Source organism: Microtus pennsylvanicus, chromosome 5 (genome assembly GCF_037038515.1).
Source record: "Microtus pennsylvanicus isolate mMicPen1 chromosome 5, mMicPen1.hap1, whole genome shotgun sequence".
In the NCBI taxonomy this organism is placed as follows: Eukaryota; Metazoa; Chordata; class Mammalia; order Rodentia; family Cricetidae; genus Microtus; species Microtus pennsylvanicus.
In genome coordinates, this window is record NC_134583.1 from 36,338,067 (window position 1) to 36,399,014 (window position 60,948).

Genomic DNA, 60,948 nt, shown 5'->3' on the forward strand with positions numbered 1-60,948 from the left:
TGTTGAAAGACAGAAAAAAAAAACCCATGAAGTTGGGTGGGTAGGGATTTGGGAGAGGATCGGGAAAGATTGGGGAAGGAGAAATAGTATGTCAAAATTTATTGTATAAATTTCCCAAAGAAAAAATAAAAGCATAAACTAAAAGAATTTATCCATGAACAAGTTAGGACTTGAACTGTTATCAATCAGTGGTCTCAAAAACTCAGCTATGAGAACATAATTACAGTGACTGAGGAGTACTTACAGAGGAGAAAAGAAAACTGCCCAACCTGGTCGTGGTGATAAAAGCCATCTTATAGTAAAGACAAACTAGGTTCATTCCTATTTATGACCAAACCTCTGTTCCTTAAAGATTAGGCTGTGCCCCACCTGTACCCTTAACTACAAATGGTTCTGTACGGCCTGTTCCAGGAAATTGTAACCTTGCCTTTGTTTCAAAAAGTTATGACCGTCTTGCAACCGTATCTTTGTTTCAAAAGATTATTATAACCGCCTGTTGTGAGTACCTAGTTATGACTGCCTTGCTATGTTCTGCTTCTATAATCCCACTTATTTGTCTGCCAAATCCCTTATTTGGAAACTCCTTATCCTTAAGCTATAAAAGCCCCATGTTTAATACTGTCCTCTTGAACCCTACCTTTGGGGAAGCAGCCCATGTACATAATAAAAAGCTTGCTCTAATGAATTGCTTGCTTGGCCATGATGGTTTGGGTAGGTGGCCTTTCTTCACAGGATATTAGGAGTGTCATTTTGGGGGGTGTTAAATGTCGCAACCAGCAGCTGCAAACCGAGATCTAGATGAGCTTGTGTCAGGAAGGAAATACACATGTTAGTCTTCAGTTCCGTATCTCCTAGATATTCCTGATTTTACCTATCACCCTGAAGATTTTAAAGCAATGCTGCATAATCTACAGTTTTGTCACCGAGTACTGATGTTTGAATTCAGAGTCTCATACTTGCTGAGCAGGTGGTCAGCCACTGGGTCACCCTCCCAGCCAAAAATGTTAAAACTAATCTTTGTTACATATATGTAGAAATGTACAGAAATCTTAAATATGGAAAGACTTTCTAGAACACTCTCTTTAAATATATTTCAATTTTTTTTATTCATGTGTATGTCTGTGTGAGTGTATGCCACAGGTAGGTAAGAGCATGTCGGAGTCCCTTGATCTGGAGTAATAGGGGTTTGTGAGCCTCCTGTGTAGGGTGCTGCGTTCCAAACTCAGGTCTTCTGGAAAAGCAATAAGTGCCCTTAACAGCGGAGCCCTCTCTCCATTCTCAGAAGGGCTTCAACAGCTGCAGGAGGATAGGTTTGAAAGGTAGAAGACCAAAACGGGCAAACCAGCCAGGATGCTGCAGCCTCACTGGAGCAAGAGGTGGTACTCCCTTGTGGGCACAGAAGTCCTCTCTAACCTCCATAGTTGGCATTTTCTTTGGGTTGCTAAGCAGGTCCCAAATAAAAACATGGAGACTTACTATTAATTATAAATGACCAGCTTTAGCTTAGTCTTGCCTGACTAGCTGTCTTTAACTAAATTTAACCTGTATCTGTTCATCTATGAAGGACTTTTTACCTTTTGTTCATTCTGTATGTTCTACATTCCTGCTTTCTCTGTGCCTGTCTGTCTGGCCCCTGGCATCTCCCTGATGTTTCTTTTTCTTTCTTCTTTGAGCCTCAGTTCCTCTCCTATTTACTCCCCCTGCCCAGAAGTCCTACCTAAACCTCCTCCCTAACTATTGACTGTTCAGCTTTTTATTAGACCAATCAGGTGCCTTAGGCAGGTAAAGTTAAAAAAAAAAAAGCAACACATCTTTACATAGTTAAACAGATGCAACACAATTTTGCATAGTTAAACAAAATTCTTTAACAAACTGTTAGGAATTTTTCCTAACGTGAGCTCTCTGCCAATGCAAATCCCAATCAAGCCAAATCAAAACAAGCCAAAGTAAAAAAAAAATCCAGGTTTAATGGGATGTCTGTGCTCTTGGGTGGCCCTGAGGGTGAACTGGGAGGCCAAGAATGTGACCACCAGGAGGAAGGAAAAGAGACCATGTGTCCCTCCTTTGGGAGCTCACATAAATACCCAGTGGGGGTGGTCAGGACCTGGCATGCTGGGATTTGGAGTCCAGACCAAAGCAACTCCCAGGTCAGGGAGGCTGGGATGAATGCTAGGGGCTGGGGACTACGCCCCCAACTTAACATTCCAGACTCTTTGGATACAGGGGTGACAGGAAATTGAAGTGATAATTATGACAAACATTTAGGCTCTCTTAGAAAAATGGGGCTTTGACTCAAGTCTGGCTACTTCCTGCGAGTACGGGACGACATGGGGAAGGGGAGAACTAGATGTTGTTGGGTCCACGCTCAGCTAGAGGTGTGGCTGGAAAGGCATCTCATGTACTGTCATCCCAGAGACTTCAGGCATCTGTTCCTTGGGGGAGGTGAGAAAGCAGGTATCTAGGAAGGAAATATTGTTATTACCAAAGATGATTGTGCCAGGATGAGGAGCAGGTAGGCCCTTCATTGTGGCATCCTGGAAAACCGGAGGGTGGAAGGTCCTGTCTGTTAGACAGATCAAGTGTCCTGAGTAGGTGCCTGCTTGAGCCTGGAGAGATGGTACCAGCATGTGTGTCCCAAGAGCTTGGCAGCTGAGGGGATGGTGAGGATTACTGTGTGAGGTGCTGTCCATTGAGGTTGAATAGACCTAGGAGTTAACTGTTTGAGGAGTACTCTGTCGCCTGGGGAGAGCGGGTCAGGTTTAGGGACATTAGGGTCCACTGGTGTGGTGGCAGGGAGACAACTGTCAGTGTGTGAACAGAGAAGAGGACCTTAAAAGAGAGAGGTAGAGTGAAGGAGTTTGAACTGGGAGGTGATGGTTAAGGAGAAAGGGCCTGCCATAAAGCAGCTCAAAAGGGCTCAGGCCCATAGGGGAACTTGGGGTGGCCCTGAGGCGAGTAAGAGCAATGGGGAGAAGGGAGGGCCAAGATAACCTGAGTTCCATGGAGAGCTTGGTTAGTTGTTGTTTGATGAGTCCTGCCAGGGTGAGATTAAAGCCTCTACAGCCTCTGGGCAAGAGTGAGAGGAGGTACCAGAAGGGGAAGGAATAGGGAGGAGAGTTGCAGGGTTTAGGGCAAGACTGGAAGCCAAAGTAATTTTGGGGTTTTCTAGAAACAGTAAGTGAAAAGTCTGGACTTATGAAGGGCTGAAGAGGGAGAGAGAGGAGTGTCTCAGAAGGTCTAAGAGGCGATGGGTGGAATATACCATGATTGGCACAGACAAAATGATCTTGAGGGTCTCCGGAGTGAGTTTAGCTGCTGCCAGGGCTCTTAAACATGGTTGCCATCCACAGATGATGACATCTAGCTATTTGGATAAGAAGGCAACTGCCCAATTTGAAGTTTTGGGTTAAAACTCCTATGGCCACTCCTGACCTCTCATCTGTATAGAGATGGTAAGCCTTTGCGGGGTCTGGAAGAGCAAGAGCAGGGGCTGTTAGAAGGGCATCCCGCAGTAGAGAGAAGTGGTGGTGGATGATTGCCAGGTTGTTGAGAGGTCCCGTGTGGGTCTCTCTGGCTGCCTGGTACAGAGGCTTGGCTGTAATGGAAAAGTTAGGGATCCAATGGCAAAAGAACCCCAACAAACCCCAAAATGAGAGGATTTGAGCCCCTGTGGTTGGAGGCTGTAAGTCACACAGGGCCTGGCCCCTGTCAGAGGTGAGGGTCTTAGACCCCAGGCTAAGTTGAACACCCAAACATACCACTGTAGGAGAGCACAGCTGAGCCTTAGTTGGTGAGATTCGATATCCCAGGGATCCGAGGAAGTTCAGGAGCACAGAGGTGGCCTGTTGGGACAGAGACAATGTAGGACTGCAGAAAAGCAGGTCATCCACATATTAAAGGAGTGTGCTAGGACCTGTGTCAAAATTTGAGAGATCTCAAACCAGAGCTTGGCCAAAGAAATGGGAACTGTCCCGAAAACTCTGAGGGAGAACAGTACTTGTAAGCTGTCTGGAAGGCTTGGAGTCATGGTCCTCCCAGGTGAAGGCAAAGAGGAAGTATGAGTCAGGGACCATAAAGAAGGCATCTTTTAGGTCCAGAACAGTAAAATAGGAGGTGGTAGGAGGGACGTTAGACAGGAGATTGTAAGGGTTGTTAACCACTGGGTGAACTGGAATGATTGTCTCATTTATGAGGTGAAGGTCTTGAACTAGGTGGTAAGCACCAGAGGACTTCCACACGGGAAGAATTGGAATGTTGCAAGGTGAGTCGATAGGAATTAAAAGTCCTTGAGACAGGAGATGAGTGAAGATAGGCTTAATGCCTCTGTGGCGGGTTTCAGAAATAGGAAACTGGGGTCTGGAAGGGAAGGATGAAGGGTCTTTAAGGCGAATTAGCATTGGCTGGTTCTGAGTAGCAACCACAGGAGTGGAAGTGCCCCATACTTGGGGATCTACTGGATTAGGGGGAGTAGGAACAGAGCAGTCTGGGGTAGGAACCTGTGAGGCTGTTAAAGTGAGAAGAAAGTGTGACCCAGGAGAATGAGTGGGGACTAAAGTGAGTGTGGTCCTGAAGTGGCTGAGAATATCTTGACCCAGTAAAGGTGTTGGGCAAGCAGGTATCACTAAGAAAGAATGAGAGAAAAATTGTTCTGCAAGAATGCAGGGCAGTGGCAAAGTTGTAAGTGGGGAGGAACCAGCCCCGTCTACCCCATAACTAAAATTAGTAAGGGGAACATAAGGCCCAAGTGAGAAGTCAGAACAGAATACGTAGCTCCCGTGTCCAATAGAAAAGTAATGGACTTGCCCGCTACCGGTAGCATTACCCTAGGATCTGATTGGGTTATGGGATATACCAAGTCTGGGCAGTGTCAATCCTCTGCAAGGTTGAGAAGTTCGAGGGCTGACACAGTTTCACTTGCCGACATTGGTAAGGTTGGACCACTGTGCTGTGGCATAGAGGACAAGCCCGCATGGGGGCATTGTGATTTCCAGGGTCCAGTTTGCTGGCAGATAGGGCATAACCTTGGAGTAGGCGTAGTGCAATATCATGCTACGTGATCATTTAGGCCACACTTGAAATCGCTTGCCTGTGAGGTTGACTTAGGCTGGGCTCCGCCAGGATAGAGTCTTGTGGTTGGCTTTCCTTGATCCTCTTCCTGTGGCCTTAGTGTGGCTGCTAAGGCCTGGGCCTGTAAGGCAGCTGCCTGTTTCTTCTCCAACATTAAAAATTTTAAAGGCTTTTTTCACCAATTCTCAAAAAGGGGTTTGGGGACCCTCCTCAACCTTTCTTAACCTTTTTCTAGTATCTGGTGCTGACTGAGAAATAAAATGGATAGCCAAGACGTTGGATCCTGCTGGGGAGGCTGGATCTAGCCTGGTACATTGGACCATGGTTTCTTGTAACCAGTTTAGAAAAACGGCTGGATTTTCATCAGCTAGCTGTGTAATCTCTAGGAGTTTGTCAAAATTAACTACTTTTTCCGAGACCATTTCCATACCCTGAAGGAGACAACAGACCATGATGTTCCACCTCTGTCAGCCACTTTGGCCAGGTTGGTAATCCCAGTGTGGTTCTGTGGCCGGCACAGCCACTTCTTCCTCAGGGACTGTGCTGTCTATCAAATGGGTCTGGTCTGCATATTGCCTAGCTGCTACCTGAATTCTATTTCGCTCCTCAGGGGTGAGAGTAGAAGCTTGGATGATGTAACAGGTAAGATCGTAGGTCTGGGACAAAAAACGAAACTCCTTGATATAAGCAGAAGGGTTAGTAGAAAAGGAACCTAGCTTCTTTCCTATCTGAGAGCTCTGGAAGAGAAAAGGGAACATGGACTTTCATAATGCCATCGACTCCCGCCACCTCCCCAAGAAGACAGAGAAGGGCGGAGCTATGGTGGGATCTGGTATGGGAGGAGACTGGGGAGAATTGGGAGGGGCTAGCCCAATGCGCAGAGGGAGTCCAAAGGTAGACAGAGGAGGTAGGAGGGGGAGGGGAAGATGGGGAAGGTGGAAGTTGACCTTGACCCTCCAGATTTGAAAGGGAGGAGGTAGATGCAGAAGGAGAGGAATGTGGAGAATGTTGCTCCACAGAAGGGGGTTGGGTAGTAGGGGCTTGAGGGAGTTGGGGAGGGGTCAGTGCTCTGGCTGTACGGTCCAGTTGGAATTGTCGGGGTCCCAATTCCCAGATGACCGGGAATTTGGAGGCATTGTGACCTTAACGACCAAGATTGGTGCTGCAAGACACTGGCTACTAAGGGAAGGACAGGAGCGCAGAGCCCAAAAATCATGGACATATGTAAGCTCTGCCCATTTGTTCTTACGATGACAAAAATTTTCTAGGTCCCCGAGGAAGGTAAGCTCAAGGCTTCTGGTGGCCAATGTGTCCCATTGTCAAGATCGTATTGAGGCCAAATCTTAGTGCATAGGTAAATTAACCTTTCGGGACAGATTGTGTCAGACAAGCCCAATTTAAAAAAATTTTGTAAGAGGCATCCCAGGGGAGACAGCAGATCTGGCTTTGAACTGCAAGTGCCAATTATAAACTCTATGCCCAACCAAGTGGCCTAAGTCTATTACAGCATGACAGCTAAAATAGCTCTCAGACCCAACGGGGTTGTAGAAATTGAATGCTTGGCATCCCAAAGCAAACAAATCTTAACCTCAGCCAAGCCTGGTCTTGCTGGTCTGCTGCTGAGATCAAACTCTTGGTGCAAGCTCGCGGCTTCAACAAGAGTCCGATAGTCAACAAAAATAAGTACAAATGGGTCCCCTCAAAGCCCTATAGCATAGGCAAGAAAAAGGAACTTACCAAGACGCAGCCGCTGTAGGCCAGGCGCCAGTTTTAGTGTGTTGTGGAGAGCTCAGATTGTAGATTGGGGACATTCGACACTTGGCCTAGGGCTGTGCAGAAAGGGCCGCCCTACCCGGTGGGACCTCCAGATATTAGAAATTTTTCCTAATGTGAGCTCTCTGCAATGCAAATCCCAATCAAGCCAAATCAAAACAAGCCCAATTAAAAAAATATCCAGGTTTAATGAGATTCCTGTGCTCTCAGGTGGCCCCAAGGGGGAACTAGGAGCCCGAGAATGAGACCACCATGAGAAAGGAAAAGAGACCCTGCGTTTCTCCTTTGGGAGCTCACATAAATACCCTGGCATGCTGGGATTTGGAGTCCAGAACAAAGCAACTCTCAGGTCAGGGAGGCCGGATCGATGCTAGGGGCTGGGAACTATGCCCCCAATTTAACACAGACCTCGTGCTCTTTTTTAAGAGAGTCAAAGTCCTTTTAAAAGTCTAAATCAGAAACTGCATCAATCAATTAGTCTTTTGATATATTTTTGTAGTAATAATTATTTTGTGTGTGTGTGTGTATGTATGGATATTTGAAGAGTCCGGCAGAGGGCATAAGGTCCCCTGAAGCTGCATTAAAGGAGTAATGAGCCAGACAACTTGGGTGTTGGGATCTAAGTTTGGATCCTCAGGAAGAGCAATAAGCATTTCTTCCTATACCTGTCCATATGAAGTTATGTCCCTTTGGGTCTTCACAGTCTCTCACTGGAGAGTACATTCCTCAGACATGGATACTGGCATGGCCAAACTGTGTCAAGCACTAAAGTATAAACTCATCTGACCACAGGCATTTAAAGCAGATCCTCTTAGACCTTTCCACTCAGTGCCAGGAAAATGTCACATGACCTGAGCATAAAGGGATAGAAAGCACACATGCAAATCAAATGTTTACAGATAGTAAGTCATAAAGAAACGTGTTTTAAAACAATTCTTTTATATATATATATAATTTTACTAATTTTAAAGTGTAAATATTTTGCATACTAATAAAACTTTTTTTTACATAAATAATCAAATCCCTGTTGAGCATTTGATGCTGCAGGATACACAGCATCTTTAAATGTTTCAGAGCTGATCAATAATTTGATTTTATAGTCATCAATGAGGAGAATGTTGATTCACAGAAATAAGTAAGAAATGGCCTCAACATAAATATGTTTAAGGCCATTTCAGAAATTGCTGGAAATTCTGTTTTAGTTACAAGCCAAAATTCATCTAATGAATTTTTAAATGAGACTCAAGTCAGCAAGTCAAAAATCAGTTGTTAAAGTCAGATATTAATACATGCTGCAATCGAGAGATCAGGTAACTTGATATTAAGTGCCAAGAATTGATAGTAGGAAACCATCGAGATCTGTTTCCCTCCACAAACTCTTACCTTTCTCCAAGAACAGAAAGCTTAGTCTATCCAATAAAACACTGCAAGTCACAAGACGAATCGTCTTGAGCTGAGGCATCTGAGGCAGCATTCGGCGGTGCTGCAGGCTCAGTGGAGTGCACGGATGGTGTGTTCAGTACCAGGACTTCAGTTAAGTTGGAATAGCGAGTTAAGACGAGCTCTGCCAGACACGTTCAGCAGGCTTTTGAATTACTTTTTTCTTCAAATTGTGCATTCGAAACCTTTAACTTGCCAATTTTTGCACTAGCCCCTTATTCAGTGACATCACCCCAGTGTTTAAGGGGCTGTGCTTTGACGCACAGGACAGTTCTGTATGGCTAGTCTTGCCATTATGGAAAGGGATAATCTGACTTGGGGAAAACTGACTTGATGAATTCATGAGAATTGTCAAGGGACAGACAGCTATACCAGGCCTTTTCTTTTGGGCCACCAACCAGCTCCCAAATCATGACAAGGAGACTTATTATTAGTTTGAATGCTTGGCGTTAGCTTGTGCTTATCTCTGGACAGCTTTTTTTTCTTCTTTAACTCGAATTAACATGTTTCTCTTAATTTATGCTTTGCCTTGGGTTTTTACCTTTCCTTTCTGTGCATCCTACTTCATCTACCTGACTGGGCTGCCTTACTGGCTAGCCCCGGGTTCTTCCTCTTTCTACCCTCACTCTCTCATCTCTTCATTTTTATTCTTTCTGCAGCCCAGCCCACTTATCCTGCACCTGCCTAGCTATTGACTACTCATCTTCTCTTCAGACCACTCAGGTGCACTAGGCAGGCAAGACGAAACAACACTTGTTTTCACGTTTACACAAATGCAGCATAGACATGTGTACCATACCCTTGTGTTGTTAAACAAATACAGCATAAACAAATGTAACATATTTGCCCAGTTAAAACAGTATTCCACAACCTACAGCAACTGGATTAACAGCTCTCTTGCTCCTCTGCTAGAGATGTAAGTGCTCAGAGCTTGCTAGGCGGCTGGTCTATACTGAGCTCCAGTCCTAGACACGAAGTTTATTACTAGCCCTCAGACCCTCAACTTTTCCTTCTGAGAAGGTTTGCCCTCACATCTTCTGATAACCAGCACTTCCTGCATCCTTGAAAACTTCCCTGTTTACACAGAGCTCCTACTATAGACAATGACTAAAACATTCCAGAAGAGTCGAGTTTGCTTGTGTTTACGTAATGCTGCATTAGATGTGACAAAACAACAGCCTACAGAATGGAAAAGATCTTCACTAACCCCACATCAGACAGAGACCTAATCTCCCAAATATACAAAGTGTCATGGTTTTCTGTCTTTTTAAAAGACAAGCCACACCCACTCCCTCCCCCATCCGCTGAGGCAGGCTGATCTTCATCTTCTGGCCTGAGCTCACTCTCTTTTCCATTTTCCTCTCAGAGAGGCAGCTTCATTTCTACCTCTCCCCACTTCTCCGCTTCCCCCCTTCTCTGTCTCTTTCTCCTCCTCCTCCTCTCTCTCACTCTCTGTCCCCACTTCACCCTTCCTCTGCCATAACCCCCTGAATAAATATTCAACCTCACTCTGCATGTCATGTCTATCCATGTCTCTGTCTCCTGCCTGCCCACCATGTGTCTCCCTACCTGGGACCAGCCACTGCTCAAGGACTGGCAGCCATCTCTACCTGGGACTGGCTGCTCTCAGAACCCGCTGACTGCCGCCACATGGCCTGCTACCACCATTTGGGACCTATAGCATTTCTGCTGCCTACTGCCGTCGGGGATCTTGCAGCATTTTTTAAAAAATTATAAAACAAAGAATGCAAGAAATTGAACACCAAAAGAACAAATAATCCAATAAAAAATGGAGTACAGACCTAAACAGAGAACTCTCAACAGAGGAATCTAAAATGGCTGAAAGTCACTTAAGCAAATGTTTAACATCCTTAGTCATCAGAGAAATGCAAATCAAAACAACTCTGAGATTCCACCTTACACCTGTAAGAATGACCAAGATCAAAAACACTGATGACAACTTATGCTGGAGAGATTGTGGGGAAAAGGGAACACTTCTGCATTGCTGGTGAGAATGAAAGCTGGTAAACCCCTTTGGATGTCAGTGTGGTGATTTCTCAGAAAATTAGGAAACAACCTTCCTCAAGACTCAGTAATACCACTTTTGCGTATATATCTAAAGGATGCTTAATTGTGCCACAAGGACATGTGCTCAACCATGTTCATAGCAGCATTGTTTGTCATAGCCAGAACCTGGAAATAACCGAAATGTCCCTTGACTAAAAAGAATGGATAAGCCGGGCTGTGGTGGTGCACGCCTTTAATCCTAGCACTCGGGAGACAGAGGCAGGCGGATCTCTGTGAGTTCGAGACCAGCCTGGTCTACAAGAGCTAGTGCCAGGACAGGCTCCAAAGCCACAGAGAAACCCTGTCTCAAAAAACAAACAAACAAAAAAAAACCAAAAAAAATAAAAAGAATGGATAAGGAAAATGTGGTACATTTATACAATGGAGTACTACACAGCAGAAAAAGTAACAACATCTTGAATTTTGCAGGCAAATGGATAGAGCTAGAAACATCATTTTGAGTGAGGTAACCCAGACACAGAAAGACAATTATCACATGTACTCACTCATAAGTGGTTTTTAAACATAAAACAAAGAAAACCAGTTTACAAACCACAATCCTAAAGAATTTAGACAACAATAAAAACACTAAGAGAGACTTACATAGATCTAAATTACTTGGGAAGTAGAAAAAGACAACATCTTCTAAGTAAATTGGGAGCATGGGAACCTTGGGGGAGGGTTGGAGGGAAGGGGAAAGGCAGGGAGGGGAGCAGAGAAAAATGTAGAGCTCAATAAAAATCAATAAAAAAGAAAAAGAAATCTTATCAACAAACAAACAAAAAGAAGCAAAGGTTTCTCTTTATCAGTGGTGACAGATTTGCTCCAAAGAGGTGTGTACCTGCAGAGCTCCCAGTACAGGACCTTGGGCTTCCTGGGGGGAATTTTTAGCCTATTGTTTTGACTTTTGTGAGCCGATGAGAAAGCAGTGATAGAGGAGAGGAAGAAAGTTGTGTTTAAGAAAGCAAACAGGTTCAATAAAGGCGGTCAGCAGCAGTCACAGAGCAGACAAGGAGAGGTAGGTACCCCAGAGGAAATGGTGAAGAAGGCCCGACTGCCCAGGAGAGTCCACCCAGGCTGTCGTCAGAGCCTGTTTTGTGCACCTCAGGACTCTGTCCTTCCCTTGTCCACCGTGACCTCCCATGGACAAGGACAATTTCTGACACTGCTGTCATACCTACACATTCAGAATTTGGCCTTTTATGTTTTATGTGTTTTTGTCTATTTTCCACCTCCCAAGAATGATAACTTGTTTGTGGCTTGCTTTTCCTGGTAAGTTCCAGCAGCAAGCTATTGCTTAGAGAATAAAATTTAACTTTCTCACATGGCTCTATAATCATAAATGTGTTTAATGAGAAATATTTGCAATAATTTCTCCACATTTCAATTTTTCCTAAAATACTTTCACAAAGAACGTAGTTATCAACTATTCTCCCTAATTGTAGAGGTGAACAGGAGTGAATTCCGTTGGAAAAAAAAAAATACCCAGGAATAAGATGGTGAAACCAAGAACATTGTATCCCTTGGCTCCTTGTTCCACCTCTAGCAGGGTTTTGAATGATCAGTTTTATTTTTTGTGAGTTTTCACAATCTAGCAGACAACACCCACGTATACACACAACATACATTTCCCTCTGTCTGTCATGTCACTCTGGAGGATGCTGGGCTACACACAGGCAGTGAAGAGAACACAAGCACATCTGGAATCCTAAGCCATCAGAGCAAACACACGGAGAGTGGTGTGGTTACACGGTGGAAGACAATGTGGCCTTTAAAAAGAAGGAAATCCTGTCATACGCAATAATATTCATAAACTTAGTTGACATTTAGTGAAAGAAATCAGGTAGAAGAGACAAAAAGTGATTCTGACTTGTTTCTGGAACCAGTTGAATTTTGAAAAGTGCTGTAGAACGTCTGTGCAGAGGCAGAGGTGGCACCGGGAAAGAGGAAAGAAATGATAAATATTTAATATGATGGGTAAGTCAATTAGCTTAACTCAAACATTCCATATAGGATATGTCTATCTTATAAATATACTCTGTAAGCACTGAATTATAATTTTTCAAAAAGATAATAATAATGGCACATGTTTTGTACATATGTAGACCCAGATCTAAGTCTAGGCTCTAAATTTATGGCCTGAGACCGTCATGCAAATTGATGAGCCTCTTCAAAGCCACTTCCCCCTTCTTTAAATCTGTAAAACAGAAATATCAAATCTAGGTGTACAAATCTTCTAGGAGAAAAAAGAGGTACTTGCAAAGTGTTCAGCCCTTGTCAGTCTTTGCCATGTGTAATCAATGCTCCGAAACAGAAGACCAGCTACACAGTATTCTGTTGTCATTTCTCCAGCATTTCCGAGTTCCATTTTAGGGATGAATTCTTCACAGCGCATCCTCCTCGTGTGTTCAGGCTCACATATTGTGATGGCATCCCTTTCTAGACAGGACAGCTGGAAGGTGAGTGGCGGAGTAACTGGGTCCCCTGTGGTGCTTGCAGTCTGTCGCCCAGGTGAACCCAGAAAAGAGACCCAGAACATGGCAACAAATGGGGCGGCCTGTCATAGTGCCTACTAACTGTTAAAAAAGAAGACTGAAGAACAGACATCAAAGGACGGTAAAGAGTTGTGCCGGACACCATGGTGGATGAATGTGAATGGCGTCGACATTCAAGGCATTATTCTATAATGGCTTAAATGCCATAATGAAATAGTCTAGGAGTAATTAAGAAAATAGGATAAAACTGTACTATCATCTGGAGTCACATCTCAATCTCTGTTCCTTTTCTTAACCAGCAATAAATTCCTGAGCAACTTACATGGTGTCTGAATCTCTCTCTTCAGCTCTGCAATGGATAGGGTAATGGACTTCCACAGACTGGCTAGGCATGGGATCCGGTACAGCTCCAGGGTGGCCTGAAGATATTGACACCCTTTGACCTATTGAAATCGCTTTTCCAGCTTCCTGTTTGGACTTATTCTCCCTTACTTTCCCTTTAACGCATCATTGTAATGACGTCTTGTGTCCAAAGAAATGATGTCTACAGCAAAGAAGCCTCCAGTGTGGGGCAAAAAGATGGCAGAGGACGTAGTGTTTGATTACTTTTGGCAAAGCCTTACCTGGGACGTTAGACAGGAACTGCCGCCAGGACTCTTCGTTGGAGGGCCAAAAGACCAGGAAAGAACTGAAAAGAGGTCCTGGCTAGCTCTCAATTCCAAGTTCTCATTAACAGTCATGAGAAATAGACAAGCTGGTCGTGTTCCGGAACTTTCCAATTTGTGCTAGAGAAAGAGTCGTTTGAGTCTTGCAGCCCCACCTGGGAGCGTCGGTACGCTGTTTGGTGTGATTCTGATCCTGTTCACAGTCTGGCATATGCAAACCACCATCTGCCTGCACGGTTCGTCCCAGCATTTCTAATGGTGTTTTAGTAACCACACCGGGGTGCTTTCAGGTAAGACAAACAGTAAACGCAAATTACTGCTGTAAATTAAGGAGCCCATGCCATGAAAATAAGAACTAACAAGCAGTCTGCAGTGTGTGTCTTCCTAAGGGAGGATTTTATGGAAAATCTCGGCATCGTCTCCATCAACCAGAGTGCCTCCAACACTTGTCCTGCTTCCCTGACTTCTCAGCTGACAAATGCTTCTCTCATCCCCAGGTCTCCTCAGCTTGCCTGACAATGCAACTGCAACCCCACTGTGCCCAGAAGAACCCATATGGCTACCAGAAAACTCAGTGATGCTGAAGAGCATTGTATACATCTGTGATTTCTGAGACTGTCCGGAATGTTCTCAGAAGATGGAATTGTACATTGTGCCCTGAACTGCTGCTTGGCACCCTTCTTGGTCATCCCCGGTGCCTCTTCAGTTTCTCCTAATCCATTTACCCACTCCCCAATCCCATTTATTTATTTATCCAATTGCTTCAAAAACATGGACACACAATCATAGACCATCATATTCAAACATGTATTATGTTTATTTTACCCTTCTTCAATATTCCTTTTACTAAATTTTACTAAATTTTTACTAAATGGTAAGTTTTATGTATTAGATCACTGTGACATTAGTTCTCCCAGTACCATTTAAATTTATTCACAGGCAGTTGTGTATTCGTTAATTGTTTGGGACAGTAGCGGTTGTACACAAGCGATGGTCTCCTGTGAGTTACCGAACACACAACACAAAGTAAAGGCAATGAAGCTGGGAAAACACTTGATGTTTACATATTGTAGTGATCTGTTGAAATTTCCCATAAACTGAAAACTCTGTTTAGGTGATGATTGGATCTACGGTCTTTCTACTATTGCACTGCCAACTCTTAAAAAACTAGCATCCAGCAAAGGACGAGGCTCGGGAAATGCTGGTGAGGTGAATCATGTCCCTGATGCTTGCTGCTTATTCAGCACTGAGTCGTGTTCTGAATATGATAAAGCTTCAGCACTGGAAATTTCCACAGTATACAGAGATCTGAGGAAACACAGAGAAATAGTTCTGAACTCTGCTAATCAGGCCTTAATGAAAAACGTGGGGAGAAAGAAAAGAAGGCTCAACAGGTAAAGGCATTGCCACCAAGCCTGACTATCTGAATTTGATCCCAGCACAGGTATGGTGTGAGGAGACAAATGATTCCCGAAAGTTGTCATCTGCCCATGTTGTGCTGTGGCGACATTCCGCTAAATAAATCAGTAAATGTAATAAACATTTTTAAAACAGACAGGGGAATAATGGGAGAAGGGGAAGGGGTTAAGCAGGATATAGAACAGGAAGTAGCAGTCATCAGACAAAAATAAAAGAATAGGGAGAATATTCTAGACAAAAAGAATAGGATACTTAGCTGGGCAGTGGTGGTATATGCATTTAATCTCAGCACTTTGGAGACAGAGGCAAGTGGATCTCTGAATTTGAGGTTAGCCTGGTCTACAGAGCGAGTTCAAAAACAGTCAGTATTATATAGAGAAACTCTATCTCGAAAACAACAAAAAAGAATAGGGTACTTCTGGGGCTTTGAAGCTTGAGAATACAAAAGGGAACCATAGTGAAACGTGGTACTAGTGTGGGAAGGGTGACCAAAGAGCTAGAATTTCAGCAGTCGAGGAAGCCATTGAGCAGCATCGCACTGGAAAGATGTGGGATCAGGGTGTGAGAACAGGCTATCCCATTTGGAAGGGACTGTAGAAGAAACACGGTGCCTGAACGAGAAGGTACTGACCAGGATGGCAGTGGTTAAAGGCAACAGTGGGAAGCTGAGCTAATAGGATTAGCTAATTGAAGGAGGTGTGGATGCCATTACTTCTGTCTGCAGTAACAGATGTACTCAGATGACATTTATTGTGGCAAAAGATGGAAGAGCAGGAACAGCATCTGGCAAATGAGTTTGGCTTAAAGGTGTCATTGAGGGCAGCAGCTTCAATATCGCATGGCAACTAATACCAAGCCTTGGGATGTGACTTCAGAGCTCCAAGGAAATGTCAGTGCTGGAGACTGAGTCAGGAATGGCTTTCTTTAGGAGTGATGATTGGATTGGTACCTTGAATGAAATCATCAGGGCAAGGAATGTCAGTGAAAGGGACAGAAGATTAAAAACTGAATATGAAGACGTTGTCTGCGGATGGAGTAGAGAGAGTAGAGAGGAGGATGTGGTCATCAAAACATAGAGCAGAACTCCTCATAAAGGAGGGGATTCAGCAGCATCCGATGACCAAGAAACCTAGTGACTCAGGATGCTGCAGACATGGCAGATCCATCAGTGACTCTGGCAAGCATGGCCAACTGGTACCTGTGGAGTTACCTACTCTGAACGCATGAGCAATGAGATGAAAGGAAGACACTATGAGAGCTTGAGAGGACACAGTATCCAGGAGCCTCCCAGCACTCGGGAGGCAGAGGCAGGCCCAACTCTATGAATTGGAGGCCAACCTGGTCTACAAGAGCTAGTTCCAGGACAGGCTCCAAAGCTACAGAGAAACCCTGTATCAGAAAACAAAACCCAAAAATAAACAAACAAAAGATCCAACAGGAAACTTCTGGGAAAAGTCTTCCCTGGAACCGGAAGGATGAACTGTTCCAGAGAGAGCACTAGACGGAGTGGAAGAGTAGGGGCGGTTTATAGCTTGGACTTTATGATAATGCAACTCACCTTACTGCTGAAAGGGGTGGAGGCTGTGCCCTCCCAGAGGTTTATGAAGAATAGAACAGAGCTATTCTAGGACATGTTTGCTATAGTAAAGTTACTAAAAATTCTTGCTATTTTGATAATTTTTTAAAAGAAAAACCTCAGCATCCATGGGATATAAGCTTGTATTAACCCGACTTGAGAGAATGGCAGCCAAGATGCTGCCCTGCCAGTGAACCAGGATGGTACCACGCCCAGCTGCTCTTCCTTGCTCTCTATCAGTGGGACTGCTCACTGGACAGACTAGGGACAGCAATTATAACAGCTCATTCAGCAGGACCCAGGTAGGAGAAAGCCGGTTGCTACTCAGAACGTGCTAGTAAAAAGACTTCAGATGAACAATTGGAACATTCCTGAACGGAGGGAAATCTGACTACACAGCTGACCTTGGACTCCGTGGCCTTCAGACCACACCGAAGCACTGGGTGGTTTCCCCTCTACCATTCCTGCCAAGCAAATGAAGTGATAACACTTGCTCTTGATTCACATGTACAGTCGCAGAGGACTTAGGGACCCAAGTTGTTGCCAGCTGTGGCTACAAGCATATCAGGAAGGATGGGAACAGAATCATCTACTGGGCTTGGGTCATCTTCACATTGGATTGGGCTTTGTTTTTCAGAATAACCATTGATTTCCATTTCAGGAAGCAGAGCATTTCCTGATGCATCTGTATGTGGGGCTCTTCAGAGAAATGGATGTATTTCAATAACTGGGGTATTTGGTGAAAAAAAAAAAAACGGTTAGAGCAGTGACCTGCATACAGGCAGCAGTAGCCTGGGAAGGTGCGCCTTTTTCCAGTTCTAAGCCAAAGGGGAGTTTCTGGCTTGTGAGCACTAACTCCTGGGCCGTTTGAACAAGCTGAGCATTGCCTAAGTTGTTAATTGAAGCATGACCTAAAAGAGAAGGGGGAAGAAAGAATGACTTGCCGTGGAACATGTGTTATGTTTAAGCTTGAAGGCAGCCGAAAGGGAAGGTCAATAGGAATAAAATCAGCACACGGGCTCATGATGGAGGGCAGTTCCCATTCCTTCTGCTGTAATTCTGCTGGCCTTCCTTGTCAGTAGCATGTCCCTTTAAGAGACAAGCTCCGCTCACTCCCCATCTCTCCTTTCCAGCCAAGGCGAGCTGGTGTCTGGCTCTCTCCCTTTCTCTCTCTCTGTCTACTCTTCTGAAGAGGCAGCTGTCTCTCCCCCCTTCCCTTCTTCTCTCACCTCTTCTCTCTTTTTCTCTGTCCCTCTATTTCTCTCTCTCCCCCATACTCCTTACCCTCCCAACACCCACTAAACTCTTCATACTCAAGGTCTTTCTTTGTGGTGTATGTCTGTCCCTTACCCACCACAGTCCCCCATCCTCCATGGGACCCACCAGGTCCCTCTCGCTGCCGTAAATGGTTCACCTTCAGTGAACATTACAAAGTGCTGATGTCTGCCTTTAGACATCGCTCCCTAGGTAGAGCGGGATGAGTGATGCCAGAGATAATTTGTTCCTGGAAGAACAACTTCATCTTGAGATACGGACGGAAGAGCTGGGGATGGGGCATATGCCTGTAACCCCAACTGTGTGAAGGCTGATCCAAGGATCACCAAACATGCTGTCAAAACAACCAACCAAGATGAGGCATGCTGACACTCACCTTTTATTCTAGCACTTGGGAGGCAGAGGCAGGTGGATGTCTATGAGTTTGAGGCCAGCCTGGCCTAGACAGCAAGTTCTAGGCTAGACAAGGCTACATAGTGGACTCTTTCTTAAAACAAACAAAAAGCTATAAACAAAACCAAAAGTGGAAGTCAGACCTGCTTAGAAAAGACCTATGCTGTAAGCCAAAATGGCCCTAGTTTACAGACGTCTGAGACCAAGGTCATATTCCCATTTTTGTTTGTTTGTTTTGTTCTTTTATTGTTGTTGTTGTTTTTAGGAGATTTATAGTTCCTAAGAAGTTATTTGACAGATAAAGACTAGATCGTGAGTAGTCTTATGAACACATATGCTATGGTGATGGACGTATCCAGGGATAGAATTGCTTAGAAAGTCCTGCGGCTGGTAAAGGAAAGTCTGCTGGAGATGGTGGGAGAACACAGACGGAGGCAGGGGCTCAGAGCCAGGATCTGTCAAGAGAACAGAATAGATAGTATGGAGGTGCTGATGTTGAAGACTTGTTAAAACAAGCCCTGGCCTAGGGACTAAGACCAGCCCGGCTGCCAGGCTGGTTGTGAAGTCATTCGCCTCCCAGTGGGTCGTGTGTTCTATTCGCCAAGTCACATCCAATGTCAGCAGTAAGCAAATATTCTTGTGGTAAAAGAAGCAGGAAACGTAAGTAAAACTGTAAGAACAATGTAGAAATGTGGTAAGCAGTAGGAGGAGATATGAGCGGTGACATTTAAATCAGACGTCTACAGGATGTTGAGGAGCCACGGACTAAAGCTGCCCACACAGGAAGGGAGAAGAGTTACACGTGAGGGGGTGGCCTGGGGAGTGGAGGAATGGGGATCAGTTTTGAGGTCCTGTGACTGCGGTGGATTTGAAATGTTATAGAAACTGGAGGCTGGAGGAACTGGAACTGAGCAAGGTGAGAGAGTTAGAGGAGAGGCAGAAGGCACAGTTAAGTTTGACCTCGTGCAACAGGACAGGCATGCTGCACCCTTGCCTCTCTGAGATCAAAACTGCCCTCCAGACCAAGATGAGGCAGAGGTTCCTGGGAAGAGCCACAAAAGCTGAAGAGTTTGGAAAACAAGTGAGGGCTGTCGGCTAACCTCAGTCACAAACACTGGAAAGAAGTGTGTTCCCAGCCTCCCCCTTCTCCCACAGCGCTGTGCTGTCGGACTCTCATGTCCTCTGTGCACAGAGAAGCACAAGTATTAGCTCCTCAACTTTTTATGAGCAAGGGTTATTTAGATCAATAATTACGCCTGGAGATCTTCACAGCCAAAGAAGCGTAATGGTGAGATGAGGAGCACTGGTGACAGCGGGCTTGGGTATCGCCTGGCTATGGTGAGCGGGCTGCCTCTTAGCAGTTCCCCGCAGGAGCAGCAATGGGTATCCTGACAGAATGCCCCCTTTTACAGCCTCTCTGTGCTGAGTGGGTTTTATGCCATGTATAACACACATTGCAGAGCTGGGTTTGCTAAAACAAAAGTCCCAACATAATTTAGCCTGTGCATATGAACACAACTAAACCAGAAATAAAGCCAAACTTGGAAACCTCCCTTTGATACTCTAGTCCCTTGGCAGCCACTCCTGTCTATTATCCATCTATTAAACCATTTGCCAGGCCAGGTCTGTGTAAGATGCTGGAGAGAGAACAAAGGGAACTTGCAGAAATGGATGCATGTGGAGACCAACTTCTACTGAAGTTACTGATGTTTACTTTTAATTATTTTAAATGCCAAGCAATTTGTTCTAACAGGAACCCATCACCAGCTCTTCATAATCTTCAGAGACAAACAAAAAGGGGAAAGTGGTCAGTGCTGTGCTGTTCTGTTCTTTAATTTTGGTTTTTGGAGGAAAAACCCTTCTTGGTTCGAACAGATGAAGAACTATCTAGGAATTGAGACCTTTCCATATTCATGAGCCAAGTGGAAGCTTCCCTGGCTCCAAATTCAGATGTCCAACCACCGCTTAGCAAAGCTAGTTCATGAAGCAGGGCATTGTGGATTCTAAATAGACACAAAAAAGCTTTGTGATTTGTGCAGTTCTCATTGACACTCATTGAATTTATTGTGATAATTTTCTTTATATAGAAAAGAACCAGATTAGGACCTGATCGCAGATCAGCACAATATAAATGCCGAGTGCTGAGCTGTGGGCAACATGTGATTGGACACAGGATTTGTGGTTATTTTTGCTTTGTTGTGTTTGTTACAAGGACAGCAAGGGGTAACGAGGTTCTCTTTGCTTCTGCAGGGGGCCTAAGATAGCTGTCAGCTGGGCAGAGATGGACCAATAGCCGCCAGACCCAGAAGAGCTGATTCAAGCAGTTTCTCAGCTACTGTGAACGGCAGATGTCAACATTAACTGTGTAGCATCAGAGAGGGGCCAGGGCATCTGTGTTGGCCAGGTTTTCAGCTGATGAACAAGAACAACTTAGAGGGAAGGATCATTTACTTTGGTTCATGGCTTCAGCCCATGTTCTTCGGCAGTGCATCATGGTAGTGGGAGTGGCTGGTGGCAGGAGCCTATGGTAGAGGGTTCTATCTTCAGCTAGGAAGCTGCAGGCAGGTCAGCTATGACTTTCAAAGACATACTCCAAATGTCCTACCTCCTCCTGTTGGGCCCTCCGTCTCACCATTTCCACCACAATCCACAATAAAACCAAGCGTTGGGCGCCATCTGTTTAGCACATTGTAGTACAACACCTGCTCTATGTGCTACCAGACCACGTGCTACTTTGTGTACTACGGTCCTGCAGCACCTGTACTATTACATGAACTTCGGTATTATGCCTGTAGCACCACCCACACTATGGGACTGTCTGCAAGCCGGGCAATGGTCTGGAGATTGAAACACACAGAAACAGAGACAGAGACAGAGACATTTGTCTCCTTGAATTCCCCAAGAATGCCCCCTTTATTGTGTTCCAGGACAGCTTATATAGGGATCCTTAACTGATAGCCATGCCCCAGCCAAACCCACCAGAAACCACTCCCCTGCCACCAGGGACTCCTGAGGGTCTCATGCTCAGAGCAGCTGCAGACACAAAAAGTTGTTTACTCTAGCAGGAAAGGGGATCACAGGAAATTCAGGGTCTGGGGGTCCACTGATATGGGAGTCCCCTCTGTGTGCTGTGATTACTACTAATGAATAAAGAAACTTCCTTGGCCTATTGATAGGGCAGAACTTAGGTAGGCAGAGAAGACAAAACTGAATGCTAGGAGAAGGAAGGCAGAGAGGGAGACACCATCAATCCTCTGTAGGAGATAGACATGCTGAAACTTTGCTGGTAGGACACGACCTCATGGTGATATACAGATTAATAGAAAGGGGTTAAATTAAGATGCAAGAGTTAGCCAATAAGAAGCTAGAGTTAATGGGCCAAGCAGTGTTTTAATTAATACAGTTTCTGTGTGGTTATTTCAGGGTTAAGATAGTGGGCCCTCCCTCTATAGTCCACAGTCCCCAACAGCACATGAAACCGTGGCTTCAGAATCAAGTCATAATTTATTTCTGAGACAGGGTTTTATTCTGTAGCCTGAACTATATTTCTGGCTTCCAAAGGCTTAAGGTCATTTTATAGTGCAAATCTTCAAACTCTTATCTGAAGATCCCCATATCTTCACGGTCCCGACAGTGTTCACAGGTGGGGTTTCTACTGCATCTTCTACTTCAGCTTCGGGGCACCATGCATTGGGGCTTCTCACATGAAGTCTAACTCTGTCACACATCGCCTGACGTCTCAGGCTTTTCTTTGATGAGCAGGTGCATTTTCTTTTCCCTAAACACCAGCATCATGTGGAGGATGTCAAGGCATAGTACCAGCATGAGTGAGAAGGGCCTTTTAGAACACAGTCTCCATGGCTTCTCAAAGTCAGTGTAGACTGAAAAGTCTGTCACCAGCCAGCTCCCAAATAACTACACAGAGACTTATTGTCAATTATAAATGCTTGGCCAATAGCTTAGGCTTGTTATTAACTAGCTCTTACAACTTCAGTTAACCCATTTTTATACATGTACATGTTGCCACATGACTTGTGCATTTACCTGCCCTCCTACATGTCTTGCTCCCTCTCCGTTTGGCTCACAACTCCACTTTTCTTCTTCCCAGCATCTTCTGTGTCTGGCTGTCCCACCTATGCCTCCTGCCTAGATAGTGGCCATTCAGATTTTTATTAAACCAATGAGAGCAGAACATCTTCAAAGTATACAAAAAGATTGTTCTACAACGTGTCTGCGCACCTGATTGCGGTGAAATAAATACTACTGAAACAACTTTTCAGGTGACCTTGTGAGAGAAAGGTACACTAGTCACATTCTTTTCTCAAAGGTAAGTTTTCCAACTGAGTTTCCTTATTCATACCTTTAAGTCTAGCCAAGTTCTAAGATGGCCTCAGGCATCTTTCCTGAGGCAAATGAACTGATTTCTTTTTAGTGTCTGTAATCTCTTCATAAACCACGCATTCCTCAGCCCTATCTTCACACTAGCTTCTCTGACTGAACTAAAATCTTCCAAACATATCTACCCTGGTTTTTGCTCCCATTCTCACCACAAACCTGGTTAAAAGTGGCTAGCATCAACTAGTGGCTATCCTGGTTAAAAGTAGCTAGCGGCAGACAGAAAGGGAGACCACCTTAATTTCCCCTACCAGATTGATGAGTCGTCTTTACAATCAGCCTCTTACAGTGCCCTAGGGCATGGACAAATACAGATAAATGTGATATGGTTTCTAGTCTTCCCAAAAAAGCCCCTGTGTCCACCTAAAACCTTATGAGCAACTTCTACCAAATTTTTGTTTGTGTGTGTGTGTGTGTGTTTGTTTTATACTGATGAATTTCTCTCAGTGTTCAGGACTTTTGAGTTCCCACCAGAGTTCACCACCAAACTTTGCTGACAGAATTCTAGGGATCTTCTGGCCTAAAACACTAAACTCTTCCAAATTTGATGTACAAGTCAAGAGTGTCAGTTTAAGAAACACTTGGCCAGGTTTTAATCATACCAACAATCCAATTTTCTGTATTAATCAGTTTTCCATAGGTGTGGCCAAACATCCAAGAGAAAAAGTTAAAGAGAAGAAGCCTTTACTTCTGAGGATTTTAACCCATGGCCACAGCATCCTTTGCACTTGAGAACATGACGGTGATGGCACTGTTTAGTGGAGAAGGTTCTTCATGGCAGACAGAAAGGCCAGTGGAAGGCACTAGGAGATATATACAACCTTTAAAATCACATCTTCTTAGTGACTTACTTGCTCCAGTTTGGCTCCATCCCCTCAAGTTTCCACCACTCCCAAATAGTGCCACCATCTTGGGGTCAAGTATTGAACATATAAACCCATGGAGAACATTTAATACAAAGCTAAGCTCTTATAAATTTATTAATTATTTAATATTAAATTATTTTTAAATTTTATAATTTAATATTAGATTAAATTAATATTTTAAGTCATGTTACATTTCCTGTTTGCTATCTTTTATTCAGCTTTTTCCTTGCAATGTTTATCATATTGTTGCATGTTATTCTCTATCTGCTCTGAGCTTTTTTACAAATGCCATAATTTTATATGTACACTATGGGCATTTTTGGCAGTTTTTAGTCTTTATTTATTGTAAACGGTACTTCCATAAATATTATAGTTCATTTTTTTGATGACTGCACTTAGGCACTTATGTTGGAAATATAGACAGAGTAGATTTTTAGGTCATAAAGAATGTGTATCCATCTTGGTTATATTTCCAAAAGTATATTATACCTGCTCTTGTCTGACTCTGATTTCTCTTTTATTGACTATGAGGAGTACAAAAAAATTTCTATTTAATTTTGACTAAACTGATTTCTTTCTTTCTTCCTGTCTTAAAGAATCTACCTTTTGAGTAGCAATGAGTCTTTCTGCCAAGTGCTGGGAAAAGTTGCAAGATAAAAGAAAGGGGAGACCGGGTGTAGGCGTGAGCAACAGAATAATTAACTGAAATTATTATGCAAGGCTGAGCCTCCAGTCTCTAACTGTTGTTCCCTGTCCAAGTATAGACTTTTTATTTAACTTCCATGCCCCAGTAAGATTTTAACTCAATTCTTTCTTTTCCCAAAACTCTCTAACTTTCTAGCTTGCTGTAGAAGAGGGATCTCAGAGTTCCCTACACATTAATGGAGTAGATCTATAGAATCAGAAATTTCTTACAGAAATGATAGCATTAGTGACTGTGCTGCCCTCAATTTTGGATGGCGGCAGATTGGTTAATTCACTTCTGAGGGCTCTGTAACCTGATCTGTGTTTGTTACCTCACACTTGTAAGCAGTGGGCAACTTTCTTGTTTTTTTTTTTAATTCTTATTTTTTAAAAAAACAATCTTTTTTTTATTATATATACCAATCCAAGTTCCCACTCTCTTCCCTCTTCCCATTCTCTCCTCCTACCTCCCACCCCACCCCCACCCACTCCTCAGAGAGGGTAAGGCACATACAGCAACTTTCTTTTTTTTTTTTTTTTTTGATTTTTTTTTTATTGATAAAAGGAGGATAAAGAAAAGAAAAAAAAAAACAAATTTTCACCTCCTCCCACCAGAGCAACTTTCTTTTATAGGTGGTGGCCGTCTAGGCAGGTAACTACATGAGAGACCTTTGTGTGTTCTCATGAAATCTCATTGTTCTTGTTTAGAAATATAGAAAGCACAAACTAACAGCTTTCTGAAGGCTGTCTTCCTAACTATTTTCTAAGAAGTTGGGTTCATCACATATGAAGACGAGTTCTGTGAGCATGCGTGGGAGGAAGCAGAGCCTGAGAACATGTGGTTGCTCTCGGACCATACAGTTCACCTATCAGCCAGCTTGTAAAAACTCATGGTTTCTAGATAGGACAAGCCAGCCCTGTCATCTGTAATACAGGGAACGCCCTGGAGCCAGAGGCCTGCAAGATATGACAGTGTCCTTCCTGGATCACTCAGTGAGCAACATCTTCAGCGAGCATTTATCTGCAGCAATTGGTACCCAACGAACTAAAGAGAACGATGAAGCAACATGGTAAAAAGTGAGAAACCCTAACTTCTGGGCCAGCAAAGTCACTGGGAGTCTGTGTGTTCTTGGGGTGAACACTAAAAACAATATACTCTGGTGTATAAGTTTTATATACTCGATCTTTGTCTTACTCTTGGTTCTAAATGTGCCTGTATAACATTCTTACCTCCAAGAAAATTATTAGGATGCTCAGGCTCTGTGAATAAGAGTATAAAATGGGGGGACTGTTAAAGAAAACAGTCTGAAGACTCCTCCAAGAACTCAATGGATCTTTTGTCTCATTCAGAAATCACACTACTGAATTTGTATCCCAAGGGTTAATTAAGATGAGCAAATCAAGGCGACACTTGCACTTCAATACTTGGTCAAGCAGTAGCTGGTACCTGTAGCCAACCCAGATTTCCCAAGCATGACTGGTTACGTAGAGGTGCAATAGAGCACAGCATACGAGCGGCTGAGACTGCAGAAGCATGGGGAGGACTGCAGGGCATCGTTCTCTTTCGGATGCGACAGCTGCAGATTTGCTCTCAGGTCCAGAATACTGTGTAGTAGAAGAGACTCATAGAAGAAGGGAGGGGGAAATGGAGAAAGGACACACACAGTGAGTGCAGAGATGTTTCTGGGTAGAAGGAATAACTTCTAATATTATCTAATATATTAGGATAGCTGTGGCTGGAAATAAAATATTTTATGTTAGTAGAAAGGATTTTTGAATATTACTCACACGAAGACACGAAGGATGTCTGAGATGATAAATGTGCACACTCGTAACACACTGCATTGTAATATCATCCTGTACCCCAGACCTCTGGACAATTGTGCTTTGTCAAAACTAAAAAATATCCTTCAGAAATATGATGCCTCTGCTGGGCATCATAACACAAGTGTGTAATCCCAGTACTTGGGAGGTCGAGGCACGAGGATAAGGAGTTCATAGACAGGGTCTACCATGTAGTAAGCTTGAGGCCAGCCTGCATCACACAAAAAATTGTCTGAAGAAACAATCTCTGGGCTGGTGAAGTGGCTCAGCCTGATGCCTCAGAGCCCACATGACGAAAGTAAAGAGCTGACTCGGAAGTTGTCCTCCAACTTCCACATGTACGTCATGGTGCTCAAGCACACGCACATACACACGAACAAATAAGTAATAAATGCACACGTGCACACACACATATACAGGCACGCACGTAAATGCACCTCTGCTACGTTTTTCCTGTCTTAAACAATGGATGTATCTCATACCTCTTTAAAGAAGCATTTCCTATGTAGCTGCTGGCTTGAAATCGAGGCAGCTTCAGTTAGAAAGCGGCGATCTGAATTCATTGTGTAAGGACATCATGACAAATTTGCACAGATGTTTTTATGAACAAGCTCTTATCAGCATTTTGAATGAACATCTTGCTCTTTCCCATAAATTTCAAGGGCCCCAGGGAAAGCAGTTTATATTTAGGATTGTTGGCAAGTCTGTTTACATGGGATTTTCTTGCTGAATAAACACATGCATGCACACACACAAGCTCACACACCCTTATGTTGGAATTAGTGACTAAAATACACCACTAAAGGCCAGTCATGAAACTCACTGTAGATGTGGGCTTGAGTTAAGCCTGGAAGCAAACACAGAATCCCTCCCTGTGGCTGTTTCGTAGAGCACTTCAGTTCCAGTGACAGAAACTCAATTCAGAAAGACATTAAGGAAACAGGGATCTAGCCAGATTCCTGCAGACATCTCCTGGGTTTTACCATTTCCAGTCTTAACAACCTCACTACTGACTTCCATGTAGAAGTATGATTTTGATTTTGATGTAAGCGTTTGGTAAGGTGAAGTTTTATCACTAAAATACCACCGTGGAAATGTCTTTGTTAGGAAAAAAGGTAATTTGGGTCAAGTACTGTAGATATACAGTAGCCTCTTTCTATCCAAAAAGGTAACTTAACAGTAGTGAAAGAAATAAATATAGACACATTTTGTGGTGCTATGTAAACACAAACAATTCTTTTCCTCATATAGGTGTTTGTAGTTTTGAAAGCAGAGGCTAGCCGGGAACAGTGGTTGTTAAGATCTTGCCCTAGGTACTTTTCTATTGCTGTGATGAAACACTTTGACCAAGCCAACTCATACAAGAGAGAGTTTATAGGGGCTTATAGTGTCAGAGGGTGAGTCCACAAACTTCATGGCAGAGAGAACAAAAACAGGCAAATGTGCTGCTGGGCAGTAGCTGAAAGCTTGCCTCTGACCCACAAGCACGAGGCAAACAGAGTGTGCTCCGATGTGGACTTTTGTACCTCAATGCCCACCTCCAATAACGCACCTCCTCCAATCAGGCCACACCCCCAAACCCCTTCCAAACAGTTCCACCAACTGGAAAGCAAACATTCAAATATATAAGCCTGTGGGGGCAAACTACCATGGATCTCAAACCGAAGCTAAGAACATTGATGTTTTATTCTGACATGTCTATCTAATCTCTCTGGGCCCACAGGAATGATGCAAGGTGGCTTGAAACAGAACGGCGGAAGTTGAACCGATGGACTGAAATTATGACTTTGTCATGAATTTAGAATCTTTAAGGCCCTTCAATGGCTGAGTCTCCACACCCTCCAGTGTAAAAATGGCTTGATGATGCCTCTCAAAGATTTATGTGCTGGTATTACTTTACTTTATTTATACTTAAGTGTGTGTGTGTGTGTCTGTGTCTGTGTGTGTGTGTGTATGTCTGTGTCTGTGTGTATGAATTTATGTATATCACATGCATGCAGGATTTCTCAGAGGTCAGAAGAGGGTACCTGGGGTGACCTAGTGGTGTGAGCCTTCCTGGGGTGATAGAAACTGAACCCAAGTCCTCTATAAGAGCAGTAAGAACTCTGAACCACTGGGCCATCCCTTCAATCTCCATTTATTATTTATTACTAAATAGATCCTCAGTAGAGTAGAATATGATTAGTATAAGGCCAATGACGATTCTTTTAAAAATATTGACCAGTGAACAGTGACACCTATTTGGTACTTTCAAAACCACTATTTTTAAAATTGTTTTTATTAGATTATATATTTTTCTCCACTCCCCTCCTTTTCTCTTCCCTCGCCTCCTACCCTTGCCCATGACCTCCATGCTCCCAATTTACTCAGAAGATCTTGTCTTTTTCTATGTCCCATGTAGACTAAATCCATATATATCTCTCTTAGGGTCCTCATCGTTGTCTAGGTTCTCTGGGATTGTGAACTGTAGGATGGTAATTCTTTGCTTTATGTCTAAAAACCACTTATGAGTGAGTACATATGATAATTGTCTTTCTGAGTCTGGGTTGCCTCACTTAATATATGTTTTTCAGATCCATCCATTTGCCTGCAAATTTCAACATGCTATTATTTTTTCTGCTATGTAGTACTCCATTGTGTAAATGTACCACATTTTCCTAATCCATTCTTTGGTCAAGGGGCATATAGGTTGTTTCCAGGTTCTGGATATGACAAATAATGCTGCTATGAACATAGTTGAGCAAAAACACTATTTTTAAGGAAAGAGAGACTTTGCTGTCATAACCTGGAATATTGTTCATTTTCTACTTTCCAGCAATTAAAAAGAATAGAGAGATGGCGATAACCCTGGGGTGGATTCTTTCCACCCACTTCGAAATGAAGAATGATTAATTTCTTTTCTTAAAAGGGAACAAATACATAGTCATGCAGAGTTCCCAACATAGTTCTTTATGAGAAAGCCATAAAGCCTCTTGCTTCTTCTTCCCTCTTGAGCATAGGAAATATGTTTGTGGTGGCCCTGGGCCAGTGTCCTTGATTCCTTATAAGGAAGAGAGATGAAATGGAAGTCTTGAAGTTTATTTTTCACAAATAGCTGAGATACATATTTATCAGTAATAAATAGTCAAGCCTACCACCTTCAGTAAACACTGCCAATGTAATTCAGGGACACTGAAACTCGAGCAAAGGCAAATGAGACAAGTGCAGACCTTGATGTCAGCCACTCCTGGATTCAGGGTGAACGGCTTGAGGGAAAGACCGGGGGGGGGGGGGGGTGTTGTTAGCGGTAAATGTTATCCTCCACAGTGAAGAGCACCAGCTATCACAGCATCCTCTAAGTCACTAGGTAGGCACTCCTAAAGCTATGAGCACAAACAGACAGAAGTATAGTAACAACACACCCTTGAGATACACAATCATGTCTTCAAAAATAAATAAAAACTTCAGATTCTGTGAAACAATTATAAATATTGGCTATTAAATTTTGATGCCCCAAATAGGCAATTCATAAGGTATGGTGGCAAATGCAGGCAACACTAGCACTCTGAAGCCAGATTGTGAGTCTGGAAACAACCTCAAGTAAATAATAGCTTTGCTTCAACAAAAAAAAAAAAGAAAGAAAGAAAAAAAAAGAAAGAAAAAGAAAAAAGACAAAAGTAATCCAGAAAAACAGTAAAAAGGAAAAAGAAAAAAATCATAGTTATTTCTCACAGATAGAAATAAATACAGAATTCTCTGGGTAGATTGAAATAATCAAAAAGCAAAACAAACAAAAAATTAAGGGCTGAAGAGATGGATCAGTGGTTAAGAGCACTGACTGCTCTTTCAGAGGACCGGGTTCAATTCACAGCACCTACATGGCAGCCTACAACTGTCTGTAACTCCAGTTCCAGGGGGCATTGATAGTCACACGGACATACATGCAGGCAAGACGCTAGTGCACAAAAACAAAATAAAACAAAAATTAAGCCAAAAATTTCAATTGCTGGAAAAATGTCATAAAAAAGTGTCTGAAACTATGGGGTGATTCCGAAATATTCCCTGAAAAGTTGTGTTTTTTTTTTCTTAAAACTTACAATGCTAGATCAAAAGAGAACTGATTAATGATATGTCCTGTTTAAAAACTAAAACTGAAGAGAATAAAACAAATTTAATAATAAAGATAAATAAAGGTAGCGACTAATAACAAGGGAGAAACCAATCCACTGAAAGCAGAATGCCAACATGTCAAAGCTCTGTTGCTTACGTAATAGCTCGGAGGAAAGGTGGCAGCAAACACACTGACAAAGGAATGAAGGCGGCGGGATAGCACACACACAAAGACATCAACACCCACCAACTGCTTGTGCCCAACTATATCAGCCTAGACGTTTACAAATTAAAGTAAGAATGTAAAATACAAATTATTAAAAACAGATACCTGGGAAATAAAAACTGTTGAAATGCAATTACAGAAAAATGAGAAAATTGTTGGATTATGTCCTGCTTTATGCTCACAAAGCAGTGCTCACCAGGCATGGGAAAGAGAAACATCCAAAGACATGGACTCTGCTCCGAAACCCTAAGAAAGACTGTTCCTTCCAAACCTCCCAGTGAGATCATAATACCAGATAAGAAAAGTTTGAGCCATTAAACACTATTGAGGGAATAGAATTAGTATTGACAACTTTCCCATAATTTCTTTTTAGGAATAAGATTTTCAATCTCATATACTTTCGATGATAAATTCTATCAACCGTTCAGGAAGCACTCACAATAGAAAAATATTTATAGAGAATAAAAGAAAAATCAAAATCATTTCCCAGGGCCCAGAGAGGTTAGCCGTCAGCAAAGTGTTTAGACATAATCATGAGGATCTGAGGTCTGTTCCCAGAGCCCGTGAAAAAGGCTGGGCATGACAGCACACACTAGTAATCCTAGTGCCAGGGAGGGAGACACAGACGATCCCTGGGACTCCCTGACCCAGTCAGCTTAGCTGAATGAGCAAGTTCGTAACCCATGTAAGGTGTCCTGTCTTGAAAAGTAAAGCGGAAGGGTGGCTGCTGGCTTAGACATGTATGAATATACACAAATACATACATGCACACACAGATGTTGAAAGGAAATCTTGGGGAGTAGCAGATATTTAAACAGAAGGTAACGTATCAAAGATTCTCTCACTCATGAGTTCAAGCGTATAATCCAAAACACACCTTTAATCATTTAAATCTAGTAATGTGTATCTTTATATAATGTAACAATATACGTATATAACGTACAGATAGTAAACAAATTGTCAAATTGGGTTCATCAGAAGACAGAGTTGATTTGGTTTGCCAGTCTTTCTAGTCATGCCAGCCAGCTCTCAGTTCACAACCCAGAGATGACTTACTAACTCTGAAAGCTCCGTTGATAGTTTAAGCTTGTTTCTAACTAGTTCTTACAACTTAAATTAACCCATTTCCATTACTTTGTGTGCTGCCATGTGCCTTGTAGCTTGTTACCTCATCTCCTATATTACCTCATCCATCTGCATCTGTCTGGCAATTCCCCCTTCTTCTTCCCAGCATCCTCTATGCCTAGAAATTCTGCCTAGCTATTGGCTGCTCAGCTTTTTATTAAGCCAATCGGAGCAACATTTTCCCACAGTGTATAAAAAGATTATTCCACAACAATTGAATATTAGAAAATTCATCTATTTGTTTTATATGTTAATAAATGATCATATCACTAATGGCAGAAATCAAAGCAAATTCATGGGAAACAAATTCAATACCCAGTCAAAATACAAAGCTCTTAATAAAGCTTAAATGGGAAGACAACTTTCTCTACTGCGTAATAAGCCCTCAGGAAATGCTGCAGCGGGTACCATAGTGAATGGTGACACTGAAAACATTCCCTTCAGGTGGTGATAAAGCACGAATATGCTTTACCACTGTGCTAACTCAGCACTTTATTGACTACCCTAGCCAATGGAAGTGGGCAGCAGGGAAGATGGCTTTGGGACAGAGCTCGCTGTGGACATGTAGGACCTGAGCTCAAGTTCCCAGGTGTGTGCATCTCTACCTCCAGGGTTCCTACTGCAAGGGGGGTGTAGATGCTGGAGAATCCTTGAATAAGGACCAGCCAGCCTGGAGCACACAGTAGAGAACAATGAAGGGGCACTTTTTCAAAGCAGGGAGGATGGTGAGGGCCAACACTTGAGGTTGTCCTCTGGCTTCTACAGATGACATAGCATCACACACACGCATGAACTTGCATACATGCCATTACACAAGATGGATTCTCTTTAAGTAAAATGAAAAATATTTTAAAAAATCCACAGCTTCTGAAGGATGAAGTAGCAGAGAGGAGCATCTTCAAGGTCCTGTTCTCTCTGGCTTCAGTCACTCCTCTGTCCTCGTGTTCTGCCCAGCCTCGCTGTCCTCCTGCTACTCCTGTGAGTGATGCTCTCGCCTCAGGGTCTTTTCATCTTCTGTACCTTCTGCTGGAAGTTCTCCTTCAAAGCTCCTTAACTGACTCTAAAATAAAAACTTCCAAAATAATGGCTGATTATTTTGGTAAATAACCTTTAAACCTCTTCTTGGGATAATCTTGCTGTGGGATAATGCTTTTGTATATTGTAAAGATTTGTCACTTGTATTGGATTAGTAAAATGCTGATTGGCTGGTAGCCAGGAAGGAAGCAAAGGCAGGGTGACCGGACTAGGAGAATTCTGGGAAGAGGAAAGCAGTGAGATGCAGTCACAGCCAGATAAAGAGGGAGCAAAAAGAGAATGCCTCACTGATAAAAGGTTCCAAATCACATGGCTAAACATGGGTGAGAATTATGGGTTAATTTAAATGTCAAGAGCTAGTTAATAATGAGCCTGAGCTAACAGACCAAACAGTTTATAATTATAAGCCTCAGTATGTTTCTTTGGGACTGAACAGGTGTGTGACCAGGCAGAACAGAAGTCTCTGTCTACATGGTCTTATCTGGCCACCATATTTAAAAACTCCTTCCTTTCTCTCTCCTTGCTACTTTGCCATTCTCTTCTTGTTCTACTGTATTTTCTCTAAAGAATTCCTTGTTGTATAACTCTCTTCATGTTTTATTTGTTTATCTGTATCGTTCTTTGATATATAAATTGTACCGTGGCAGGGATTTAAAAAATTATTATTTATTGTTAAATCCTCTGGACCTTGAATGCTGCCTGGAACAGAGGAAACCCTCCAAGGGTATTTATTAAATTGAAGAAGAAAATTTCTAAGCAGAAAATCTAGAAGATTCTGTTATTTGACCGAGCAAGAGTTTTGTTTCCTGTTGTTTTATTTTTAAAACAATATCCATATATGATGTCACTGGACTTTTATAGCACAAATAGACTGAAAATAAAATGTGAAAAAAATCTGTATGTTTTTACTAAAATGACAATGCATTTGAAATGTTCAGAACTTTTAAAATAAAAGTGGAAAGCTTGTAAAAAGTGTGAAAGACAGCTGAAACAAATTGTTGAAGCACCATGTGTGTCCGAGCTAGACATTTAATATGTTTGTCAAATCATCCCACAAAACCTCCTACATGATTTTGGAAGGAATTAGATGAGGTTTTGACATGTAATGAAAGGCAGAAGTGGTATAAGAAATCAAAATACTCCTGAAGAACAAGCCCAGAGGACGCCTCTCGGGAGTCCCAGTGAACAGGAGTCCCACTGGAAGTCACGGGGAGTGATTGTGATTAGGATGGTAGCGGTAGAGAGGTAGGGAGGTGGGTATAGAACTGAGAAGAATCTGCAAACAAACTCACATCTGTGGCAAATGGATTCATGATATCAGTGAGTCAAGGGTGTGTTTAACTTCACTAACTTAGCTCTTGATGGTATTTGTGCTTCATGGGTCTTGTTCAACCCTTGAAGGACTTGTGATAATTAAACTGTTTCTCTAACACCTTCCTCTCTCTCTCCCTTCTTCTCTCTCCCCCTCTCTCTATGCATTCCTTCTTTCCTCCCTCTCCCTTCCCGCCCTGTACTTTCTCTGTCAGAGTTCCATGTAACTCAGGCTGGCTTCTAACTCACCATATTGCTGAGGGTGGCTTTGAACTCCTGCCTTGTCCTTTCCTCCCAGTTGCTGAGGTCACAGGAACTCACCACTGTACTCTTGGCTTCATGCTAGGTTGGCACCCCCTTCTCCTGTGTTGCATCCCATTGCCTCTGTCTCCTAAATGTTCCTTAGCTTTGCACTACACTGAGTCTCCAATTGATGGAAACAGACTTTGTGCCTGAGATGAAGCACAGATTCTTATTTATGTGTTCTCCACAGGGAAGACTGGTGCCTTCAGTCTATAATCAACGACTAATCTGCCATCAGTCAGACTTTCGCATTTTCTGGGTGTGTCCTGGGATCTCTGTTCTGGCTTGTACAATATGAAAATGATGCCCAGTCTCATTAGTCACAGAGATGCAGATTAAACCGTTTCCAATTCACCATGTTCGCCAAATCAAAGCTTCCAAAAGCAGTGGGTGTTCATGCAAACCCGGAAGCACTGCGGCTGGAATTATGCTCACAAAACCCTCTGAGAAAAATTTAACAACACCCTCATTAATTTGAACAGTGTGACCTGGCAATTTATCTCCTAAGTGTGTTCCTCAGAAGAGTTCTTGTTCTCCCACAGTCTGGTGCATACCGCAGTCCACAGCAAACTCCGGAGTCAAACAGCTGGACAAACAGCTGCAGCCTCGCCTTGCAAGCTGACCTAGCCTCAGCTATGAGTGCTACGGTGGAGAAACCCGAGAATCAGGCCAGGAGTCAAAGAAACAGTTGCCAGATGGACAATGAAGGTTAAAGGATATATACAAAATTGGTAACTGTATAAAGAAAGATAGGAACGATTGAACAATCAGTACGTGCTCATTCTGGGCTGGGTTGCTGTGAGAGACTATTCAGGATGAATAACTTGTATGGATGCTGCACTAAAATCATTGGCTAAACTGTGTTTAGTTCTTTCTGGCTAGAAGCAGAGGATTTGCCTCTGGTCCGGGATAGACTCATGACACTCTGATCTGCCCCCAGGAACAAGTTATACAGATGAGCCTGTCAATCACCGAGACCAGAGATCACTACCCAAGGGGCCTGATTCACATGAAGCCATGTTAAAGAGATGTGCTTTTCCTTCCTGGGGGCCCCTCCTCGGAGTCCTCACTCACAAAGTCACCGCTGTGTATTCTGCTAACCCTGCTTGCTTTTCCGGGTTATTCAGAAAAACATGATTTTTTTCTTCTTCTTTTTATCTCTTTTTCCCAAACCTAAGCACGCTTTCCCCGACACTCTGGGCTTTCTTATTCTTTCTCTGTAATTGCTCCTATCTGGTCTGCTGTGTGGCTGCATGGTTTTCTCTCTTCCTCTTTTTCTGCCTCCTACAGCTTGCTACTTTGTTGTTTTCCCTTACATTTAAAAACTATGTCCTCGTGTGTTTTTAAAATTGTCCTTTTATGTTTATTTTTTAATTTTTTTTTATTAAAGAGAGTAAGAATACAACGTGAGAACCCCAATCTCCCCAATAATATATGGCACCCAATGTAGGGATTCCCCAGTTTCCTGTAATAACATAATAAGAATAATAATTAGAAGAATTATTATTTTTGTGTTGTGTGTGTTTGTTTCTGTCCTCCTGCCTGAGTGTTTGTATGTATGTGGGGCTGTGTGTGGGCCTGTTGACCTCAGAGTCAACATAGGGGCTTTTCTTCTTCAAATGCCGTCTACCTTTCTTTAAAAAATCCTTAAGTATCTATTTATTTTATGTATGTGTGTATATGTATGCACGAGTGTGTATGCCCGCATGAGTGGGCGCACAGGGGCTTGAGCACATCTGTGAAGGTCAGAGGTCACTGAGGGATTCAGGGTGCTCCTCCTACCACATGGTTCCCAATATCAAATCCTGGGTGTCAGGCTTGGTCACAGGCACCTTTACCCACTGAGCATTCTTGCCAACTCTAGAGCAGGCGATTCTGCTCCCCCTTTTACAGGTTCCTTCCTGAAACTAAATGTCACAGAAGCATGAAAACCCCTTGGCAACATCCCAGAAGAAGAGCACACTGTAAAGAGTTCTTCGGCCCACGCTCAGTGGCCCCCTGATGAGCCCTCTGATTCTGGGTACCGTTAGCTCAGCATCCCTTCTTCTCTTCTTTTAAGTCTTTTTTGTATGAATCAGGAAGTTGCGGGTTGGCTAGACTCAGCAGAGAGCGAGTCCCGGAAGCACTAGGAATACAAACGTACGTTGCCATGCCCTGGGTTAAGAGCGCTGGGGTCCGAACTCAGGTGGTTATGCTTTCATTGCAACCATGGTACCAACTGACCCATCTCCCCAGGCTTGAAAGAACTATTTTATAAAGGCATAATGGAAAAAAAGGTTAAAATAATTACAGTTCCCAAGAAAGAAAATCAAGGTTTCTAATGGATACGGGAAGTGGAGGTTAGGGGCCAAGGAAGCTGATAGCTTGTAGTCAGGGCCAGGACACTGAGAGACCAAACAGTAAAAATTTCAGGTCAGCACAAGGAACAGTCAGAAATAATAATTTTGGCAAATTCTATCTCCTAGCTCATGTGTGTCTGTGCAAATGTGTGCACGCACATGCACTCTGCTCAGGGAGGAGCACCATTGTGGTCATGATTATTAAATGCTATCCTTCAGTCACACACAGCTAAGTACAGGCTATAGACCCCAGACCTTCTAAATCATTTTATGGGTTATATTTTCCAGTGACAGCTTTATAAAAAGTCACCTTGAAATTTTTTGTAGCTTTTCTCCAAATTATATGTTAAAATTAGCTGTTTACTGTAGTTTCTACAAACAATTTCTCAGACCACGCTGTGAACAGTCTTGCTGGTTTTCTCCCTCGATGTCTCCTTCCCTCTCTTCCTTTTTCTTGTGGAGACAAGGCTCATTCCTTCTGCCTCACCTTACCGAGTGCTTGCATTATTTATTTCTTTTTTGGCGGAAGTTACTTCCTCAATGTCCCTAAATTCAAGCACTAAATTTCATTCCTAGCTTGGGTTATTCCTTACAGTAGCTAAATTCAACTCTTATCCCAAACTTTCCAATAAACAAAGATTTAGCTACATCAGAAAAAATATTTGATTGAAAGATCTTCTCACGCAGAAGCAGCTGTAAAATCTCAGTAGAACCTTTCTCTGCTAGGTCAGCTGACACTGAGGGACTGGATGCTGGCAGTCGATGTTTCTCAGCAACAGAGGGATGTGTTTTGTAATCCTGATGGAACCACACATCAGCTTCCATGCCTGTCTAGTGGAGCTAGCTCCCACTAGACCCCTAAGAAGGATGCGGCTCTCTCTGCCTATCCAGCCCTCCCTTATGCAGATTCGGAGCATTCATCCTGGCTCTTTGCTCATCTTCCACTCATTTTGGGAATAGACCAACTCACAAGCATAAATTTAAGGGCCACACAGTTTCCCAAAATGCTGGAAAGGCGTGGGGCTTCAGTCACAAGCAGTGGATTTCTCAGTTTCATCCAGCCGCAGGGCACCCCAACCCCTGCTCACCGCCAGCCCTTCAGAGCTCTCTCCCTGGATCACTTAGTTGTTCTGTGTTCTGGGAACTCTTCTGGGAGACAATGGGGAAACAAAGAGCAATGGATCCAGTCCACTTTCTGGTGCTGAGAAAACCCCTCCCCTGGCGAGAACTCAAGCCTGGGGGTAAGGTGGGGGAGGGGTGAGAGGAAGAAGAAAGAAACAAATTGTTCAACCAGCTACTGGGTTGGAGGAAATTACTTTAGACATTGGCAGAAACGGACAAATCTTTATCACACATGAATGTTTCCTTTTGCTGCCGACTCAGGCCATTTTTTTAAAGGTGGATCTCCTGATTTGTTTTGTGCGTCTACAGGGTGTATACTTAGCAAACTGGCCTCATCCCAGCAAAGGTAACACTATCACCAGGAAAATCTATGAAGGGACTGGACAAACAAAGTAACAAAGCGATAGTCATCTCTCTAGGCAGAGGACTTCTCACTGAGTTCCTCCATTGGCGTTGAACACTTTGACCGGTGATGTCAATCTTTGGGATGCGTCCACACTAGGGATGACATCAGTAATCCCAAGCAGACAACAGTGTTTCTACTGTTGGTGGAAATTCGCCCAAATCCACTTATGCCTACTGTTACATAGAAAGTATGTGTCTGAAAAGTTAGGACTAAGTGGATAAAAGTGTGTGATACTCTTGCAGAGGGCCGGAGTTCGATTCCAAGCACCCACATCAGGCAGGCCACAGCACCTGTAACTCCAGCTACAAGTCATCCCTGGACTCTGACTTTTTCAGGCACAGCAAATGTGTTCATGAAATTAATATGAAACTAGAAAAGAGAAAGTGTGTTTGATATTGGCTTATTGGGGCTCATGATTATGAAGAGCTGATAAAACTGGAAAGTATAAATTAGATATTAAAAGAAACTCATTTATTTGTATATCTAATAACAAGTCTGGAAAGTCTAAAGAAAAACAAGTCACAAATGTAATAAATAAAATCATGAAGCTACCTGAACATGGTGACATGCTCCTGTAATCCCATAGCCTAGGAACTCAGGATTCAGGAACTCCCATAATCCCACTGCCTAGGAGGTCAGGATCAGGAATTCCCATGATCCCTTTGCCTAGGAGGTCAGGATCAGGAACTTCCATGATCCCATTACCTAGGAGGTCAGGATCAGGAATTCCCATGATCCTATTACCTAGGAGGTCAGAATCAGGAATTCCCATGATCCCATTACCTAGAAGGTCGGGATCAGGAATTCCTATGGTCTCATTGCTTAGGAGGTTAGGATCAAGATCTTCCATGACCTCACTGCCTAGGAAGTCAGGATCAGGAACTCAAGGCAACAACAACAAATCAGGAAATTAAATCCAATTCACAGGAACCAGGAACAAGTCTTAAAATCTCGTAGTTAACATTTTTCTTAGAGCTAATTATTGATGCCATCAAGAGAATAAAGTAAAAATGATTTTGGTGACTTGAATGTTACACAAGACCCAATTATTCACGAATCCATCTTAAGTCAGCAAAGGCAGTGTGGCACCTTCCACTGCTTAAGCAGACAGGACTAGGTGAACAAGTTTGCAACCCCTCTTTCCCTTACTTTCTTTTGAGAAGTTGTCTTTGGGGACATATACGACGATAAGGACACCAGAAGACATTTGCTCAAGCTCCTATGTTCTCTCAACGAAATGGAAAAAATCCAGAGAATGCTTGGGATAAACTAAACAGCATGGCTAAGAAATAGCAAAGAAAGCGGCTGGAGGGGAGTGGCTATAGTTAGAAAGAGAAGGGACGGTGGAAACTTGATGGACCAATGGTCATTCTGAAGCTTATTTAAATACACAGAAAAGTTGAGTATTTAAGAACAGCAGGGAGCAGTTCTCGGCTTTTGTTTCCTCCCAAGCTTTCCCTTCTACCCTGGTGAACTATCCCCTTGCATTTTCCTATTTTCAAACAATGACAAGAAGTGCTGGGGACTGTTGACTGTGCTGCTGGGCTCCTTATTGTTCTTTGTCCACTTAGGGCGGCAGTGGACTGGAGGGGCCAGCTGCCATGATGTGATGACTTTTGGCAAGCGGCTAGGAAGACCCGACTGGGGTTTGTGTGACACAAGACATGTTTTTCCTCACCAAGGGGAAGCAAGTCAAGGTTTTGCTACCTCACTGTTTGAAAAACGACCTGTCTCTCGTCCAAGGATTGAGCGGAGCTGCTGCAGGATTGGCTGCGTGTGGAAGAGTTGTGGCTGTTTGTTCAGAAGACGCGGAGCGGGGGATGGGATTGCTATCAGAGGAAGTGAGAGAAACTGACTTGTGGGTCCAATGAATGGGGAGGAGGGTGGATGTAATTCCGTTTTGCTGTGTGTTAATGACTGAAATGTGTTTAGTAAAGCGTAGGAAGTGGGTGCCCTGTTCACTGGAGGAAGGACAACAAACATGGATTTTCTTGAAATAGTAGGGGAAAAAGTACTGAAAACTCCCCCATAAACTTCTAGGTTGATTTATTGTCAGGATCATGGAAATGGAACAATCCAGAAACCACTTGTAACCTTTCTCCTTCCCAGTGTGGGACTCCTGTCACAGCATCCAGACTCCACTGTAGCGGTTCCCTTCCAGTGTGGGACTCCAGACACAGCATCCAGACTCCACTATAGCGGTTCCCTTCCAGTGTGGGACTCCAGACATAGCATCCAGACTCCACTATAGCGGTTCCCTTCCAGTGTGGGACTCCAGACAGAGCATCCAGACTCCACTGTAGCGGTTCCCTTCCAGTGTGGGACTCCAGACAGAGCATCCAGACTCCACTGTAGCGGTTCCCTTCCAGTGTGGGACTCCCGACACAGCATCCAGACTCCGTTGTAGCCTTTCCCCTTCCAGTGTGGGACTCCCGACACAGCATCCAGACTCCGTTGTAGCCTTTCCCCTTCCAGTGTGGGACTCCCGACACAGCATCCAGACTCCACTGTAGCCTTTCCCCTTCCAGTGTGGGACTCCAGACACAGCATCCAGACTCCGTTGTAGCCTTTCCCCTTCCAGTGTGGGACTCCCGACACAGCATCCAGACTCCACTGTAGCGGTTCCCTTCCAGTGTGGGACTCCCGACACAGCATCCAGACTCCACTATAGCGGTTCCCTTCCAGTGTGGGACTCCCGACACAGCATCCAGACTCCACTGTAGCGGTTCCCTTCCAGTGTGGGACTCCCGACACAGCATCCAGACTCCACTGTAGCGGTTCCCTTCCAGTGTGGGACTCCCGACACAGCATCCAGACTCCATTGTAGCCTTTCCCCTTCCAGTGTGGGACTCCCGACACAGCATCCAGACTCCACTATAGCGGTTCCCTTCCAGTGTGGGACTCCAGACACAGCATCCAGACTCCACTGTAGCGGTTCCCTTCCAGTGTGGGACTCCAGACACAGCATCCAGACTCCACTGTAGCGGTTCCCTTCCAGTGTGGGACTCCCGACACAGCATCCAGACTCCACTGTAGCGGTTCCCTTCCAGTGTGGGACTCCCGACACAGCATCCAGACTCCATTGTAGCCTTTCCCCTTCCAGTGTGGGACTCCCGACACAGCATCCAGACTCCACTATAGCGGTTCCCTTCCAGTGTGGGACTCCAGACACAGCATCCAGACTCCACTGTAGCGGTTCCCTTCCAGTGTGGGACTCCAGACACAGCATCCAGACTCCACTGTAGCGGTTCCCTTCCAGTGTGGGACTCCAGACACAGCATCCAGACTCCACTATAGCGGTTCCCTTCCAGTGTGGGACTCCCGACACAGCATCCAGACTCCACTGTAGCGGTTCCCTTCCAGTGTGGGACTCCAGACACAGCATCCAGACTCCATTGTAGCCTTTCCCCTTCCAGTGTGGGACTCCAGACACAGCATCCAGACTCCACTGTAGCGGTTCCCTTCCAGTGTGGGACTCCAGACACAGCATCCAGACTCCACTGTAGCGGTTCCCTTCCAGTGTGGGACTCCAGACACAGCATCCAGACTCCACTGTAGCCTTTCCCCTTCCAGTGTGGGACTCCCGACACAGCTGGCAGGACCAAAGCCCACCTGACATGTGGAACTGCTGAGGAGATTCCAAAATGCCAGTGTTCTCATCTGCTCCAAAAGTGTCTCTTCCGTTAAATACTTCCTTGACATTGTTACCAAGCAAAAAGCAGATGGATGGATGTCAAGGTATGTACCTTATCCCTCACCAGTTATCCTGGGACACTTGCTAAGAGAAAGCAACACAATCAAGGCTAGTTGCAGGGTAGTCTCAATTCTTGCCTTGGAAGGAAAAATAGATTCAGTGGGAGGGGAGAGGAGTACTCTAAAAACAAAAACAATCAAACAAAACAAAAACAAACAAAAACTTCTTTGCATGGTTTTTATGCAGGATGAAGCATTCGTTTTCCTGAGGCCATTCATTACTCTTTCTCCCCGGTGCTGGGGATAGCGACCAAAGCCTCGTTCATTGTGAGGCAAGTTCTAACCATTGGGCTTCACTCCCAGTCCCCATTACTCTTCGTGAGTGCAAACTTTCAGATTCTATTTACTCCAGTTTTAGAAGAAGAAGAAAGGTTCCTCACGAACATGTGCTCCTGGAAACGAAATCAGAGGCTTATAGGGTGCAGTGAAGAAGTTCCACAGTATTACTACCTCTAGGAAAAGCGGTCCCGAGCTCGGGGTTCCTTTCAGATCAGCACTAGCCAAGAATGAGCGTTACGTCCGGAGGTGACAGTTTCCCTCATGTGTGCTATCAGGTATGGGCTCCACCCTGACACTCCCCATGAATGGTTCAGTTTACAGGACTACAAAGGGGAAAATGGACAAAAGCCTTTACTTTGTCTTCTCAGCTGGAGCCCACTAGGTACACACAGTGGAAATTCCCCCGGAGGGAAGGAATTCAGGAGAGTCAGCTGCATAAGTGAGGTCCGTGAAGGAGCTGAAGCAGTTCTCTGAATCTCTGTCTCTCTCTGTTTCTCTCTCTGTCTCTCTCTCTGTCTCTCTCTGTCTCTCTCTCTCTCTGTCTCTCTCTGTCTCTCTCTCTGTCTCTCTCTGTCTCTCTCTCTCTGTCTCTCTCTGTCTCTCTCTTTCTGTCTCTCTCTGTCTCTCTCTCTCTCTCTGTCTCTCTCTGTCTCTCTCTCTGCCTCTCTCTGTCTCTCTCTGTCTCTCTCTCTCTGTCTCTCTCTCTGTCTCTCTCTCTGCCTCTCTCTGTCTCTCTGCCTCTGTCTCTCTCTCTGTCTCTCTCTGTTTCTCTCTGTCTCTCTGTCTCTCTCTCACTCTCTGTCTTTCTCTCTGTGTGTGTGTACACTCATACCTGTGTGCCTCCATTCTATAAGCGGAATCTTACAGCATTGTTCGTCAGCTCCTATTTTATTCTGCTGAAGCCCAAGAAAGTAAAGAGGCACTGGAGAACTCTGAAAGAGTGCCTGTGCACTGCGGGGTAAAGACTGCAGGTCAAGTTTACATTCAGCAGTTTCTAAGGTCTTCTGGCACAGTGCTATGTCAAGCAGATTTCGAAGCGATACCTAGATTCATATTGGTATGAGGTATCAATGTTAACTAGCTTAACTGATTGCACAGTCAGGAATCTCCTTTCTGGTTTGCTGAGCTACTGTTGAGGAAATTCTTACCATTTTGAGGAATAAAGAGGAATGAAAGTTGACTAGAAGCCTTAGGGAAGCATCCTTCTTACTGAAGATGCTGGGTAGGATCGTGTAGTGTGACTGCAGGGAAACCTGTTGGTGCCGTATAAATTCCTACTCCATCTTCCAAGCCACTTAAATGTCCTCTCTTCTTACTCTTAGCACTAATTTAAGATAGAGTTGTGGGGATTCCCAGCACACTAATTACCAGACTTGTTTCTTTGAGTTGGTTTTGATTCTTTAAAGAATGGTAGTATGTCTATAAGAGTTCCTTACCTTGTAATCCTTCCACCTCCTTCCCATACAGTAGGAATACATTCCCCAACTATTTGAAACTCTACAATAAGAATCTCGTGATAGTTGTATCTTTCAAAAGCAGGTAAATTGGAAAATAATCTGAATAAAGCTGTGAAAGTTCTATGCTTAGAAAAATCACTTAACATCAATTTGTTATTGTTATTTAAAGAACAATAAAAAAGTTTAGGATCGAACAACTATTTAGATCATGCCAATTTCATCATGATAAATCATTACTAAAATTTTCATGTATGCAAAATCAAATGCAGAGATGTTGTGCATCACACTGATGTTAGAAAGCAAACTCAGCATAATGTAAAGTTTAGAAAGAAAACAAATTTTATCCAGAAAAATCAGCTTGCCCTAGTGGATTCTGATGAGTAACTTAATAAAGAATCCAAAGACGTTTAAAAGACTGTTCCTTTTGTTCAGCTCCCTTCTTTAAGGAAGAGTCAACAAATAAAGACTTGGGGTCCCTGATGTGATGTTTGGATACTCCTTAGCACCATGGAAGCACACACTCAATTGTCTATTGGTGTCCTGCCTAAGATGATGCTTTGAATTATGTGCCAGGAAATTTATAGAGGTACATTTTCTTGGGTCATTTACTGGATCTTTAGTTTGTTCCTTTAGTAATGTCACATTTCACTCATGGTCTTGAGGTACTCACGCATGTGTTGATGCAGTCTAGGCTTTCTTAATGGGTTGGCTTTGGAAGGGAAAAGCCAACTTCTTCTCTGAGTCTAATGAGAATCCAGCAGTTCAAATGCCAGTGCTGGTGGCAAGCTTGCTTCCAGGCTTCTTCATCTGTTTAACCAGCTGTCTGGGCCAGTGTATAGACCTGTTCTAGGATCCGAATTGAAACCTGGGTCTGCCAGGGTGCTATGGTGATGCAGTGGGCCCGGAACAAGACGCCAGTTACAATCAATATTGCTGCTAGTTTGTCTTAAATGACATCATATTTATAGGAGGAAGGGAAGACTGGTGTGAATCAAGTGCTAGACAAGTAGTAACACTCATTAAAGAAACAGTGTCACAAAGCTGAGACAGCATCAGGCATACATGATAGACAAGCAGCAAAAGGGGTTCAAAGGTATCTGAGGTCAAGCAAATAAAAACAGCCTAAAAACCCATGACTTCAAAGCAGGAAAACTTGTTGATTTTTATCTAATAACTTCTGTGATGCCGAGGACAACTGGAGCATGATCACTGCTGGACTCTCCGTTTCTTCACTGCGTCTGGCCTAGGACTTGCCAGTGGATGAATGGAAAAAAGTGATTTGGTCAAAATCATCAAGGTAGAGAAATTTGATTCCAATGTGGCTTTGTTACTGCAAATCCTTTATTTCTTTTATAAGCTTTGCTTTCATCAAATATGGGAGACCCACTTCTCCCTTTTCTGATCTCCAAGCCAAAAACAATAAATAAAATAATAGTACTAATAATTTTTCCATACTTCACTTATCTTTCATTAGTAGGAGGAATAGTAGACTGTGCATCTGAAAGTCAAAGTTTCAAGTGCTTCTGCATCAAGAAATAATAAAGGATAATATATGACTCTTCAAACCAAGTAGGTATGGGCAATCTCTTTCTATAATGGGACAAATAGTACATATTCTCAGCTTTTTACTCCATGTGATCGAATTCCCCAGTCCTGCCATTTAACATAAACCCCACGAGATTATGAGTTAACATGAATGGTTGTGTCTGTGCTAGTACAGTTGCAGGAGATGGTGTGAACTGGGCTGACATGGTTACAGGAGATGGTGTGAACGAGGCTGGTACAGTTGCAGGAGATGATGTAAATGAGTGAAGACGTCCATGGGTCACTCTATTTTTACAACATGATTACTTAAAATCTATTTGGGATTATCAGTGTCCAATCAGTCTAGTAGAATTGCAGGATATAAAAAAAGAAAAGACTAACAAAAAAGGAAGTTTTCTGCCTGAAAACACAAACTATATATTTAGTTTAAAAATACATTTTTGCTTTGAAAACTGTTGGGTCTGTTCTGGTATATCCATCAGAGATATGAACAAATCTCAAATGCTTCTCTATGCTCTGGGAGAAACTTAGACATCATAAACCTAGTTGCCATAGAGAAACAAGGGAGGAAATTAGTAGAAAACGATGTAGATATGTTGGAGAAGGGCCCGCTGCTTGTTCATCCTGGCTGCCTGGCTAATTTAACCCTGAAATAAACACACAGAAATTGTATTAATTAAATCACTGCTTGGCCCATTCATTCTAGCCTCTTATTGGCTAACTCTCACATCATGATTTAACCCATTTCTATTAATCTGTATGTCACCACGAGGTCGTAGCCTACCAGCAAAGTCTCAGCATGTCTATCGTTGGTGGCAGGTCCATGACCTCTCCCTGACTCTGCTTTCTTCCTCCCAGAATTCAGTTCTGTCTTCTGCACCTTCCTAAGTTCTTGCCCTATCAAGCCAAGGCAGAGTCTTTATTCATTAACCAATAAAAGCAACACAAAGACAGAAGGAACTCCTATACCATTTCCCCTTTTCTGTTTAAACAAAAAAGGAAGGCTTTAACTTTAACATAGTAAAATTACATACAACAAAACAGTTATCAAGCAAGAACTACAGTTAAAATATTTATATATTTATATCTACTTTACCTTTTACCATATTTCATCAGCAGTAAAAGGCACTATCTCTGCTGGGTCTATACCTACTAATTGATGAAGTCTCAATTTACCTTTTATAATTAATTCAGAGACTTTTCCCACATAAGTTTTCAATTTTTTAACTTGGTTTGTGTGGTAAAAAGATCCATTCTAATATAATATCATCCCTCTGCATCAAAATTCCTGTAGGAGAAATTCTGGAAGGCACTATGACTAGCATACAATTAAGATTTGGATTCACCCTATCCACATGTGCCTCCTGTAATTTCTCCTCAACAAACATCAATTCCTTTTCTGCTTCAGCTGTTAATTCTCTGGGACTATTCAAGTCTTTATCACCATCTAAGGTTTTGTTTAAATGAATTATTAGATCAGGTGTTATCCCAACAGCTGGTCACAGACTGGAAATGTCTCCCAATAATCTTTGAAAGTCATTAAGAGTCTGCAACCCATCTCTCCTAATTTGTGCCTTTTGTGTTATAATTTTCTGCAAGCCTATTCTGTAACCTAGGTAATTAACAGAATCTCCTCTCTGAATCTTTTCAGGAACAATTTGTAATCCCCATTTAGGCATGAATTTATTTATTTCTTTAAACATTTTTTTCTAAAGTATCTGTATTTGAATCAGATAACAAATTATCATCCATGTAATGGTAGATTATAGACTTAGGAAATCGCTTACGTAGTATTTTCAATGGTTGGCTGACAAAGTATTGGCACAGGGTTGGGCTATTGAGCATTCCCTGTGCGAGGATAGTCCATTTATATTTTCTAGTAGGCTGAGAATTATTATAAGTAGGTGTTGTGAAAGCAAACTTTTCTCTATCCTTTTCTTGTAAAGGTATAATGAAGAAACAATTCTTTAAATTGATAACCATAAGAGGCCATCCCTTTGTTAACAGAGAAGGCAGAGTAATTCCAGATTATAGAGGCCCCATAGGTTGATAGTCCCTAAATCTGTCACCATTCTCCACATTCCAGATTTCTTTTTAACAACAAATACAGGAGAATTCCAAGGGCTAGTAGATTCTCCCATATGTCAAGTGTCTAGTTGCTCTGCCTACCGGTTTCTTCATTACCTTGCCACTTGGTTCCTAAACCAATGTCACACATTTCAGTTTAGGGCAGAACTTTTTTTTATATAAATTATTTTAAAATTATTTCTAAATTTTATTTATATGTATCTGTCTGTCTTAGAGTTTCCTTTGCATATAAAACACCGTGATCAAAAACAACTTGGAGACAAATGGGTTCCTATTTCAAGTAACTGTCTATGACTGAAGAAAGGCGGGGCAGGAACTCAGCTCAGGAACTGAAGCAGAGGCCATGAGGCATGCAGCTTACTGGCTTGCTCAGCCAACTTTCTTATACCAATCAGGATCACTTGCTGAGGGGTTGCACTGCCCCCAGTGAGGTGAAACCACCTGCATTAATCATCAACCAAGAAAATGCACTGCAGACTGTGAACAGGCAAATCTTATGGAGATGTTTTCTTAATTGAGAGTCACCCTTTCCCAAATGGCTTTAGCTTATGTCAAGTTGACATCAAACTAAGCAACACAGGGTGCTTTGCTATGTGTATGTCTGTGCATCTTGTGCCTGCTTGGTGGCTGTGGAGGTCAGAAGAAGGATCAGAGCACCCAGGACTGGAGTTACAGAGGGCTGTGAGCTACCACAAAGTGCTGGAAATTGAAACCAAGTCCTCCACAAGAATAGTCACTGCTCTTAACCCCTGAGCATCTCTCCCGCTCCCATATATAGTAAATTTTATAGCCATCAAAGTAGGGTAGATTATGCTGGGAAATTAAAAACCCCTTTATAAGATTAATGGTTTAAATATTGAAAGAAATTTCACCTTGAGGACACATGTCATATGTTTTGATTTCATGTTTTTTCATTTCAATTCCTCAGGAACCTAAGTTAATTAAAATGCAGCTACCAAGTCAAATATTGTAGATTGCCCATTACTAAGAGCAGAGAGAACTGTAAAGGCTTACATACTGACAACTAAATGCAAAATCCAAGAGATTCATCCATCTTTTCTACTCAACTCAAGAGTCACTGACCAGAGCCATATGTCTGCCACTAAAGGGACTGTGTCCAGAAAGGCATAACTTGGAAAAATTGATTAAACACTCTTGTAACTATCACAAGCAACACAGACCTCACCTACCTTCTAGCCATAAAGTCATACAATGTAATTATTATGGCTCAAAGACATTTTGTTATGACATGAATAGGCCGCAAAAAGTAATCATGATACAAGCATGGAACACTAACATTTAGAGAAATAAACCTATGCAAATTTTAGTCCTTATGAATGCCTATCAACAGCAATTCTGGGAAACAGTATGCCAACTCTGTGTTCAGCTCACATCACATGAACTGTGCATTTTGTTCCCTGATTTCTGTCCCTGGAATAAATATGGTTAGTTCTAGCAAATCCCCAGAACAAGACACAGCATTCTAGGCTGGTTTCTGTATAGTGCGTTGGCCAGCATTGAGAGAAGAGAATTTCTGAGCAGCCAATTTCCTACAGACCTCTGATTCCCCACTGTTTTGAGCGGCTTGATGTTTAGTGAAATAACAAGGCAGGCTTGTTTGGTGAAGGTGTAGAGCATTTTAGGTGCATCGATAGAGCATTCAAGAAGCCACTAAGGTTTGTTTATATAAAACTTGCTGACCTAAAGTATTGACACAAACGTTGGCTGGTATAGCCAGAAGTATTCTGCAGTCTGTCATCTCTTGTCACTTCCCTCCCAGGAGCTGAGATGAAAGAGTTCTCACATAATGTTTAATGTGCAAATTACAGTTCTGATTTATAACCTTTAGACCAGAAATAAAAGCAAACCAGCAAATGAAACCCCAGACTTCCTACTCTACCACGTGGTACATCAGCCACAGACATAGTGACTCAGGCAGTAACTTTTAACAAGGCAAGGTATAGGCTCAAACTCTGAGAGAGGAATAACCTAGTTTTGAAAGAAGAGAGCATGGAGTCTCTGTGGTTGTCAGCTGAAATTCTATCTTTGGGGTCTGATTACAAAATCTAGCTTGTTCCTGCTTCTATATGTTGCTGAAGTTTGGTCTTCTAAACTGGGAGATTCAGCATCCTTGGCAGCCTTCCACTGCACCTTCTTAGCTGGCTTCAGCCTTGGTAAACACACGCTATCCTGCAAGGTCAGGAATCATTAGAGTCCGAGAAATATAATATCTAACACAGTTTTACTTCTATGGTCAAAAGAAAAAAAAATAAAAGATCCTCAAAGTGCCTAAATAATTGGAAGATCTCTTGAAACAGAGAACCTGTAAGCAATTCCCCCTGTTCTCTCAGGTCTTCCTGCAAAATTTGAGTTCAAAAGGTCACAGTTCATTTTATGTCTTGCTCATAAAGATGCATGTTCAGAATTTTGTACCCCAGTGTACTGGGACACATGGAGATCTCATGTCAAACACTTAACTCAGCCTATTCTTTTTGAAGATTTAGTTTTTATTTATGTGTTTGAGTATCTTGCTTGCATGTATACAGTACCTGGGGCCCATGAAGCTCAGAAAAGAGCATCAGATTTTCCAGAACGGGAGCTACGGCCATTTGTAAAGCTCACAGTGTGGCTCATAATTGCTGAGCCGTCCCTCCAGCCTCCCAATTTTTCCGTAACTGAAGTGTTGGCTATAACATTAGCACAAATCTTCAGATAAAAGGGAGTCTAACTCAGAATGGAATCCTTATACTCTCGCTGCTATTGGACTGTACTGGAACTCTCATTCAACCAGGGCTCAGTTAGGGTATATATAGGTAAAGACACAATTTAAACTGTAAATAAATTACTTTAGTTAGAATTTTAGAAAGTATTAAAATTCTTCTTTATCTTGTTCTCTCCCTCCTTCCTTGCATCATCATCAGCGTCACAATCATATTATTATTATTATTATTATTTATTATTGGCACAGAGTGAATGTTAATTTGGTGGAACCAGTCCTTCCTTCCACCTTTAAGTTGGTTGCAGAGATCGTCAGCCTTTTGGAGAAAAGCACGTCTTCCATGTCCATTTCCCCCACCTTAGAGGATGCAGAGTTCTGCATAGGTGTCTTATATGGCATGCAGACTTGGCAGCTGCTGCAACAGTGGCAGAAACACAGTTGCTTTATGTCACTTTCCTATCCAAGTCTAGGCATAAAATGGCTTCCCCAGGTGTAATTCAGCAGGCTGGAAACTTTCCCCTACTGCACCTTTCTTCCAAAACTATTGCCTCATCTCTGTGACATCACATGCTCACCCGCCAAGTGCACAGTCTAGACAGCAGAAATTAATAGAACCAAGTTGTGTCATGAAATTCAAAAAGTTCAAAGTAACAGAAAGTGAATGTTAAAACTTTTTCAGAAATTCTGAATAAGGATTTATAGGAGACATCCCACTTTAATTTTGTGGCCACACTGTCTCTCTTCCATTCACCTGAGGATGTATTTACTTTAAAACCAGAAGGATTAACCACCTGGAGTTCTGCTAGGTAGAACACAGGCCTGTTTTCTACACATGCTGAGGTCTCACTGTGGAGTCTCACTCTGTGCTCTCACTAAATCTCTTTGCTTGTGGAACAGATATAGTATAATTGAATCTTAAATTCCTATTTTGTGTTCTGATCTTTTCTTCAAATAATGGGGAACACATTTTGAAAATTATATCAAGAAGATATGCATTCCCAGATCTACTCACAACATCCCAAATGACCAACCAGATCACCTTTTATTTGATAGTCGTAAAAGCCTATCGAGACTTGCTTTGGAATAGCTGTCCCACTCCAGAGTGCCCGCCCTGTGTTCCCCCGTGAAGTTCCATACACAGGGGACATGTGTTTTCAATATACCAAGGACAGTAACAATGGCTCAGGCAAAGAATTTCTCAGAAGATCTTGCCTGTATTTTCTTCAAGAGGAAATCTCAGGCAACAAAGCTAACATTTCCTGAAAAGGAGACTCATACATCGCATAAGCTTGGAGAGAATTGCACAAGTCAGAAATTTGCAAACAGCACTACAACTTTTGCCTAGAATGAAATAGTTTGGGGAAACATGGTGGTTGGACCATATCTGACTGACTGATGTGACGCATATAGGCTAAGTGAGAAAAAGGTTCTGGACATTTCCATGGGACCTGTGGAGCCTGTGTGACTGTCAGCCATGCCCGAGATGGTTCTGTGGAACAAGCAGAGGGTTGGTACTGGGACTGCTTGCTTTCCTTGCCTCACCACTCATGAGTATATTCAGCCCCAAGTCAGGAAGAGGCTGAAAATCTTTAAGACTATCTCACAGATCTCTCTGTGTGCCTTTGGAGTGTAGGACGAAGTGATTACAAAACTCTTCCCCCGACTGACCTTATGTCCAGGCCTCTTTCTCCTTCGGCTCTTCTCAGACAGTCAGCCATTAGCAGCATAGGAACAGAAGGAGCACTTGGAGTCACAAAACTAGTTGTAATATGATTTGGGGCATTGTCTTAACTTCAATCAATCATCATATCCAAATTGTGAAATAAAAATTGTAGATCACGCTCATAATCACAGCACCTCGGAGAAAGAGGCAGGAGGATGATTCAAATCATCATCAACAATTCATCTATGTGAGACACTGTCTCGACCTCAAGAGGAAGGGAATGGTGAGATGTCTCAGTCTGCTTAGTGCTTCCCTGGACAGTGCAAGGACTCAACTGCACCCTTGATATGCTCTAGAAACAAGATGTCTCTGGTGGCATGCATGCGGTTCAGTCTCACCACTGGGGACATGGAGGCAGGAGACTGTCCAGGTCTCTCACTAGACACCTGGCCTACTGGATGGACTCCAGCCCAGTGAGAGACCCTGCCTCAAAACAAGATAGATGTCATCTAAGGAACCACAGCCAAGGTTATTAACCAGCCTACACACACACACACACACACACACCTACATGTAAACTCTCTCTCACACACTCACACAAGTAAAACAAAACACCTAAAATTAAAGCATCTACCCCTTAAGTAATGATTATGATAGCCTATTGTAAGGTATAACGGGTTAAACAGGTGTGTGTTCTTATCCCTTCCTCTTGGTGTGGGCAAACGTACTGATTCTAGACTGCTGACTTCTTGGATGACTGGAAAAATGCAGACAGGAAATAGTAAAGGGCTCAATGCCTTCAATCTCCCTAACTGTTGGCAGGGTAAGATGCACCTTCAAATGTATCCTAGACACTGCCCTGGCTTGCTGGCCTTTATTGATTGAGTACAGAATGGATTTCAGTGGGGCCTGCGGGCCTGAGTTCCTAAAACTCCCAGGTGATGTCTGATAAGAGAGTGCCACCTTGAGTAGAGGAGGATAGGGTCAAGGGAAGAGGCAGCACAGGGAAGAGAGCCACTGGACCAAGGCTTCCTCTTGCTGACCTCCATGCTGCCATCATGCGTGGTGCGCTGACTGCAGGGTGGCCATAACCGTTATGAAATCCTCCTGCTGGTAGCCGCATCCTGGCAGGGTTTGCCTTTAATTGGGCATTTTTTTTTCTTATGGAATATACCTAGTAGAACAGAAACAGAAGAAACTGCAGCATAACTCAGAGCCTGCTATGCAGCCCACGGCCTTCGACCTACCTGGTAGGGAAGGTCAGCTTGTAAAAGAAGCATGCATTCTGCCAACTGGGATGCGGCCCAGTGATGATAAGAATCACTATTTTCTGTGACCTTAGCTGTATTTAGAGTGTACTCCCGGGAGTCCCTAGTTCAACATACCTTGATTGCACATTGTGAACTAACATCCTTGCTATTCACATTTAGAACCAAATGACTTCCTTTTGGCATTGGCACGTCCATTTGGTGGCTTGCCATAATATTATGTATTGTTCAGAATAATTTTCCATGTGACTCAGTCTGGCTTCCTTGATTTATAGCTATTTGTAAAAGCTGGCTCTCAGAAGGGGTAGAGAAGTCAGGAAGAAAATAGCTTCATAACAAACTACTGCGAAGGAGCAGACGGAGATCAGCTGGTGACACACAGGTCTCTGCCAGATTCTGGTGATGACAACTAGCCATTTTAAACATTCTGCTGGCTTGTTGGAGGGATTCGGGAGTGTGCTACTGAGACAGGGAGCACAGCTACTTTGTTGAGATGACTCCAATCCCTGCTGCTGACGGGATTGCCACACTTGGTTTACCAGAATCTTGACTTCAGTGGTGTACAGCGATATTTCTAATCATAATGGGAGCCCTTAGCACAAATTTTTAAGTATAAAACTGGAGAGAAATTTGCTTTGCTCTGTAGATTTCAGCTACATAATGGAACTCTGGCCTAGCTCTGGCTTTTGCTTGTCAGAGAGGTTTAAACACTGGGGAGACTATCAGAGAACAACCCTTGAAAGTTTAGTTCTACCGGTAAGGTCCTCTGTGTTTGAAGAGGGGAGTTCTTGAGACCCTAGCCGAGTGTGCTCCCTGCAGCTTTGTGGCAGATGGACATCTGTGTCCAGGCTGATGACTTCAGTCCCTTTCAGGTCAAAGGTTTACGCTGTTGCCCTGGGGCAGAAGCAGTAGCTTCCACGTATTTGGGTTTTGTTTTTTACTTTTGTTTTGTGTTTTGCTTTTGGATGATGTCTTCCACCAATAGGGCTTTAAGAGTTATAGAAATTTCCTAGTCTTAGGTCTGTAATTACTCAGAAATCTGCACGGGCTCTTTATTAAGTCCATTTTTCCTATTTTAGCCACATCTGCTCTTAACTTCACCGAGCTGGACAACTGACGATCTCATGCCACATCTGCGGGCAATGGTTTTCAGTGTCCACCTGGCTCCATGCGCGGCAAGTGCGCTACCGCTCTACATGGGAAGAGCCAGTTCTAAAGCGATTTGAATGGAGAAAGCTTCTTTCAATCAGCTGTACACACGTTTCTGGATAAACTCACTGAACTTCTCTTTGTCTGTGTATGAAGTGCCACTTGCAAGAGGAAATGGTTTTTTACATAGTTCTCCCAGAATCCCTCAGTCCTTACCTGTTTTATTGTATGGCTGGCGTACCCAACCCTCTATTCCAAACTCTCCAATGCAGGGTTTGGACTGCCCTTCCCCCAGAGCTTCTTCCCTGTATAATCCAGACATTTTGGTTAACCGCCACCTCTTTACTTTTGCCCTCTTGGCTGCTGCACCAGGTTCCCTCTCTCCCCCTTCCCTTTCCCCTCCTACCTCCTCCTATGGCTCAGAGTTGTGTCCACTCTGACATTTGAGTTTCTCTCTACTTTATGCTTGCAGTTTCAAGACACGAACCCTCAGCTTCCTTTTCCTGCTGCCATGCCTTCCCCAACCATCATGGACTCTAACCCTCTGGAATCATAAAACCAACTATCTTTTATAAGTTGCCTTGGTCACAATGCTTTATAACAGTAATACTTAAGTAATTAACGCAACCAGCTAAAACAATTTGGTAAAACGTCGAATTACTGCTCTCAAGATCTTATCCTATAAATACAGCCACAGTGTTACCAGAGAATGGGCTCAATGAGACTTGGATGTAGTCTTTAAATATTTTTGGAGAGAGGCTACATATGTATCTCAGTTCATAGAGTGCTTGTCTAGTGTACACAGAGCCCTTGGTTCACTCCCAGCACCACATAAAAGTGGGGCTGAAGGAACAAGTCTATAATCCCAGCACCCAGGAACTGGAGGTGAGGAGATCACAAGTTTAAAGTCATTTTTCATGACATGGGTTGACTCCTCAGGTCACATGAACCAGGGGAATCTTTGTTTTTTTTTTTTGTAAGATGTATGTTCTTACTGTAAACAAAGTTTATAAAATTGTTTGTAAGAGTCCCCAGAAACTGCAAGTTTGTAGATAGGAAATGAGCAAGGCCATCCTCACACTAAGGCTTCAAGTATGGTTTGTTAGTATTGTTTGCCTTTTACTGAAAATAGATTTGTTTTTTACTCACATAATAAATATATCTTGATTTTGATTTCCCTCTCTCTACTCCTTCCAGGCTTTCTCCACCTCCCCTCCCATTCAGATCCAGTTAATTTCTGTCTCTCATTAGAAGGTGAGCAACTGGTAGCGGCTCCCCTGCTTCTCGGAATTTTCAGGCTCTTACCCTGATATCTGACTCCTGATTTTTTGTTGGTAAGGAATAAGATAATACTATACTATAGTGTACTAATATAATAAAATAAAAAAGCAAAAATTAACACATCAGAATTGAACAAAATGAATGAACAGAAGGAAAAGAACCCAAGAGAACATACGGGAAGCAGAGACCCAGACATTTGCCTGTTCAGATACTTCATAAAAACTAAACTAGAAGTCATATATATATATATATATATATATATATATATATATATATATATATATATATACACACACACACACACACACACACACACACAAAGGACCAATAGAGTAAAAGAGAACATATATATTTATATATGTATATGTGTGTATATATATACATACATATAAATATATACATATATATGAAATAAGATGAAAGAAAAAAGGGAAAACCCTACCATGACTGTAGTGAGTTCAGAAGTTTTATACAGTAAATATACAGCTGACAGATTTATTAGACTAATCCCCCGGAAGTGTATATGTACACACCCACTTGGACTAACCTGTTTTGCAGAGCTATGGGCCCACCTGTGCTTTGGGTAAGTCACTGTCAGTTCTGTAAAAATCTTGTGAAATCATGGCATTTCTTTCTTTTATAGTCTCCCGGCAGTGTATAAACCTGACTTTTCCTGTAGGGCAACTGGATGAAGCCGTGGTGTGAAAAGGATCCACTAAGTCAAGCCTTTATTTTCATAGCCAAAATCTATATAAAAATAGCCTCCCACAAACTTTCTTTATTGGTCACTGATAAGAGAGGAGCCTCATACAGGAGGTAACGAGTCTGCTCTAACAGCAGACCCAGGAAGTTGGAATCTCCTGGTCTTCTGCTCTGACTTAACAGGCTACCGACAGTCTGTATACTTTACCTTGGTTTCAACTAACATAAGATCATAGCCCGGGCAATTAACTGTTTATACAGGACAAAGGCCTGAGTTGCTAAAACTAACTTCAGAGAGAAAAATTCTCACCTGGGCACCCTGCTGGAGTCAAAAGCAAGGTCCCCAAAAGAGACTTCCTTTAACTCAACCAGCTAGATGCTAATGCAAATCAAGCCCACAGGTTAGTATAGCTGCAGAGGAATTTCACAGCCACGGTCTCCTCAGAGAGATAAGGCACCTCCCTGCCAGATCCATGATGTCTTGTGACTCTGTGGAAATACTATTGTTACCACCTGTGGGACTGCTAACTTGTCTATATAAACTTAAAGATTTCTCGCAGAAGTCCTGTTCTGAACCCCGAGAGAGAGCTGAGGCTGGTACTCAGTAGCTCCCAATACATAACACTGTAAGACAAGGACCCTTTAAAGATGCCATCAAGTTCACTTTCTGTTGACCTTCTACTGCTGGCTGTGCAGCCTACACTTAAGAGTAATTTGTTTCACCCAGGTGGTGGTGCAGGCTACATGGAGAAAACCTGTCTTGAAAAAGAAAAAAGCAAAAGAAAATAAAAGAATAGGTTGTTTTCCAAGTGAGACTCCCTTGGAGGAAACTATATTTTCACTTACAAGTGGTTATCAATTGGAGATAGCTTCTGGGTTAGGAATGGGGATATGTGTGTGGTTCTCCTTTCAGTTCTAAGGCCCCGTCTGGTGTAGATACATGCCAGCCCTGCGCGTACTTCCTCAGTCTCTCTAAATTCACGTGTGCTTTGTGTTACAGGAGAGAGCCGCTTGTTTGTCCCTGACATCCGGTTTGCTTAGCCCCGAAATAACCACACAGAAACTGTATTAATTAAATTGCTGCTTGGCCCACTAGCTTTAGCCTCTTATTGGCTAACTCTCACATCTTGATTTAACCCATTTCTATTAATCTGTATATCGCTACAAGGCAGTGGCTTACTGGGAAAGATTCAACATGTTTGACTCTGGCGGCTCCAGGGCAAATCTCTCTCACTCTGCTTTCTTCCTCCCAGAATTCTGTCTTCTCTGACTATCTAGGTTCTGCCCTATTAGGCCAAGGCAGTTTCTTTATTCATTGCCCAATGAGAGCAACACAAAGACAGAAGGACCTCCTATACCACCATTGGTCATGTTGGTTTGAGGACGTTGTTCTCCTGGTATCCTTCATCTTCTCATGTTTACACTCTCTCTGTCTCCTCTTCCCCAGCATCTCCTGAGTTCTGAGAGAAGGAACTTGATGGAAACATCCAGCTCAGGGTTGTTGAGTGTTCCAAGGTGCTCACTGTTTAATGTCTGATTCTGGGTCTCTGTATTTATTCCTTTTTTGTTGTTGTTGCAGGAGGAAGCTTCTCTGAAGGTGACTGAGCACTGATCCTTGAGTATAGCAGAATGTCATTATGAGTCATTTTATTGTTCCTTTGTTGTTTTGATTTATTTATTTAGTTGAACAGTAATATCTGGTTTCTTCCTAGTGCCCCGGGCTATCTGGGCTCTGGTTCTTGGTCATTCAAGTCATATCAGGTACTTGGTTTCCATCTCATGGAGCAAAGCTTCAGTCAAATCAGATATTGGTTGGTTGCTTCCAAAAGCATGATGCCCCCATTGCCCTCACATATCTTACAGGTAGTGTTAGCATGGTCAAGAGTAGTGGAAGGTTTGTGAAGTTCAGACTTAATAGCTAGGAGGAGCTGAGTGTGGGAACAGGAAGAACAGAGGGAAGGTTTGGAGCAAAGATAGGAGAAAGTTTGGACATAGGTACCTCCTTCTGTCTATCTGATCACTGGCAGAAGCAGCAAAGATCCCATATAATATCTAGATATAGGGTGCCAGTTGGAAACCACTTGGATTTATTATCTAAAGGGTATTAGGGCCAGATTTGGCTGCAAAGCTAGATGAGTTCAGAAGCCCTTAAGTTGGGTGCTAGTGGTCTCAGATTTTCCCAAAAGCATCCCAGCAGGGAGCTTGGAGGTATGGCTAAAGATACAGTTCCCATGAGTGAGGTAGAGAAAGAAGATCCAAGGCTTGAATATCCTGGGACCAGGGCTTGTGAGTGAGACCAAAGGGCAAGAAACAATTCTTGAGATATTAATCCTCACTCATGGGAAATGACTAAAGGTGAGTTTGATGAAGAGGATCAGCTGCAGCCTTGAAGATCGTGGCTGGAGGTTCCTCTGCTTTCAAGAACACCAGAAAGACACAAGACACTCAATGGTCATTACCACAGATTCAGAGAAGGGTTTAAGGTGGCTACCAATTGCAGCCGGTGTTGGGTGAAGAGCCTAGCAATTGGTTACTTGGAAAGTGAGCCTGTTGCAGGTAGACTTGGTACAGGATCCCAGCATGCCTCCAGCTGCTGATAGACAGGAGGAACCAAGAAAGCCTGCCAGGTCTCATGACACCAACGTAATAGTTTAGCAGCACTGGGGAGGCAACCTTGGTGGGTTGAAGCCAAGGGACATGACAAAATCATACCATGCAACTGTTATGTCCAAATCCGGGAACTCCCCACAAAAGCCAACAAGAAAACAGGGTCCCACACGTAAAAGCAAAGAGCCTTTATTTTAATCAAGTTTGCAAACTCGGTCTCCCCTCATGTCCAACGTACTGGAATAACCAGAGAGCCCCAAGCTCAATTAGAATAGGGTTTTATAGTAGCAAAGGTGGGGGTGAGGGGTTTTTGAGGTTTTAAGACCCCTGATTGGCTGACAATGTCTAGGGTGTCCTGGTGAAAGTGCACTGGCAGGTGATTTTATCTACAGCACTTGGAATGCCAGGCATTTCCTTTGAGTGGTCTGTTCCTGGGTGGGGTTTGGGTAACTCAGCTTGTGGTTCCTCTTGCAGTCAGACATTGCCTCAGGGTAAACTACTGAGATTCAGACCTCTTATTAAATTTATTGAGGGTCGAGTTCTACTCTGGCAGGTGATAATGGTTGGAAATAAAGAACTTCCCCAACAGGTCCCCAACACCCCAGCCGCCTGCTCGGCTAGCTTATGCCCCGAAATAATTACACGGACACTGTATTCTTTTATTCACTGCTTGGCCCTTTAGCTCTAGCCCTTACTGGCTAATTCTGATATCCCGATCAACCCATCTCTAATAATCTGTGAGCACCGGTCTTAGCAGGAAGATTCTAGCCTAAGTCCATCCTGGGTTGGAGCTGGGGCATGGCGTCTCTCTGAGGCGTCTGCTCCGGAGAGGAGAGTTGTGAAGTCTGAGCTCAAAGGTGACCTGTCCTTACTTAGCTTACCATGGCTGCCCCCAACAGCAACAGAGCTCAGGTGGTAGGAGTTATTGCGGGGAGATGCGGTGGTGGGCTCTGGGTGAGTGGTGGGAAAGGGGAGGAGAGGTGAGAAGGACTTGCTTTTTATGAGGGGATACAGCGCACGCACACAGTGGGTTCTCTGCCTAGTGTCTGCAGCTGATGATGTGTCCTGTTAGGTCCCTGAGAGCAGGCCCTTGTAAATGCCTGAATGCTAACAGTTAGGACACCATTGTGGATCAAAGGGTCAGTGACTGGGTTGGTGTTTATGCTTCTTCTTTGGTTGCATATTTGAAATATATCTAAAAGAGATATTGCTTCAACAAAGTGTTAAGTTGGGAGCATAGCCCCCCAGCCCTTAGGCCTGAGAGTTGTATTGGTCTGAACTCCAAATCCCAGCATGCCAGGTCCTGACCCCTCCCAGGGTATTTAAGATAGCTCCCAAAGGAGAATCATGTGGTCTCTTTCCTCCGCCCCTGGTGGTCGCATTTAGGGCCTTCCGGTTCCCCCGACAGGACAGGAATCCCATTAAACCTGGATATTTCTTGATTTGGCTTGATTGGAATTTTTGCATCAGCAGAGAGCTTGCATAAGGAAAAATTCCTAACACAAATGGCAACCTTTATAGCCAAGTTAGCTAACTACTCTGCGATGTGGGGATTCCTTCTGTATTAGCTAACTACTCTGTGATGTGGGGATTCCTTCTGTATGTTGTGAATATGTTTTATTTTCATGGTTAATAAAATAACTGCTTTTGGCCAATGGCTTAACAGAGTAAAACCAAGCAGAAAATTCTAACAGAGATAAAGAGAGAGTAGAAGAGTTGAGGAGTTGCCATGTAGCTGCCGAAGGAGACAGATACCAGAGAACCTTACCAGTAATCCACGAGTCTTGAAGCCATACATAGATGAATAGAAATAGGTTAATTTAAGATGTAAGAGTTAGTTAATAAGAAGCCTGAGCAAATAGCCCAAACAGTGTTTTAATTAATATAGTTTCTGTGTGGCCAGGCAGCCAAGAAACCAATAAGCAGCCTCTGCCTACAGTTCTTCAACTATCTACTCTTAGCTGCTGGGACACCAGCTGGACTCCAGGTAAGAGCTTCTTTCCTCACAGTGTTCCTTTACCTGTCTCAGCCTTTCTGTTCTGCTTCTGCCTCACCATCTCCCTGGCTCTGCCCTTTGAATTCAGTCTGTAATTTGCCAAGGAGCACACTTGTTTAAGACGACATGTTGATAGTTGCGGGTGGAAGCAATGTGGTTTTTCACTGTGTTCAGTGGGTTTAAGAGACTAGGGTGGGAGATATCCTACAGTTTTGAACCAATCTTGTGCTTTCTGGAGTAAGTTTTGCCAACAGCAATGGTGCTAATAATTTATGGTTTGATGAAGTTGTCTTCTCAACTCTTCCCAGAGAGGAGGGCCTGTTTCATGACCAGGAAGCTATTTCTCACTTTTCCTTTATTTCTCCCAGGGCTTTGCTGGTCACTGAAAACAGACAAAGAGCTTCAGTTTGTGCCCTGGCTGACTGTGGGATGCTCTGACTGAAATGCTCTCATCTGCCCTGCGGGGAAAAGTATCCTGATTACAAGACATCAAGATTAGTAGCACAGCAATGCCAAATACCAGGCTGTTCCCATCATCCCAAGTTC

General features: G+C 43.2%; 1 long non-coding RNA gene across 1 annotated transcript; it reads right to left on the reverse strand.

The window, feature by feature from the left end:
- Positions 1–41,899: 41,899 nt before the first annotated feature.
- Positions 41,900–54,327, reverse strand: LOC142850742 (uncharacterized). The gene is made up of 3 exons (XR_012910714.1): positions 54,304–54,327; positions 54,033–54,121; positions 41,900–42,040 (listed from the first exon to the last, which is right to left on the reverse strand). It is a non-coding gene; the product is annotated as an uncharacterized LOC142850742 (long non-coding RNA).
- Positions 54,328–60,948: the final 6,621 nt, after the last annotated feature.